General features: G+C 36.1%; 5 protein-coding genes, 1 long non-coding RNA gene and 1 pseudogene across 11 annotated transcripts; 1 reads left to right on the forward strand and 6 right to left on the reverse strand.

The window, feature by feature from the left end:
* Positions 1-1,353: 1,353 nt before the first annotated feature.
* LOC145068202 (uncharacterized) lies at positions 1,354-5,277 on the reverse strand. 4 transcript variants are annotated; one of them, XR_013688937.1, is made up of 3 exons: positions 5,070-5,277; positions 2,021-2,085; positions 1,354-1,630 (listed from the first exon to the last, which is right to left on the reverse strand). It is a non-coding gene; the product is annotated as an uncharacterized LOC145068202 (long non-coding RNA). The 4 variants fall into 4 exon arrangements; XR_013688935.1 differs by lacking the exon at positions 5,070-5,277 and adding an exon at positions 3,703-3,874; XR_013688936.1 differs by lacking the exon at positions 5,070-5,277 and adding an exon at positions 3,699-3,874.
* Positions 5,278-5,385: 108 nt separating this feature from the next.
* Positions 5,386-6,244, reverse strand: LOC145068210 (uncharacterized). The gene is made up of 3 exons (XM_079015182.1): positions 5,817-6,244; positions 5,608-5,739; positions 5,386-5,519 (listed from the first exon to the last, which is right to left on the reverse strand). The coding sequence occupies exons 1-3, from the start codon at positions 6,006-6,008 to the stop codon at positions 5,412-5,414; spliced, it is 432 nt and encodes a 143-aa protein (XP_078871308.1). The 5' UTR covers positions 6,009-6,244; the 3' UTR covers positions 5,386-5,411.
* Positions 6,245-13,301: 7,057 nt separating this feature from the next.
* On the reverse strand, positions 13,302-14,309 carry LOC145085778 (protein ROLLING AND ERECT LEAF 2-like). Its single transcript, XM_079023543.1, has one exon. It carries the CDS (start codon positions 14,301-14,303, stop codon positions 13,584-13,586), a length of 720 nt encoding a protein of 239 aa, XP_078879669.1. The 5' UTR covers positions 14,304-14,309; the 3' UTR covers positions 13,302-13,583.
* Positions 14,310-14,378: 69 nt separating this feature from the next.
* Positions 14,379-15,723, reverse strand: LOC145054155 (uncharacterized). Its single transcript, XM_079002301.1, has 3 exons — positions 14,904-15,723; positions 14,794-14,836; positions 14,379-14,597 (listed from the first exon to the last, which is right to left on the reverse strand). The coding sequence occupies exons 1-3, from the start codon at positions 15,605-15,607 to the stop codon at positions 14,379-14,381; spliced, it is 966 nt and encodes a 321-aa protein (XP_078858427.1). The 5' UTR covers positions 15,608-15,723.
* A 2,613-nt stretch (positions 15,724-18,336) lies between these two features.
* Positions 18,337-38,975, reverse strand: LOC145054164 (Putative methyltransferase family protein). The gene is made up of 10 exons (XM_079002313.1): positions 38,807-38,975; positions 38,416-38,526; positions 37,866-37,939; positions 19,895-19,997; positions 19,492-19,542; positions 19,221-19,368; positions 18,991-19,129; positions 18,802-18,902; positions 18,487-18,640; positions 18,337-18,408 (listed from the first exon to the last, which is right to left on the reverse strand). Exons 1-10 carry the CDS (start codon positions 38,973-38,975, stop codon positions 18,337-18,339), a joined length of 1,122 nt encoding a protein of 373 aa, XP_078858439.1.
* Positions 38,976-40,419: 1,444 nt separating this feature from the next.
* LOC145080564 (5S ribosomal RNA) lies at positions 40,420-40,537 on the forward strand (annotated as a pseudogene).
* A 1,243-nt stretch (positions 40,538-41,780) lies between these two features.
* LOC145085795 (Regulator of Vps4 activity in the MVB pathway protein) lies at positions 41,781-44,832 on the reverse strand. 3 transcript variants are annotated; one of them, XM_079023547.1, is made up of 7 exons: positions 44,624-44,830; positions 44,399-44,531; positions 44,098-44,201; positions 43,825-43,969; positions 42,689-42,829; positions 42,268-42,553; positions 41,781-42,192 (listed from the first exon to the last, which is right to left on the reverse strand). In XM_079023547.1, exons 1-7 carry the CDS (start codon positions 44,680-44,682, stop codon positions 41,981-41,983), a joined length of 1,080 nt encoding a protein of 359 aa, XP_078879673.1. In that variant the 5' UTR covers positions 44,683-44,830; the 3' UTR covers positions 41,781-41,980. The 3 variants fall into 3 exon arrangements, with proteins under 3 accessions (XP_078879673.1, XP_078879672.1, XP_078879671.1); XM_079023546.1 differs by having other exon boundaries at positions 41,781-42,547; positions 44,624-44,832; XM_079023545.1 differs by having other exon boundaries at positions 41,781-42,553; positions 44,624-44,827.
* Between the last annotated feature and the right edge of the window lie 24,367 nt (positions 44,833-69,199).

The following is a 69,199-nucleotide window of genomic DNA, read 5'->3' on the forward strand; positions in this document are numbered from 1 at the left end:
ATTTTATTAATTTTTTTTACATATATATCAGTAAATATATATCAGTAAGCTTAAATCAGGGGGCCTAATTAGCCAATTTACAGATTAGTTGATTTATTTCATATATACAGTATATATATGCAGGTATTAGAAGCTTTAAAACCGGGGAGGCCATGGCCTCCCCTGGCCCCTTTTAAGATCCACCACTGCTATTAATGTTACATGTGTAAGATGAGACTTGAACCCTTAACTAGTAAGAGGTAGGACAATACTAATATTGTTAGAGTAGAAGCATTTTTGTAACAAATAAATATGTGTGAGAGGCACTATTATACAAAATATGTTGTCATATTGAATTATTATTTATACAAGATAATTTTTTTAGTTAGCCCACAGTTTGAAAGTTTTTATCGCTATGTTTTTGTTTCGGCCCCCCTATTGTTGTTGCTTGTGTTCTGCCCCTGAAGGCACCAACCAGAACCACTACCTTTTTTATAAGCTAGTTGAGATAACTTAGTGATAACTTAGCTTATAAGCTTAAAACTTGTTTTTCAGGTGAAGTCAAACACAACCTTAGAGATCTTTTTGCCGCCTCCTAAAGAATCACCAAAATGAAAATATTTTATTTAGCATAATATATATTGTGAACATTGATTTTGTAAAATTATATTAACTGGTTTCCTCGTGGTTTACCAAGAATTATGAATTATGTCAATATCTTTATGTATAAACTTCTTCGTTCCTATGGATCGTTTGTTTGGTTTACATACCCATGGACGTCATTACCTGTCATTACTGCTAAAAAAACGCTATTTTCGAGGGACACTTTTCTCGGAAATTCCTAGGAAAACGGCATTTCCGAGGAAATGCCGAGAAAATCCTATGCGTCAGTAAAACCCTCCTAGGAAATGTTTTGTAAGGGATTTACGAGGAACTTTCTGACGCATTACTAGGAAATGGTTTTGTCGTAAGTACCGAGGGTTTTCCTAGGAATTTAGTTTCCGAGGAATTTCCTAGGAAGATCATTTCCGAGTAATTTCTAAGGAAGATTATTTCCGACGAATTTCCGAGGAAGTTCATTTCCGATGAATTTCCGAGGAATTTCCAAGGAAGTTTATTTCCGACGAATTTCCAAGGAAGTTTATTTCTGATGAATTTCCAAGGATTATTTCTGAGGGATCTCCGAGGAAATTTGTTTCCGTGAAACCTTTAAGAAACTTTCTTTACAGCTTTTTGTGACACTTGTTCGTGACAGAAGTTCTTAGGAATTTCCTAGGAACAATGCAGCTATAAAAAAAATTAAAAAACCAAAAAATTTAGCCTAAAATGCAGAAAAAGAACTAATACAAAAAAACTTAGTTCATTCCATATATCTAAAAGTCATACAAACGTTTACACTTTAGAACATAAGTTTCAACAATCATGTAAACCAAAAAGATAATATAGAAGTCTTAAAAACGTACAAACGTTTACAACAAATAACCTAAGGAGCATTCGATGGATTGGATGGATTGTCGGGACGGTTATTAGTGTCATATCGTCTCATGAACTCAACCATTTCCGCCATTTGTTTTTCCATTTGTGCTTGTCTTTTGGCCATTTCACCATTTTGTCGGGCCAATTTGGCATGAGCTTCTTCCAATTCTTGGACCTAAAAAAAATGTTAAAAGAAACATACATACATTAGTAACATAAAAAATAGTAAAAACAAAGTATATATTAACATTCATATCTATTATACCAACATATATTTCACTTATAAATGGAATGAACTTAAGTTTTCTTATTCACAATAGCAACATATTACCATTTTTATATACAATAGTGTGACATCCCCATTTTCATGACCAGAAAAGACCGATTTTGCTTATGCTTTATAAAAGTCAGAGTACTTCTTTTCATAAAAATGTTGCGGAATTTGTTCACAGAAAAACACGATCAATACTTTATTAAAACATTTTCGAAGAAACGTATTTTATTCATTTTAAAACATTTGGGATGTCATTGTCAATACAGAAACATAAGCATAAACAGAACTTACATTTATTTACACTAGTGATCTACATCTCTTTAATCTCTCAGTGTAATGTGACTTCATAGCAACACCTGTGATATAAATAAGCTGAGTGTGTCAGGTTGGGAAACCTGGTGAGTACATAGGGTTTTCAACCCACAATAATATAATTATTATGTTTAAACAATCAAGCAATTAAACCCAATTACACATCCCCATTATCTTCTTTACTCTTAAAGATCTACCCTAAGAATCAACTATTTCTCGTTCATTCATTCCTAAGGATTATCCTAAGGAATCGACACGAAGTCCATCGTTACCAAAGCTTATAGATTACAATTGGTGAACACGTAGTCCAAAACATCTAATAAACACTTAGTTTAAAAGTAACTAGTGAACACACTTAGTTCAAAATACCTAGTGAACACACTCAGTTCAAAGATACGTAATGAACACACTCAGTTCAAAATACCTAATGAGCACCCAGTTCAAAAACACCTACAGGTTACGAGCTTACTAGCGTTCCACCGGACCGTCTAGTATCCCCCATGGTCATCATCTATACTCCACTAGATGACTGGATCACTGACAACATTGATGTCTCCCATCGTGTTATCACAAAGCAACTATTTCATCTACCCATGTTTTACCCAACACATTATGTAGATATAAAATACATATACAGTTTAAATCATTTAAAACATGTATAAAAATCTTTCACCCAGTATAGAAAACAAGTATTCAGACAATATGCACACACATCACGTAATTTATATTAAAATACTTCATATCTATGTGTAAGATGAAAGAGACTATGCACTCACCTGAGAAGGTGGCGACTCGGTACTCGGACAACGCTTCGTTTACTTTAAAATAATTTCCTTCGACGAAACCTAGTATTATTACCACTAGATTTTAGTCTAATATTTACCGTGACTAATTATTATTATTATTATTATTATTATTATTATTATTATTATTATTATTATTATTATTATTATTATTATTATTATTATTATTATTATTATTAGACAGGGGCCAGACATAAAACACCGGAGGGCATGACCATTTTGGCATATAGCACTTCTGAAATCCAACAACCCTATGCGGCCCTTTAAACCAGATTCCTCGTACCGCGAGTAGTTAAAAAGATATTATAACCACACTTATATAAGTCATAATAATAGCTCAAATATTTATTATAAATTTATAATAACAATACTTATTTTAAATATAAACTATATTTAAAATAGGGTAAACATAACTTACTTACAAGGGGATTTTAACTAGGAGTCGGACTCTGGAGGGACAGAACTTCGTCGCTGAATCTTTCTAAGAAAGATTCGTGCAACACTTCAACGCTCACCTTACTATACTAAAACTATAGAAAGAGTAGTCGAATCACGAGGACCGAAATGCTCGGGGGATTATTATTATTATTATTATTATTATTATTATTATTATTAGACAGGGGCCAGACATAAAACACCGGAGGGCATGACCATTTTGGCATATAGCACTTCTGAAATCCAACAACCCTATGCGGCCCTTTAAACCAGATTCCTCGTACCGCGAGTAGTTAAAAAGATACTATAACCACACTTATATAAGTCATAATAATAGCTCAAATATTTATTATAAATTTATAATAACAATACTTATTTTAAATATAAACTATATTTAAAATAGGGTAAACATAACTTACTTACAAGGGGATTTTAGCTAGGAGTCGGACTCTGGAGGGACAGAACTTCGTCGCTGAATCTTTCTAAGAAAGATTCGTGCAGCGCTTCAGCGCTCACCTTACTATACTAAAACTATAGAAAGAGTAGTCGAATCACGAGGGACCGAAATGCTCGGGGGATAAGGAGAGAAAGACTCTTGAATCAAAAGAATGGTGCAAGAAATATGAGAGCCCAAGCCTCTTATTTATAGTAATTGTATTTACAAAAACTACCATCCAAAATTACTTAATGACCTTATAGTTATATAAACAACTAAACACCCTTTTATAATACTATTTTAAATAGATTTAACGATATTTGCACTAAACTAATGTCGAAAGAACTCAACATTAGTCTTATAATGACCGCATCGTCGATACCTTTCTAATGATATATACATATGTATATATATGTGTACGTATATATGATTTATACTTTATTTTAATACGTAAATATGCTATTATAATTTGTAACTCGTTCATACGAACTCCGTTTTTGACGTTCATTATATCCACGCGTAGGTGGAGACGTATTCTACAACTTTTGTTTAGACTCTGTCGGCTAATTTTGACTTTATTTTTAAAGTTATATTTTTAACAGGCCGGGACTGGATTGGTCTGTTAAATCCTCATAACTTCTTTATCCGACGTCCGTTTTTGCCCATCTTTTTCTCGTTATGCTACTCTTAACGAGATCTTCGATTCTTGTTCAGGTCGTGTTGACTAAAAATCGCTCGATCTAATATTCGAATTTCGGGCTGTACACTGCCAATCCGAAACTTCGAAAAATCATAACTTCTTCATACAAAGTCAGATTTGGGCGTTCTTTTTATCGAAGTTCTTAGTTTAACATATTCTACGACTTTCGTTTAGAGCGCCAAGGCTAAATCTCGCTCTATCGTAAATTCACTATTTAAGCCTCCCGGTATCGAGCCGGTTCCGTCGCGAAACTTCGACGGGTCATAACTTCTTCGTTATAACTCGGATTTCGGCCTTCTTTATATGTACGGAAACCTAGTAACATATACTACAACTTGGTTCAAATTATTTATAAGCTTCTGTCGAAAAGTCGTTTTCGACACTTATTGCCTCTAATTTGACTAGCCCGGATCCGCGGGCGTTACAAATAGCAACATACTTTTATTTTCTATCAATTATAGCATTTTACCTTTTTTTCATAATACCAACATACTATAATTGTTATTTATTATCAAAGACCATATACTTCTATGTTTTTTAAATAATAGAAGCAACTTTATTTTATCCATAATAGCAACAAACTTGATTTTTTTTTATCTATAATAACAACATATTCTATCTACTTTGCATTTTTTTTATGTCAAAGAAAAATACCCGCTGTTGTGACTGCTGGTACTCAGAAGAGGTCGGTTTGTTCCCGTTGGATGATGTCCCCGTGACAACGAAATGTAGATCTGAACTTCCTACCCCATAAATACATCTGCACTTGCCTCTCCCTTCTTGTGCTTGCACCCACAAGTCAACATCACCCTCTGGATGTTGAGTTAGGTCCTCCCCGTACTTTTCAACCATGGCACTAGTGTACCTCTCCTACAATTTATCAAAACAAAACGATTGTTATTATTGTACTATTTGAAGTTGAAGCACTAATTATCTATAAAGGAAAAGATAAATTACACATATTGCTTTAGCAGTAGGTGTACAAAACTCCAATTCTTAAATTGTATCATAATCTTTAGCCTTGAATTTTTTCTTGGCCTCTGCAGTAAGGTGGGTAATAAGAAAAAATTCCAGAAATGTAGGGATACGCTTCATTTCCTTTTGCTACATAAAACACACAGTATAATTAGTGTAATCTATGATTAAGTAAAACCAACTACTAAATTATACAAATATTGATTCGCATAATTACCAATTCCAGTCGATATTGATCATAACCCCTGGATCCCCCTGTATGTCTCGAAACTGTACCGGCGTCGTCATCTCTTATACGGTTGGCTCTGCCAGCCGCCGACTTCTTTCTCCAAGCATCTGTGTCCCAATACTATAAAAAGAATATGTAAGATAATATATAAAAGGAAAAAAAATAACAAAAGAACAATAATATATTAATTAGCTTACTTTACACAAATCCTTCCATACGTCCTCATTGAAAGTAATAGGCTCAAAATCACGCATGATTGCAAAGTGATTATCTGTGTCCGGGATGTTGTGACCGGCCGCTCGAGCTCTATTTGCAGATTCATGTCGATATTCACTCATTATGTCTGAATAACGATCTTGCACCACACTTCTAAATCCACTTTCGATCATTCCATCATTTACCGAATCCCATCGATAGTATTTCTGTTTAAAAAAAAAAAAACTAAAGCTAAAAGTGCAAACATAAAATAAATCAACTTAAGGTATGCAAATTATTAATTGATATTACCCCAAAAGCACGAAACATTTGTTGAAATACTGTAGACGGAAACTTTGTAAATGTGGGTCATGCTCCATCCAAAAATTGATCAAATATAAGTCTGATCAGATGATGTACCTGATAGGATGCAAACCTACAACAATGAAATATAACCAAATAAGTATTTTTATAATATGAGTCAACAACATAAATTTAACTATTAAAATGACATACTTTTTTCCGAACTTCTCAAGATACGGCCTAGTATCGCCATATCTATGAGGTGTATCTGCGACATTTGAGTCGCATTGCGTATCATCATCATCATCATCTTCTTCAGAATCATTGTCAGGTTCGATGCCAGAATTGTGGGCCTCATGTACACGACGACGTTTAATTATCCTCTGCTTATCGTCCATTTGATGAGATATACCAACACCACTAGTACTCCCAGCGTATCCACGACCTAAGTTCTCAGCATCATGAACACTCAACGGTGTAAGCCGTGTACATCCCTGTCGTTGTCAGTCATTAGGACTGGAGTCCTGAGGTCGGCTACCAGTACTATCATGGTCATGGGCAGAGTCGTGTAGTCGACCACCAGTACTGTTACCACCACCACGAGCAGAGTCATGTCGTCGACTACCAGTAGTGTCACGACCACGAGCAGCAGAGTGATGTGATCGAGGTTGCCTTCCACGACTACCCGACATAATGTGTGTATCCTGCATTTGATTAAACAAGAACGGTTAGAATAAGATTTTTCCAATAAGACAAACTTTTTATAGAATATCATTAAAGCCATAACTTTACAATATTAGTAAAACCAACAATTCAATAAACTAACATAAATCATAACTTCAAAATATTAATAAAACTAACAAACATTAAGATGCTAGTGGAAATGTAATCTATTATTTATGGGTTATTGGTATGTACAGGTCTATGCAAAATTCTTTTTTTATGAATTTGACGATTTTGCCCTTGGTGATGATTTGAGATTTTGGCACACCAAAAAGCAACCAGAAACAGAAAATTGAGTAGAATTACATGTTTTCAAGGGTATATATGTCACTTTTTTTGTCACTACAGGTCTAGAAAGATAAACTCCAATGCATGAATTAAACAATTACACAACAAAAACTTAAAAAATGACACTTATGACAGATTACACCAGACAACAAATCAGGAAATTTGTCCAAACCAAACAAACAAAAACAAAAACAAACAGAAACATAACCAAATCAAAAAACAGAAACAAATGTTACAAACCAAATCTAGAAAGTGGGTAGAAGAATTTTAGTGGATTTTTGATGAATTTAGAAGGAACTTTTGAGGATCTTTTCTAAATAAATCAGAAGAGAACGTGATCATCATAAAAAGTAATTACCCTTTTAGCCCTTTTAATTTAATAGTAATTCAATTTTACTAACAAACCCTAACCTTATGGATGGGATCAAATGACTGCTACTATCATCCATTTGTTTTCTGATACATATGGTCAAGTTGCTTCAACTGTAGTTAACAATAATAAACCGTTTTTCATCATTTTTATAAAGCAATTGTTAACATTTTAAGTGTTTATCTTGTGTTGCAACTACAAGTTCGTTTTTGATACATATGGTTCAACTGTAGTAAAGGAAATCACACCATTCAGGGCAAAATTCAACCTAAAATCTAAGAAATAACATTTAAACATATAATAACATAAATCTAAACCTAATTTTCAACATTTAACCACTTAAATTCAAAGATTTCGAAAAAATAAAAAAGTTAGGGTTTTACCTTCAAAAAACGATTCAGGGAAGAAGAGGTTGAACTAAAAGGCGTTAAGTGTAGCTTCGGTCGACCCAGCGGTGGCGGCGACACTAGCGGTCGTGGCGATGGTGGAATTTGCAGACGAAATTGGGGGGAACTCCGACTTCTTTGGAGCGCAATAAAAAAAACATCGTTGCTAGCTGTGAAAAAAAGAACGACCTATAGTATATAAGGAGAGTTTATTTAGTTTAATTCCTAGGAATGTTATAGGAATAACGCATTTATTAACTAGGAAAAAAAAATACCATTTAACCTAGGAGTTATATATATATAATACGTTTTTATCTCAAAATATAAAAAAATATATTCAGTTCCTAGGAAATTCATAGGAAATATTTGGGAACTTCCAACGGATTTCCGAGGAAATACATAACCATCACAAATTTGTGGGAAATGCATAGGAAGTTCCAGTGGATTTTCTAGGAATCAAACTAGTTTTTTACATTCTTATATATTCAAACGTTATTTTTTATTTGTTCCATACTTTGTGCAACTTTGCTATGTATGAAATACTTTTATCTTACCAAAATATTATGCACATACATAAAAATATGTACACATACACTATATAAAATGTATAATGATGAACAAATGTTTTAAGTATTATGTTATGTTGGTGTGCGCACTTACGTATGTATATTTTATGCATAACTTGGTAAACTAAAACCAATTCATGTATAATGATTTTGTACAAAATATTGAACGAAAAAAATCAATGTTTCATATTTTTATATTTGAAAATGGATTCTTTTCCTAGGAAATCTCTAGGAAATTTGTGGGAACTTCCGATTGATTTCCGAGGAAATGCCTCAGTCGTCACAAATTTGTAGGAAATGCATAGGGAGTTCCAAAGGATTTCCTAGGAATCAAAGTCATTTTTTCATTCATATTATTTTTTATTTGTTCCATACTTTATGCAACTTTGCACATATATAAACATAAATATATACACATACACTATATTGGATGTGTAATGATAAACAAATGTTTTTAGTAATATGTTATTACGGTGTGCAGACTTACGTATGTATAAATCATGCATAACTTGGTAAACTAAAAACAATTCATGTATAATGCAACTGTAAAAAATATTGAACAAAAAAATAAATGTTTCATATTTTAAAATTAGAAAATGGATTTTGCTCCTAGGAAATCCCTAAGAAAAATAAGAGAACTTCTGATGGATTTCCGAGGAAATAGATTAGTCGTCACAAATTTATGGGAAATGCATGAGAAGTTCCAAGGGATTTCCTAGGAATCAAACAAATTTTTTCATTCATATAGGTTCAAATGTTATTTTTTATTCTTTCCATATTTTGTGCAACTTTGTTTTATATGAAATACTTTTATATTACCAAAATATGTATTATGCATATACATAAACATTAATATGTAAAAATATACTATATAAAATTTATAATGGTAAACAATTGTTTTAAGTAATGTGTTATGGTGGTGTGCACACTTACGTAAGTATATATCATCACATAACTTGGTAAACTAAAAACAATTCATGTATAATGAAGTTGTACAAAATATTGAACGAAAAAAATAAATGTTTCGTGTTTTAATATTAAAAAATGGATTATGTTCCGAGGAAATCCATAGGAAATATGCGGGAATTTCCGATGGATTTCCGAGGAAATACATTAGTCGTCACAAATTTAAGGGAAATGCATAGGAAGTTCCAAGGGATTTACTAGGAATCAAACTCATTTTTTCATTCTTATTATTTTTTATGCGTTCCATACTTTGTGAAACTTTGTTATACATGAAATACTTTTATCTTACCAACATATGAATTATGCACACACATAAACATAAATATGTACACATACAATATATAGAATATATAATCATAAACAAATGTTTCGAGTAAGGTGTTATGGTGGTGCGCACATTTACATATGTATATATCATGCATAACTTGGTAAACTAAAATCATTTCATGTATAATGATGTTGTGCAAAATATTGAACAAAAAATAGATGTTTCAACTTTTAATATTAGAAAATGGACTGCGTTTCTAGGAAATCCCTAGGAAAAATTTGTGAAGTTCCGATGGATTTCCTAGGAAAGACATTATTCGTCACAAATTTCTAGGAAATGCATATGAAATTCCTGATGGGTTTTGTCCATATGAACATTTCTATGTGCGCATACAAACCCTAATGCTTGGATCTAGGTTTCTCTAATTAAACATGCATTGGATCCAAGACTTCTAATAACTAATAGAGTATAAGAACAATACAAAATTAGAGTTAGAAGCATACCTTGAAACACTTATTTGATCTTCTAGTTCTTGGAGCTTTAGAGTCACAAATGTCACTCCTCTAATGGCTTACAAACACCAACTAGCAAGAGGATGATTTGAGAGAGAGGAAAGGGAAGAAATCAGCCAGGGTTTCTTTGCTTTAGCAGAGGTGCCGATTTCCCTTGCCCCAAGGGTCTATTTATACTTGTAAGGCTCCTAGGGTTTCACCCTTAAACCCTAGTTGGATAATCTTTTACTCAAAGCAATCCAAATCCTTTCCAAGATAAGCCCTTGGACGATTTGTGGCTTATCCTAAGCCCTAGAAATCGTCCAACCCTATCCATAAAGGATTTACAGCCCAAAGTGTAACTAACAAACAATTGACAATTTATACCCTCTTATTTAATTAATCTCTTTAAGTTACCAAATTAATTCTAATTGATTTATGACTTATATTAATCAAATAATAATACTAGTATTCCTTATATTATTCTCTCATAATAAATCATCCCGTCAAGTTGCTATGATGAAGGCAACCCAAAAGGACCATGCACAATCGGGTCAAATACTTGCCTAATATAGTTGCAGCCTTAGACACTATTCCAACAATTCTAAGGGATTTCCTAGAAAGCAAACTCGTTTTTTCATTTTTATAGGTTCAAACGTTCAATTTTTTGTTCCATATTTTGTGGAATTTTGTTATACATGAAATACTTTTATCTTACCAAAATATGTATTATACACATACGTAAACATACATATATGCACATACAATATATAGAATATATAATAATAAACAAATGCTTTGAGTAATGTGCTATGGTGGTGTACATACGTACATAACACAAGTGTCTATATAAATTATTTAAGTCTAGTAACAGTCATGGTTTAATTTGTTTAAGTAACACAAGTGTCTATATAAATTGATCATTTGTATGCTAGTTCCTCGGAAATGCCTCGGAAATACCGAGGGAATACCTAGGAAAGTGTAGTAAGTACGACATTCGTATGAAAAATGTAGGGACAATGACTGTATTCTCTATTAAACTCGATATGATTTATTTTGTTACAAGGGAAAAAAATGCTAAAAAATTATTACTAAGGAAATACCGAGGAAAGTTGGGTATTGATAAAGATCCTAGAAAAAGCGTAGGAAATACCGAAGGAATATCGAGGAAAGTGTAGTTAGTACAACTTCCATAGGAAAAATGTAGGAACAATGAGTGTATTCTATATATAAACTCGATATGTTTTTGTTGTTACAAAAAAAAATTGTTAAAAAAAATATTACTAAGGAAATACTAAGGAAAGTTGGGTATTTATAAATATCCTAGGAAAAGTGTAGGAACTTCCGAGGGATTTCCGAGAAAAGCACGTTTATGATTATTCCTAAGAATTTCCTTGGTAATTGGTAGGTAATACCGAGAAATTCATTTTCCTTGGAAATATCCGTAGGAAATCCCTTCTTTTTCTAGTAGTATAATTACCCTGATGATGTTGAACCCTCCCATGCACGACACACGTGGATGCAAATTTGTCAATTCCTCTCTCTCTCTCTCTCTCTCTCTCTCATACACACATACATAGTATCAAAACCCAATGATTAAAGTTGCCAAACCAATCCCCCTATTAGTTAAACATTCTTTTAAAACAAGAACTCTTCATATCCATTGATCAAAATCTGAATATTTAACTACTTATGAAAAAAAAAAACCTAATCATCAACCGAACACTTTTGGAATGTCGATGTAAAACTTCAGAGTTACGATGGATCACATTAACCTACAAGAGGTATATGGTGTGTTTGTCAACTTATTTACTTCCTTGGTGATTAAGGATTTATAGCATAATTTATGCATTACATAGGTGTTATCGGTTGTTTTTAATACATTTGGCATGATATTTAATTACTTCAAATATTGTGTGTCTTCTTCCATAATTATTCTTGACATGTCGTTGCTTTCTTTGAAGATTCACCATGGTGGTGAGTTCACTAAGTAAAATGGTAGATTTAAGTGCAATCATTGTAAAAGGTCAACTAACGTACTACCATTTCTTAGTACTTAACATGGCCTTGGATTATGATTTGTTGGTACTAGTAAATGACTATAATGTCCTAAATCCATCTGAATATATATGTCGCAAAAAATAATTTTTGTAACCATTAAATGGTCATACTAGGTTACACATATATACTTCATGACACCCACTCAATGCACTGCAAAAAATAAAGAGGTACAATGACAAGTACTAACCGATGTTGTGACTAGTAACCAACATGATTTATAAAAGTCAGCTAAATAGCTCTTAAAAAACATGAAATAGATATCAAGAACAGTTCCCTTAACTATTTAAGAACCATTTCATAATAATTACAAAAAGAAACCTTACTCTAACCTATACAAACAAAACTGAACCTACTCTCACTCTCGTAGATTCAAGCTATCTACATTAACACATATAAAAGCTAACAAAATAAAGACAAACTAATAGGAGTAAATCCTAACATTTATTGGTACAAAGAGTTTTAGGGTTTGTGTAACGAAGATGACTACTCTCTCAAATTGTGATAACCACAATGTGAAACGTTATATCTCTAACAAATCACCATAATCAGGCACCATATAGGACAGAAGTTACATATCACCCCCTGGCTTCGAAATAGTCACGGACAACCCTCCATCCTCCAACTATCTACATTTTTACAATTCTATCAAATTTATAAACCTGAAACACAAACAGTCAAAGTTAGAACTACTAAATTCACATTCCCAAGTATAGATTGAGAAATGTTAATCATCTTTTCAACAAAAGCTTTAAAATCTCAAATTAACAATCGGATTCCATGTAGTGGAAATCTTTATTAGGTGCTTAAAGCAATCAGTGTTACAAACTGGATTCCATGCGACCAAAATCTTACTCATTTTGTGTAATTATTTGATATTTTTCTTTTTCGTAATTCCGAGCTATCATATCATGTCGTGTATATTTATACGTAAACTTTTATGTGTCGTAACCTACACATTAGGTGTTTATATTCTCATACTTGAAAATATTTGTCTTTGTTGATTTTATGATTTAATTGATAAATTTGATGATTTATTTGGAAAGTAACATCCTGACAAATGTGATAGAATTTTTAGAATATTTGCAAATTTATATAAACTTTGATTTTACAAATTATTTGCAGTATATATTAGTCAGTAGCCAGTGCCAGTGGGTCTTACATAGGTGGGCCAATACTGGCCTAGCTTGAACATGGGCCTAAGTTTAACTGTCTAACATACAAAGCCCAAAAGTAACCCCATTCTCCCTAACGATAATCTCGATTTTTTGAAGCGTATCCTCCTGTAGTCCTGTCGCCCCTCTGGTTAATCTGTAAATTGCGTACCACATTTTTACTGGATTTTGTAAATTAGGTAAAAACCAAAGAACGACAGCCGTCGGACGTGCCCGCGAAGACCAACGACAAACCGGTCTTCTTATTCATCAACGACTTATCCTTCACCTTAATGCACTGCCGCCGATATGCCTCCTCCTCCTCCTCCAACCTCCGTTTCAACGCCTCCATCACAATCTGGTGCTCCGCAATCACCTCTATATCATCCACCACATCTGTTGGAGTTCTCTTCGCGATCTGTTTATCACACCATTCCTCAAACTTTCGTGATTTCCTGGTTATCTCCCTTCGAGTTTCCTCACACCTCTCTTTCATCTGCATCTCGTCTGATTGATAATGAATTATGGTAGAAATTGCAGCCGCGAAAGTGTTTATAGCGGTTTTGACACCTTCTTCTTGAAGCTTCTCGAGTTGATCTTGCCAGGTACGTAACAATGACTGAATCTTAGGGTTTTGAGGCTTTTGCTGAGAGGAAGCTTTGTCTCTTAAGTTGTTATCGATAGACATGAGGTTTAATTCTAGCCAATTATTGAGAGATTTAACATACTCTTTCTGGTGTAGAATAAGTTTTTGAAATCCAGAACACCACATCTTGACATGAACATGGAGTTGCTTTGTGTTGCTATGATTGTCCTCGCTTGTTTCATTCCGGGATTGAGAGATTTTGATTAACTCCTGCACCATCTTCCATTGGTTTTCATGTTGCTTTCCCATTCTCTCCCACATTGTGCCCATTCTGCAAACAAGTTTTGAAACATTTTTACTCATACTTTTTCTCTGGGTAGTCTTTAATCTTCTTTGCATCTAAACTTACTCTTTAACAAGCTGAACTAGTTTTGGGTACAATTGCTCATCACCAAGGCGATTGATTTCTGAAACGGTTGAATCAATGGAGTGCATTTGCACAATGCATCTTGTGTGCAGATGACTTACTATTCGCATCAATGAGTCGCTACTTGTTCCTCGCATTGTATGTTTGTTTAGTGAAGCAATCTTTTTCTTGTACACATATTTCATCTCTTCACCTGCCTGTTGTGTATCAGATTAAATCATTATCATAACATTTTATACTACAGAAACAAAAAGTTGGACATATACCTTGACTTCATCGTATAGCTTCTTCTCCCATGCTAGTATATTGTCTAGTATTATGTAATGAGTTTGTTTCTCTTTGGGAGCATAATTGTCCTCATCATCATGATTAGAAATTTGGTCTCCTTTAAACAAATGTTTCCATGTAGTGACTCTTGTAGAATGATCGGTATGGCCTAAATCCAAGCATTTCAAAGGAAAGATGATATGTGAAATGTATGAAAGATAAAGTGATTAGGGAACCATATGATATATATACCAAGATTATCTGCAGAATTAGAGTCGTGTTGCAACATATTGGCCTCAATAATCTTTGAAAACTCATGAGCACTCTCCGAAGCTTTCACAAAACCATCATCGATCTTTGTAATTACATGTAACAAGTCCATACTCTCCACATATTCTTTCATGGATGACAGTAGTGGTTCTTTCTCACTCTCCACCACTGCACGATGACGGCAGCCACCACCACCGTCATGTCTCCTCTTATCATCCGCCATCGTCCTCTGAATATCAGGTTTCCCGATTCTGCTACCCTTGCCATCAACTTCAGTCAATTCAGACCCAATGACGTCCTCGATTGATGTAAAAAAGAAATCCCATGGCATGATTCCATCGTTTCCCGGCGGAGGAGGTACATTCTCGTTTTCCATCTCCTGTTTTGATGTACGAAATCTGCTACCACCATCGGGTTGTGGTGGAGGACGACGGGAATCATAACGGGGATGTGGCGACGTCGGGTGGAGATGATCAGCAAATTGGAGCTCCCGTAGGGCGTAATTAGTGAAGGCGGCACCGGTATTTTTTAGGGCAGCGGCGTAAGCTAAGTGGGCGGCGGCAAAGGCGTAGTGAGCGGAGATTGCTTGTTTCATGAACTCTTTTCTTTCCTTGCATTGGTTAACAGCTTCTTTGTTCTCCATCCTAATCGTTGATTGCGAACACCCCATATTTCTTCTTAGTCTTTAATCTTTATGATCTGATAAATCTTTCGAACCTGAGAATTTTGGGCTCGTTTTTTATGCATGTTGGTATGTATGTAAGTTAAAACAAAGTAGCAATATCAAGGTTGATAATCAGAATAGCCAACAGGTATCAGGGTCGCAACAGAGGTCAAACTTACGAGTTTAAAAACAAATGAGTTAAATATTATAATAAAAATTGTTTACTTCTAAAATTTTGTTAGCTGGTTAATAAGTTATTGTGATTATAAAATAATTTTATTATCATAATAATCTAATTTTTAAGGGGAAATTACTTACAAGTCCAACGAAGTTTCCAAACCGTTCAAAAAACATCAATAATGTTTTGTTTGTTCATGAAAATCCAACAAACTTAACATTTTTTAAAAAAAAAAACCCAACAAAGTTTTCAAACCGTTCAAAAACTCCAATCAGGTTTTGTCTGTTCAAAATGTTAAATTCGTTGGGTTTTTTTGAACAGATAAAACATAATTGGGGTTTTTTGAACAGTCGTTGAGCTCGAGTCATCTAAAAAATTGTATGTTTTAAAAAATCTTTTAACAAGTTGTATTATTTCGTTTTTTGTATTTTGGCTATTCTTTTATTTTTACATAAACAAAATTATCACAAACCTTGACATAGAATGCTGGTATACATACAGTAGTAATAAATCCAAAGCTTTCAAATTCTAGTCATCCATTAACAGACAATAAGTCTGCTTAAATGTCTTCATAAAATGCCAACCTCTGGCATCTTATTAATGCATCCAAGTGATGTCCAGTTGTTGGTGGAGGTTCAGAAAATAAACTTAGTTTGCTTCGTTTGGCATTAGCCTACCCACAGTATCTTAATTCTCTGCGCATAAGTTTTTTTTACGTATAAAAACAATTTATTTATCATTTTTACACATAATACAAAATACTTGTATCTTTATACCGATAATAACAGTATAACAACATATTGCTTGAAACTTGTAAAGTGCTTATAACTTTTGGATTATATAATTGGTAAAAAAAATATAAAAGTATTTACTATTATGGATAAAAGGTTATATGTTAATATATTGTTGTTATATGTAAAAGAAATATAAGTGCATCATCAAGTTGCCTAAAACATAAATTATATTTTGCAAGTTTCAAAGTTTCAAATTACATACTGTTATTATCAACAAATAAATGTTAGTATTTACTATGTTGTTATTATGGGTTAAAATATAAATACGTTGTTATTATTATAGATAAACAAAAAGTATGGTAATAAAAATGAAGTACAATAGTAGTGCAAAAAAGCATGGGTTATACATGTTGGGTAACCTATTATAACGGATTAGCTAGGTTGAGACAGATGATATTCTTCGGATTAATTTGCAAACATTTATTTGTATATTTTTTTTTAAGAAATAGTTGAAAGGTTTAATCATTAAAATGATCAAAAAGATTATCACATCAACTTTTAAACGTTAATCACAAAAAAATGACATCTATTTCACAGTTGTTTTGTTAAACGGAATCAACATTTCACAAAAAATGTCATTTGACAAAAATTCGCATCTTGCAAAAAGAAAAGCATTTTACAAGGTCTTTTTTTTTTGGCAAAGATAAGTGCCTGGTTTGTGGTAATATTCGCAAGGTGGTGATAATTTGAACATGGTTATATAACTATATTATCAAACAAAATCTTATTTTTTCATAATAAAATAAATTAAAGGATTTTGATCATTTGAATGCACCAAGGACAAATTTCAACTTGTTTAATGCATCCAAGTATTAATCTACTTTACTTCGTTTAATCTAGAGCTGCATAAATGGGCTTCCAGCCCAACCTTGCCTGCAGATTAAAAACCCAGACCGGATAAAAGCAACGCCTGATGAAGGTTCGATCCGAAAACCACTAAATCATGACATTTAGGCCCATAGGCTTTGCCTGAGCATTCGTTCATTCCTTGTGCCAAAAAATCAAAATACACCGGCATTTTTGGGCTTGTCGGTTTTTTAAATGTTTAAAATCGCTCATAAATTTAAATGTCATTCAAGCTCCGACAATCAACATCACTAGAAAATGACCGACGTGATGAAGAATGTTGTATTGGCCAAAGAAGAAGATGTTGAAAAGATGAGTGAGGTTACTTTTGGATTCAACACCGATGAAACATATTCTAGAACAAATCGAAGAGAAGAAATGGACAACCAAAAAAATCCATGAGGATGATTGATGGATAAGAAATGTCAAATATAACACTAATAGTAAACAGTCAACTTCCATGAGTGTATGAAAAACATGTATAAATCATGAGGTAGTTCAAAAGCTAGCTTATAAGCTAGTTCATAAACTAAAATAAGCTACTTTTGTGGTTTTACTAAATAGTAGATTACAACAAGCTAACTTATAAGCTAGTTTATTTTTGCCAAACAAGTCTAACTAATAGAATGATCCGCCTAGTTATTGCACAACCCAGGCCAGGGTCTGCTTGAAAGCCTGGGATAAATGTGCACCTCTAGCGTAACTAGTTAGAAGATTAATTGCAACTAAATTTGTGGTCAATGGGTTGAAATGGTTGCAAACATAATCCTATTCCTATTTAGTATTAAATCCAAAGTTTGTGAGTATTTCAGCAAGATTTGAACTTTAAAGAGATGTGTTCTGTCTTCCAAATTCATAGTCACAACTACTGTTTTATCTGTTAAACTACTGTGAGTTATCATTTATTTATACATTCATCATGGCAAAAGTGAGAATTGTATTGAATACAGGTGTAAATTGTAATATGTGTCCTCAACCTTTAATTTTGTCTTAAAGAAAACAACCAAAATGCAAACTTAAAGAAAGTGCTCTTTTACAAAGCGCTTCAAATTTTTGGTTTTTTTTACCTTTCTTGCATACCTGATTTCCCAGAGTTCTAGATCCTGTCCTCGATCGTAATTATTCGCATACTGAGGGATCTCTGTAAGATCAATTCGTGAGCCAACAAACGCACATTCCATTCCATTTTGAAGAAGCTCGTGGTGTTCTGCATCATTTATTGTTGCCAAACCACCATTAGAAACCAAAAGTGGTAAACGACTAGACAAGACAAAACAAGCTTTCTAGTGCTATTTTTCATACGGATGATGAGGGCATTTAGGTCTTTTGCACTGACAAGAGATAAGAGTATCACTCTAAAAAAGAAGGGATCTCTACCTGTTTCATCCCTTACATAACTTCGAAAACATGAATACCTGTTTGCAACGACGTCAAGATCATCAAGACTGAAATTGAAACGTTTTTCAATTGCCAGATATAACACCTGAAATAAGAGAATTACATTATCAACTACACAAAAGTAACAGTGAAAGTGCAACCTCTTTATGCAAGTATGTGTTTTTAAATGGTACCTTGTTCAAACCGTGTGACATCAACCTCTCTAAAGTAGTAAATAATGCATCGATGAGGTCATCGCTATAAATTACATCAGCAGCTACCAGCAAAGATGCCCTCTCAAGTTCTTCAATTTCCGATAAATTCCAACCATAACTAGATTACAAACAAACAGTCGAGTTCTAGTCAACTAAGAAATAATAATACAAAAATGTTTTTAGTTAGACTGACACATGCTCATCCTCACCTATGAGAAGATGTTGAATTGCTTTGGTTAGGGGGCCATGAAGCCTTCCAATCAAGTTCACGTACATAAACCCAAGTTTTAGAAGGTAGCATCACAGGATTAAGATGCACATTCCTTGCACAATTTTCAAGTATTTCCACCCCATGATCTATAATATAAAGGTATCAGTTAATTTGCAATGCATCCTATTTGTTTAGGAGCTTAAACAAGAGGGAGGGACATAACATGGGTATAGCCATAGGTGTATATATGCATGAATGAATACCAATACCTGTCAGAAAGACTGTTTTTGCAACCCTTGCAAGTAGCATACCAACCAAGCCTTTACAAAGATAAAATGAAAATTTTGTCATACAAGCACTTATGTTTTACCATTTTTATGTCTAGAGTTTCAACAAAGATGGGAACTGAAATGGAAGGTGTACAGTTAAAGCTAATTAGTAGCATTTAATCAATTGATTTGGAATGCAATATTGGGGCTTTAATTACAAGGTTGGAAGATTGAGGGGCTGTTTTTTTTTCATTCAGTACCGTATGGATAAAATGATATTTGTATGGAAAAAGTGTCGTATGTATAAAGCTGTTTCATTTCTAGTGAAATTTTAATGAGGTACATTCCAAGTGAAATTTTAATGAGACAGTAAATTCTTTTATGAGATGCACTTCAAGTTTACCTGTACCAGCACCAAGTTCTATTGCCACAATCCCATCAAATTCAGATGTAGTGAACATCTTATGCAAAACAAAATCAGATAGGACCAATTCCGCTCTCCATACCTGATACAGAGCAAGCATAATAGCCTTGGAAAAGTAACACAAAAGAGACACAAATACCACAAAAAAATATTATGCTTATACTTAAGTATGGTAAAAGAGACTGTGACATCCCCAAAATCACGGCCAGAAAAGACCGGTTTGTTTATGCTTTGTTTAAAAATCAGAGTTACATTTTAAATGAAAGTGTTGCGGAATTTGTCCCAAAACAAAAATATGATAAAGATTTATCAAAAGCATTTCCATAGAAATGTATTTCATTAAAAGACTCGGGATGTCATGTTCGTACAGATCAAAAGCATAAACAGTACAATATAAGCCTTACTACATTATTTCATATCTACAGGACTATATCCGTAATCCCTCGTCCAAAACATCACACCTATGCTCATGCGCCACTACCTGTAATACATAAAACTTAGTGGGTCAGGCTTGGGAGCCTGGTGAGCACATAGGGTTTTCAACCCACAATAAATAAGTTTATTAATTTCATCGATCAACAATAACCCGATTACCTGTTCCCGTTATCCTCACTTTACGTCCCTAAACACCTATCATAAGGGACCTATGTTGGGTTGAAGATTTGTTCAAGGGTTGCGTCTTTGGGCTCGGCTATTTGTTTATTTAATTTGTATTCCGGTTTGGGCCTGTCCAACCGAGAGCCCATTATGTTTAATATATAAGTATATGCTTGCATGCATATTAGGTTAAGGATTGAACGATTGATCTAGAGTATAACGATAGTATTTACAGATTTCTTTATCGTTCTTGTAACCTACCAATCCTCTATAGTTAATGTTCTTAATCGAGCTCTTCTGAGGATTTTGTTTTAATCATTCGACACGTTTGATTCACTCTTGCCTTGTTCTTATTTTCGTGTTCTTGCTGTTTTATATTTACTTACCTGTTTAAGATCTAATCGATCTTCAAAGATTAAAGTTTTAATCTCATCAATTGGTATCAGAGCGGGAGGCTGTGTAATCGATACACATCTTTTCTGTGAAAAGGTTTCAATTAGGGTTTTTCCGCAATCATTGATATTTATTGAGCCGTCATCTCATTATTGACGTATCTTGATATTTATTGTTTTTCCCTAATCTGATTTATTACAAGTCTGATCTTTAAACAGGTTTTTCGATCATAATGGACGAGTCGCAATCAAACACCATCAATATTTCCAACAGCATCGGTTCAACCACGAAGATTCCAATCCTATATACCCATGATTATGAAGTCTGAGCGCATCACTTTGAAGACTACGTTATAGGATCTGAGGACAATGGATACCTCATATGGGAAGCAATCATTAATGGACCTTTTCTCACTCTGCAACGTCAAGGATTATCAAACCTCAAAAGGAGTACAATGACCTGTTGAAGGATGTTAAAGATATTGCGCAAGATGAAAAGGATAAATTCCAGTGCAATATTAAGGCATTAAGGTTGATCAGATTCGCCCTTCAGTCCGACACCTTCAGGTTGGTCAGCTCATGCACGACGGAAAAGGAAGTTTGGGATAGACTTCGCGAACTGTACTCTACAGACGAGGATCTTGAACATTCTATCCAAACCTTGCTCTTATCTGAGTTTGGAGAATTCAGGCAAGGAGCCGAAGAAACTGTGACCCAGACGTTTGATCGCTTCAATCATCTTCTCAGCAGGATGATCAAACATGACATCGAAAGGAAGCTTATCGAGCAGAAGGTTACGTTCTTAAATGGTCTAAGGTCAGAATGGAGAGCTGTGGTGTCAACAGTTAAAGCCCATGAGCAGTTTAAATCATACTCTTTGGCGAAACTGGTGGGTATTCTCAAGTCCCAGGAGAAGATTGTACTGCAGGAGAAGAACGTTGTTTCAAGCCTTGGTTCGCTGGCCCTCCTGTCAAAAAGTAAAGCTGTGATGGAGGATGAAGACCTTAACTTGGAGGAGTATGACCTCACGTCTGAGGATTATGCTATGATGGTGTCTAACCCCAAGAGGTTCATAAAGAAGAGATTCCCCAGCAATAAAAACCGAAACTGGCAGGGGAGTTATAGTTCAGAAAAGGTTAACAATGAACCGAAGGTTGAAGAGCCCAAGAAGGAACCGAAGGTGGATGGTGATTCTGGAGTAAGCTGTTACTACTGTGGTGGGAAAAACCACTATGCTAAAGATTGTGTCCTTAAGAAGATGGCTGAAAAGGATGATGAAAAGGATGAGGAAGCTGTGCTGCAGAAAAGGCTCAATGAGATGAGAAAGAAGAAGTCTACCGCTAACCCTTCTATGAATGCTCTTATTGTGCAGGGTTCGGTTGCTGATGACGAGTTCGGTAGCGTGGAAGTCTGGTCTACCGACTCAGAAGACGATGAAGTGAGGAAGCCTACTCATGGAAAGGCTTATGTGGCAAAGGAGGAGAGCAGTGGAGGAAGATGCTTCATGGTGTCTGATGTATCTCAGATGAGGGGATACAACACTGATGGTGGAAGCAATGAACCGAAGGGGCAGGAGGACATGTGCTTTACGGCCAAACCACTCAGCCAGCAGTTCAATGAGCTTGATGAACTGATAAAGAAGGTACAATCGATTTTCATTTCATTTAAAGTACCACAATCCTCATATGAGAAAGAACTAAAAAATGTTAATACAAGAATTTCTCATCTAGATAGTAGCTTAACTCAAACTCGAGTCACCAATTCTAACCTAACTGATCAATTAAGCAGGGTGTCTTCGAAGAGTGAGGAGCGTCGCATGTGGATCGAGTTGAAGGAGTCTGAATTAGTTAAAATTAAAGACGAAAACATTTATTTACAAAGAGACAATTTAAAGTTGTTAAAACAGCGGAATGTTTTTTGTTTAATTGCAAAACGTCTTTATTCTAATATTACTCAGCTTCACTTGGACTGTGAAATAGGACAAAAGATTCATCGCATGATTTTGCCCTTCCTTGAGTTTAATGAGGATGAAATTGATGCCGAAGCTTATAACTGTGAGAGTGTGATATCATCTGATGATGTCAATCCGACCTACATGTATGGACTGGACAAAATTGAGTCCTTCATTAAATCCAAGGACCACAAGGACATGCTTAAAAACCTTTTGGATGAAAATGATAGACTTAAACTGAGAACCGAAACCATACAAAAATTTGACTCGTTAAACGCCAACTTGAGCTCAGAAAACAAAATAGATGTTGAAAATGCATCTGAGCTTAATGAGGACGACAACATGAGTGAAATTTCTGTAGAGGACACGGTTGATTGCTCAGAATTTGTAAAAAGCGAACCTATAAACCACAAAAATCTAATTTCTGAAAATTCTGTGGAGTTCGCTCGATTGTCCCAGCAAAAGTCCCCGATCTTAGCAGAGAAAGCAGTTGTATATCAAAAGGTCAGGACCACTCCAAATCAAGTATACAAGGTCACTGGAGTAACCGAACATCAGACGGCTGAACTCACAGCTATTGTAAACGAAGACAATGTTGATGGCTGTGATGAGTACTTCTGGTCCGCTCCGATAGATAATGCAAACGAAACGGTAGGCTTATCAGAAAGAACCTCTTGGATGAGTAAAGGTAGATACATACCTGAACCCTTGAATAAGCCAGATAATTTCGATGAGCCAAGCACCAGTGGTACGAAAGACATTCCTCAAGAGAATGAAAGTTCGGCAAGAGAAGACGTTCCCTCTACTTCCTCGGTTCAAAGTGAAACTCCTACAGTTCAAAATGAACCAGCCAAGGAGAAACCAAAAATGAAAGCTAATGTTCATCATCAACCGGAGCAGATGAGAAATAAGAAACGTGAAAGGAACCAGAGATAGAGGAAGAATCTTTCTGAAAGGAAACAATTCTGGCAATCCCAGAATGCATACTTCTCCCATCAAGACAAGAATCTGAAGTTTGAGAACAATCCTGTCGAAAAGCCTGAGAGCCACAACAACCGAAAGCCAAGGTTCGGTTCGCAAGAGAATACCAACCGAAAGCAAAGGTTCGGTTCTGAGAATGACTTCAACCGAAAGCATAGGTTCGGTTCACAGAACGACTCCAACCGAAAGCAAAGGTTCGGTTCTGAAGTCAAAAGAGATCAAAACTCTAAGGTCAGTCCCTCCAATGATCAAAAGCAAAAGGGTCACCTAGAGTCTCCAGCCAAGAAGTCCTCTCAATCTAAACCCACTCCTTCTAGTTCATCTAATTCTTCTACTTCTACCAATTCCTCTCCATCTTGCTCTAAAGCTCATTCTGTTCATTCTCAAAAATCTCATTCATCGGCTGAACAAAAGGGCAAACAGAAGGTTTCTTCATCCACACCAGAGTCTAAACCAAACGCACCCAATCCTAATAAAATAAAAGTTTTTACCATTAAAAAGAAAGATGAAACAACACTTATAAAACGAACATATCTTGTTGACATCTCTCTTACTGTTCCTGTTCCCATGAAAAGCTCACGTGGACCCAAGAAACTTTGGGTTCCTAAATCTGCTTAATTTTTGCAGGTTATAAGTGACGAGCAGTTCGACGAAGAATGGTACATCGATAGTGGCTGCTCACGTCACATGACAGGGAGGAAAGAGGAGCTCAGAGAATACAGATCTCTTGCAAATGGTGGCAATGTCAAGTTTGGAAATAATTCTTTCGGCACCATAAAGGGATACGGGATGATAACAAATGGTGACTTTTCTATAAGGAAGGTGGCATATGTGGAAGGACTACAACACAACCTCATCAGTGTATCTCAGCTTGTTGGAGGTACAGGTCTCAAAGTCTCATTCGACGATGAAGGTTCTGAAATTATTGAGAAAAAGACAAAGAAAGTAATTCTCAAGTCGGAGCGAAAGGGTGAAATGTTTCCTTTAAACCTTAAACCCATCAAAGGAAACCCAGCTATATGCTTGCTATCAAAAGCTCAATCTGACGAAAGCTGGTTGTGGCACCGAAGACTCTCTCATCTCAACTTTAAAGATATCAACCGACTTGTCACTGGAGGTCATGTTAGGGGTCTTCCATTACTCAAGTTTGATAGAGATCATTTGTGTGCTACATGCGAAATGGGGAAGCAGAGTCGTCAAAGTCATCCATCTGTAATTAACACAAAAGTTGTTGAACCACTCGAACTACTTCATATCGATTTGTGTGGTCCATCATCTATCGAAAGCATCGGTGGTAGCAAGTATATTCTTGTTATTGTTGATGACTTTTCACGATTTACATGGGTGTTCTTTCTAAAGCTCAAATCTGAAGCGACTCATAAGCTGAAAATGTTTATCAAGCAGATTGAAGTACAGCTCAAAAAGGTCGTTCGCAACATCAGGAGCGACAATGGTCTGGAATTCAAGAACAGGGAGTTTGAAGAATTTCTAGCAGAAAAGGGAATAAGTCACAACTTCTCAGGTCCCTACACACCTCAACAGAACGGAATTGTCGAAAGACGAAACCGATCTTTGTGTGAAGCTGCCCGAACTATGCTAAGTTTCGCTTCCTTACCTCTTTATTTTTGGGCTGATGCTATTTCTGCTGCTTGTTTTACACAGAACAGGTCTTATCTCAACAAGCGATTCACGCTCACACCTTATGAGATACTAAACAACAGAAAGCCCAATGTGAAATTTTTCCATGTGTTCGGCTCACGGTGTTTCATCTTTAACTCTAAAGAACACCGCAACAAGTTCGATGTCAAAGCCGATGAGGGAATCTTTTTGGGCTACTCTCTCACTTCCAAAGCATACAGAGTCCTAAACAAGCGTTCGAGAAAAATTGAAGAGACATATTACGTGACCTTTGACGATAGCTATGTCAAAAAGCTACAAGCCAAAGAAGACACCGCTGGGGAAATCTTTCCTCAATCTGGCCAAGTCACAGTCTCGATCGCTAATCTATACGAGAAATTTCTGGAGCTCTTTGACGAACCAGAGAAAGCTTCTCTCTCAGAAGCAGGTGCAGCAGACAACAAGGTAGACCACATGAAGCAAATTGTCGAATAAGCTGCCAGGAGAATGAATGAAGGAGGATCGACTTCTGATGAACCTCCATCCAACAATGCTTCAGTAGAGGGGGAGCCAAGCTCACATGTCGAGGGGGAGTCAAGCTCTACAACTGCAACCGAAAGTGCTTCTCCAACCGAAAGTGCTTCTCCAACTGAAAGTGCTTCTCCAACCGAAGGTGCATCAACGCCTACAAGTCCAGCATCACAAGAAACCCCTGAACCTCAAGTTTCTCAAAGCTCATCAATCGAGGGGGAGCATGATGATATGACGCTTGACTACGATAGCCAATCCGAGCCAGAAGAAATGATCAATGTTGAACTAGACCCAACCTTTGATCTGAATTATCCTCCTCTTACCAAATGGACCAGAGATCATCCTATCTCTCAAGTGGTTGGTGATGTCTCTGAAAAGGTTCTGACCCGATCACAACTGAAGGCAAAGCAGACATCCTTATTTTCAAAGGTTGAGTTTTGTATGTTTAACTCGTTCGTATCAAAAGTTGAACCGAAGATAGTTAACACTGCCCTCGATCACTCTGATTGGGTTCAAGCAATGCAAGACGAACTGAATGAATTTGAAAGGAACAAAGTCTGGCGCCTGATTCCAACTCCACCAGATGCCTCAGTTGTTGGTCTCAAATGGGTCTTTAGGAACAAAATGGACAAGGAAGGGAATGTTATAAGGAACAAAGCTCGTCTGGTAGTAAAGGGATACTGTCAGGAGGAAGGGATTGATTATGAAGAGACTTTCGCTCCCGTAGCTAGGTTGGAATCTGTAAGAATATTTCTTGCTTATGCTGCCCACAAAAACTTTGAAGTTTTCCAAATGGACGTCAAGTGTGCGTTTCTTAATGGAGAACTCGAAGAAACGGTGTATGTGGAGCAACCTCCTGGGTTCGTGAACAAAAAATATCCAAATCATTGCTATATTCTGGATAAAGTTGTGTATGGACTTAAACAAGCTCCGAGAGCCTGGTATGAAACGCTAACTAAATTCTTAAAGATGTCTAAATTCAAACAAGGTTCGGTTGACCCAACCTTCTTTCGCAAAAAGGAAGGTAACCACCTTATGATAGTTCAAATTTATGTCGATGACATTATCTTTGGCTCTACGAATCCCAACTTAATAGCTGAATTCAGAAAGTTGATGGAGACTAAATTTGAAATGAGCTCAATGGGTCCTATTAACTTTTTCCTTGGTTTAAATATTAGACAGGGACCCGAAGGCATTTTTATCAATCAGGAAGCTTACACGAAGACTCTCCTAGCAAAGTTTGGTATGATGGGAGACTCCAAAGTCAAAGTCCCAATGGCATTCGGCACCAAGCTAACTCCATCCCTAGACAAACCGGCTGTCGATATCACGTTCTATCGTCAAATGATAGGCTCACTAATGTATCTTACTGCTAGCAGGCCTGACATCATGTTTTCTGTGTGTTATTGTGCTCGATTTCAGGCAAACCCACGCAAACCTCACTTGCTTGCAGTGAAGAACATTTTACGCTATCTCAAGCGAACCACCTCCTTAGGTCTATGGTATCCTTCCAACTCAGGCTTTTTCGTTCAAGCCTATTCAGATGCTGACCTTGGAGGATGTGGACTCGACAGAAAAAGCACCACTGGTGGCTGTCAATTCCTTGACGGGAAGTTGGTAAGCTGGCAATCCAAGAAACAAACGTGCGTGTCGTTGTCTACTGCCGAAGCAGAATACATAGCCGCTGCATCCTGCACCTCACAAGTGATTTGGATCCAGAGTCAACTTCGAGACTATGGACTCAATATGAAGAAGATCCCACTATATTGTGACTCTGAAAGTGCAATTAGGATCTGTCATAACCCAGTGCAACACTCTAAAACCAAACACATAGCACTGAGGTATCACTTCATCAAAGATCACGTGGAAGATGGAAACGTCGGAGTTCACTTCGTAAGAACCACTGATCAACTGGCCGACGTCTTTACCAAAGCTCTTCCTGAAGCATCATTCAACAGAATACTGCAAGGGCTAGGTATGATGGAATCAGAGTCAGTACCTCACACTACCTCTCAACCTCAAACGTAAGAAGCGAACCCAACCGAACGTTCGGGTTCGGTTAAACCATCTGACTCGCTCATCACTTCAAAGGTAGTTTTTCTTTGTTGTATATTTCTTGTACAAATTTTTTTTGTTGAAAGCATTTTCCAATTGCATATCTAAATTCCTTGGTTTCTTAAAATTTTCCAAAACCGAAACCAACCGAAGGTTCGGGTTCGGTTTTTCAAAATTTTGTTGAACCGAAACCAACCGAACGCTCGGGTTCGGTTTTTCAAAATTTTGTTGAACCGAAACCAACCGAACGCTCGGGTTCGGTTTTTCAAAATTTTCTGGAATCGAAACCAACCGAACGCTCGGGTTCGGTTTTTCAAAATTTTCTGGAACCAAAACCAACCGAACGCTCGGGTTCGGTTTTTCAATTTTTTCCAAAGTTTTTTTTTTCTAAATCTTATTTTTTATTACTTATTTTTTTATTTTTTTTCTTTTATTTTTTTTAATATATCTCAAAAACTTCAAAAATATCTTTCTCTTTTAATTTTGTTTGTGTGTTCATTCGTTTATGGGGGTATATTTGTTGGATTACTTAAGTGTCCCTAGAAGCATGTTGCTGTATGTGTCCCAAGCCTCATAAGATTTTGAATAATAGCCTTCATGACCTGGTATAAACAAACCTTGTCTTCCCAATAAGGCTACCACATTTATTCTAATTGTGAGCTACCTCACTCTCTTCTCACATGAGTTAAGAGTTTCCTGCTTGGTCCTTCTTTTCGCAGCAGAGGTACTTTATCTTCTTACACCATCTCCATTACATTTCTCCATTACATTCGTTTCATCAACGTAACCCTTGAGACTCTCAGAAATTACCACTGAGGTTTATGGTTACACAACATCTGTGTTTATGATCTTAGTTTCGTGCCACTACGAGCTGAGTGAAACCCAAAATTCAACACCTAACGAATTGACGGTGAACAATTAATTTGCTCAAGTTTTCACCAACGAATTGACGGATGTATCCTACTAAAATCTCAAAAATTTTTTGTGTGATTCCTATGAAATTGTTAAAAACCATAACATTTCTTCCCTTGGGATCCAGTTTTTATTTTTCTGAGATTTTATATTTTCCCAGCCAACTTAAACTTAACTCCTACCTACTTGTTCAACAGACTACACCGGTCTCACAAGTACTTTGATCACTTTCTTTCTTATTTCAAGATTAGAACTGTTGCATCAAAGCGAAAGCCACCCTAAAGTAGCCTAACTAAAAGAAGCCTTTCAACACTTCTTAAAAAGTGTTTGATCGTAATTCAACGGGAATCCACATTAACACTTTAAGGTCTCTCTTGACCTTGAAGGAAGAGATTCGTGCCCGGGATCATCAGTTTCGTGTCATTATTGACATCACAGTAAATCCTAAAAAGAGTTGCTTTATTTCTTTTCTTTTTACACTCTTTGCACGAAAATCTTTGATTTTCCAAAATTTCGTTACTAATTAATTTCAGGATGATTTATTGCATTGGTGGTTAATAATTAAGACGTGGTCAAAAATCATCCACGTGGGCAGTTTTTCAAAAGATGCCGTTTAAAACGATAAGACGAAAGGTTGCTGACTCGGCGGGAGTTAAAAGGATTGAATTTCAAACGACGGTAAAAATGGGGCCCGTGTGGATTTGAAACGCCCATACTTTTACTGACATCATGGACGCGTGTGCGGCATCCAAGCGACATCCCTCTGGCACTTAAAGGCGCGTGAGGATTTGAAGGCGAGAGTTCAGGTTCGGACGGCTCTCAAGGAGGTGAAACCCCTCAAAGAGGCAACACCCCACCCCGATCTCCTACACCAGATATGGAAATCCACAACTCACCCATCCCTTCACCCACTCAAACCATCCCTACTTCCATTCCGACCATAATCCCCACTACCACTATTCCTCCAACCTCTTTCCCTATACCACCACCCATTTTCACAGATACCACCACAACCACTACAAAGGTTACAACCAACGTATCTGATACGGGGGTTCATACCACTACAACCGAAACACCACCTGTAACCGAAACACCACCCGTAACCGAACCACCTCAAACCGAAACCCAGCATACAACCGAACCTACCCATACTCTACCACCACCCGAAACTACCCCACCCCACACTCCACCTGCACCTACCCATACAAACACACCCCCAGCTTCACCACCCCCATCATCTCCAGATAATGCCTCTGATGGAGATAGCCCGTTTCTTGGCGGCGACAACATGACCTTCGATTCGGTCTACTATAGTCCGTTTCAGGTTCAAAGTGATGAAGAGGATGATGCTCCAGTGACAAAGAAACATCTGAAGGAGCTCAACGAGAAGGTTGATTTACTTCTCGCCTCATCTTCCAACCAACAGTCCTCTCTATCTGAAGCTGCACTTCAAAAGATTGTTGATGCCTTCTCCAGGGCTCAGCATGATTCGGTAGCCTCAGCCACTGCCGCCATAGACGCCTTTACCAAAGCGTGTGAGGCTGCGACCGCAAAAGTCGATAAACTATTCTTAGACGCCTCTTCTCTGTTGACGTCATTACAGGAGAGTGCGGATTCTACAAAGACAACTTTGGAACCGATTGTTCAGCAATTGGCAAAGTTCGTCTCAACGGAGTTGACCTCGTTTGCCAACCTTCGCCAATCAATAAGTGACGACAACTCGGCCCTTCGTGCCTCCATTGATGAGCGCCTTGCTAAGCTACAAGAGGATCTTGCAGCTGAAAACTCTTTAATGGACGTTCTGGCAAGCAAAACCACCGCCCTAAAGGTCAAGAGCACACAACTTTCAAACTCACAACAACAGCTTGAAGCTCTTCGATCCGAAAGGGAGGTCATCAAGACATGTGTTTCGGATGCCCACGTTGCCTTATCAAACATCCTAGAAGAACACGATCCAATTCTCAACCATTCGGTGACGCGAACCCTTGCTGAAAAACTTTCTCCTGCCATGGACCTTCTCAGCAAAATAGAAGGCTTACCCAGTTTCGTGTCCACTCCGAAACAAGGGGGAGAAGAGTTGAAGTCCGGATCGAAACCACCTCCTTCCTCCAAAGCTACTCACACAACCGAACCACCTCCGACTGGTCAAGCTTCGGGTTCGGGTGTGAAGGATAAAGGGAAAAACATAGCTGAAGATGAAGATGAAGATGATGAAACCATTGCTGATCTGTTAAAACGCAAAAACAGTCGCAATGTGGATGATGATGTCAATCGTGTGGCGCGAGAGGCTGAAGAAGCCGAACGCATGCAAAAGGAAGCCCACGATCTCCTCGAGAGCAGGAAGACTCTCTTCCCTGCCTGGACTCGGGAGCGCATGATTAAAGAGGCCATAGACACTCCCAGCATCTTATGGCTCGAGCCGGTGATTTCGTTCGACTGCAATAATTCTGTCGATTCGCAGTTCGACATGCCGCTGACTCGAAAGGCGTTATCTTCCACGCCTTCTCAAATATCTTTGAAGTCCCTCATCCGAACGCTGATCTTGATAGGGAGCTCATCGACTTCTATCTGAAGGCTGCTCGTCCTCAGTATCTAACATGGAGCGCCCAGAAGATAGTGAACGTTCGGGTACTGAAGCCTTACACCGAAGGAAGGTTCATAAACGTTCGGTTCAAGGTGATTCGAGGATCTGCAAGAACTGCACATCATATTTCCCTGGCAGATCTACCGAACTTAAATCCTCATGATTGGATCGTTCTGCATAACATCCTCTTGACAAACGAAGCTGAATATGGTCCGATCATAGACCATCTCAAGAGGATGATTGTTTGTTATATCATGGAGGTAGCCCTAATGGATCAGGAGGTTGCCACTGTCTTCAAGAAGAAACCGAAGATAGCTCCTGTGGGATCGGCCAGTGATCTCAATCAGATGAAGATGGGCAAGATCGACCCGAGACGCAATTCGGTTATGTTCACTAGAGCAGAAGGACAGAAATGTCTCTTTGCTTTAGCTGACAAACATCTTTACACCACTGCTTGTCTAGAGCATGTGTTATCGATCATTCGAAGGTGTAAAGAGAATTCAGCGGATGATGTTAAGTACTTCAATGACATGATCCAGTGGTACATCAGGTTTAGGCAAACGATTCTGGCTCTTATCTCTCGTCTGTTTAACACTGTGAAGAAGAAGGTACCTACCTCCGCTGTTGGCCCAAGTAACAAGTGAAGATCTCGCTCCAATTGACGCAAAGGGGGAGATTGTTGGGTTGAAGATTTGTTCAAGGGTTGCGTCTTTGGGCTCGGCTATTTGTTTATTTAATTTGTATTCCGGTTTGGGCCTGTCCAACCGAGAGCCCATTATGTTTAATATATAAGTATATGCTTGCATGCATATTAGGTTAAGGATTGAACGATTGATCTAGAGTATAACGATAGTATTTACAGATTTCTTTATCGTTCTTGTAACCTACCAATCCTCTATAGTTGATGTTCTTAATCGAGCTCTTCTGAGGATTTTGTTTTAATCATTCGACACGTTTGATTCACTCTTGCCTTGTTCTTATTTTCGTGTTCTTGTTGTTTTATATTTACTTACCTGTTTAAGATCTAATCGATCTTCAAAGATTAAAGTTTCAATCTCATCAACCTAGCCTAAGGATCATCATCGGGACGGACACTACTGCTAAGGGGATTCCTCAGCAATAAATGTCCTAAAGGCAACCATGTGGGGGATGGAGTACACCAGTGAACATATCATTCACAAACACCTACAAGTTGCGAGCCTGCTAGTGTTCCACTGGACTGTCTAGAAGAGTCTGTGGTCGTCATCCATACTCCGCTAGATGACAGAATCAACAACATCAACATCGAGGCCTCTCATCATTTTATCACACATCACCTATTGCATCTACCCATGTTTTACCCCAACATTTTCGTAGATATAAAATACATATACAGTTTAAATCATTGAAAACATGTATAACAACGTTCATCTAGCATAGATAGCAAATATTCAGATAATATGCACACATAGCACGTAATTTATATAAAATACTTCATATCTATGTGTAAGTTGAAAGTAACTATGCACTCACTTGTTAAGGTGATGATTCCAAAATCGGGCAGCGCTTGCTTCTAACGATTCTATTTTCCTTCGACGAAACCTAGCATTATTATCGCTAAATTTTAGTCTAATATTTACCGTGACCAACTATTAGTCTTAGTATTATTATTATTATATAAGCGTTAAACAATATTTTCCAACCACTATGTACAGACAGGGGCCAGACATAAAACACCGGAGGGCAGGACCATTTTGGCATATAGCACTTCTGAAATCCAACAACCCTATGCGGCCCTTTAAACCAGATTCCCCGTACCGCGAGTAGTTAAAAAAAAATATATTATAACGACACTTATATAAGTTATAATAATAGCTCAAATATTTATTATAAGTTCATAATAACAATACTAATTTTAAATATAAGCTATATTAAAATAAGGTAAGCATAACTTACTTACAATGGGGTTTTAGCTAGGAGTCGGGCTCTGCAGGGGCAAAACTTCGTCGCTGAATCTTTCTAAGAAAGATTCGTGCAGCGCTTCAGCGCTCACCTTACTATACTAAGCTACAGAAAGAGAAGTCGAATCACGAGGGACCGAAATGCTCGGGGGATAAGGAGAGAAAGACTCTTGAATCAAGAGAATGGTGCAAGAAATAGGAGAGCCCAAGGCTCTTATTTATACTTATTGAATTTTCAAAAACTACCCTCCATAATTACTTAATGACCTTTTAGTTATATAAACAACTAAACACCCCTCTATAATACTATTATAAATGGATTTAATGATATTTGTACTAAACTAATGTCGAAAGAACTCAACATTAGTCTTATAATAACCGCATCGTCGATACCTTTCTAATGATATATACATATGTATATATATATATATATATATATATATATATATATATATATCTGTGTGTGTGTACGTATACATGATTTATACTTTATTTTAATACGTAAATATGCTATTATAATTTGTAACTCGTTCATACGAACTCCGTTTTTGACGTTCTTTATATCCACACGTAGGTGAAGACGTACTCTACAACTTTCGTTTAGACTCCGTCGGCTAATTTTGACTTTATTTTTAAAGTTATATTTTTAACAAGCCGGGACAGGATTGGTCTGTTTAAAATCTCATAACTTCTTCATACGAAGTCAGATTTGGACGTTCTTTTTATCGATGTTCTTAGTTTAACATATTCTACGACTTTCGTTTAGATCACTAAGGCTAAATCTCGCTCTATCGTAAATTCACTATTCACGCTTCCCGGTATCGTGCCGGTTCTGTCGTGAAACTTCGACGGGTCATAACTTCTTCGTTATAACTCGGATTTCGGCGTTCCTTATATGCACGGAAACCTTGAGACATATTCTACAACTTTATGTAAAGATATCGGGATTATCTCACACTTTAATTTTGACGCTCATTTTTATTCTTTATTAATTATACATTTATAATTAAATAATAAACACATATAATTCACATAATACTCAAATATTTCATCTTTATTACTTCAAAAAGAGTTACAAAAGTTGACCTAGACTATTACATTGACAAAAATGCTTAGCCCTGAAACCCGGGCGTTACAATTCTCTCCCCCTTAGGATGATTCCGTCCCGGAATCATGCATTAGCAAACAGATGTGGATAGCGAGTCATCATGTCATCCTCTGTTTCCCAAGTGAGATTCGGCCCATTCGAATGTTTCCATCGGACTAACACCAAGTCGACCATCTTGCGTCGTAACTTCTTAGTCTTACGGTCAATAATTGCCTCAGGCTCTTCGATCAACCTTTTATTTTCATCCATTCTTAACTCTGAGATTGGAATTATGTCGGGAACATCTCCCGTGAATTTCCTCAAATAACACACATGGAAGGTGTTATGAATACCATTGAGTTCTTCGGGCAATTCCAGCTTGTAAGCTTGGTTCCCTATCTTCTGAAGAACTTTGAACGGTCCCAGTACTGTCACAGCCGGCGCCGAAGCGGCCTAAGACTTTCGATGCTAGGACTGCTGGTCAACAGGGCCGCACTTGTGGGAAGTGTGGCAAGGGTCATTCTGGGGTATGTCGGGCTAGTAGTGGGTGCCACAAATGTGGCAAGGAGGGGCATTACGTGAAGGATTGTGACATCCCCAAAATCACGTCCAGAAAAGACTGGTTTGTTTATGCTTTGTTTAAAAATCAGAGTTACATTTTAAATGAAAGTGTTGCGGAATTTGTCCCAAAACAAAAATATGATAAAGATTTATCAAAAGCATTTCCATAGAAATGTATTTCATTAAAAGACTCGGGATGTCATGTTCGTACAGATCAAAAGCATAAACAGTACAATATAAGCCTTACTACATTATTTCATATCTACAGGCCTATATCCGTAATCCCTCGTCCAAAACATCACACCTATGCTCATGCGCCACTACCTGTAATACATAAAACTGAGTGGGTCAGGCTTGGGAGCCTGGTGAGCACATAGGGTTTTCAACCCACAATAAATAAGTTTATTAATTTCATCGATCAACAATAACCCGATTACCCATTCCCGTTATCCTCACTTTACGTCCCTAAACACCTATCATAAAGGACCTAGCCTAAGGATCATCATCGGGACGGACACTACTGCTAAGGGGATTCCTCAGCAATAAATGTCCTAAAGGCAACCATGTGGGGGATGGAGTACACCGGTGAACATATCGATCACAAACACCTACAGGTTGCGAGCCTGCTAGTGTTCCACTGGACTGTCTAGAAGAGTCTGTGGTCGTCATCCATACTCCGCTAGATGACAGAATCAACAACATCAACATCGATGCCTCTCATCATTTTATCACACATCACCTATTGCATCTACCCATGTTTTACCTCAACATTTTCGTAGATATAAAATACATATACAGTTTAAATCATTGAAAACATGTATAACAACGTTCATCTAGCATAGATAGCAAGTATTTAGATAATATGCACACATAGCACGTAATTTATATAAAATACTTCATATCTATGTGTAAGTTGAAAGTAACTATGCACTCACTTGTTAAGGTGATGATTCCAAAATCGGGCAGCGCTTGCTTCTAACGATTCTATTTTCCTTCGACGAAACCTAGCATTATTAACGCTAAATTTTAGTCTAATATTTACCGTGACCAACTATTAGTCTTAGTATTATTATTATTATATAAGCGTTAAACAATATTTTCCAACCACTATGTACAGACAGTGGCCAGACATAAAACACCGGAGGGCAGGACCATTTTGGCATATAGCACTTCTGAAATCCAACAACCCTATGCGGCCCTTTAAACCAGATTCCCCGTACCGCGAGTAGTTAAAAAAATATATTATAACGACACTTATATAAGTTATAATAATAGCTCAAATATTTATTATAAGTTCATAATAACAATACTAATTTTAAATATAAGCTATATTAAAATAAGGTAAGCATAACTTACTTACAAGGGGGTTTTAGCTAGGAGTCGGGCTCTGCAGGGGCAGAACTTCGTCGCTGAATCTTTCTAAGAAAGATTCGTGCAGCGCTTCAGCGCTCACCTTACTATACTAAGCTACAGAAAGAGAAGTCGAATCACGAGGGACCGAAATGCTCGGGGGATAAGGAGAGAAAGACTCTTGAATCAAGAGAATGGTGCAAGAAATAGGAGAGCCCAAGGCTCTTATTTATACTTATTGAATTTTCAAAAACTACCCTCCATAATTACTTAATGACCTTTTAGTTATATAAACAACTAAACACCCCTCTATAATACTATTATAAATGGATTTAATGATATTTGTACTAAACTAATGTCGAAAGAACTCAACATTAGTCTTATAATGACCGCATCGTCGATACCTTTCTAATGATATATACATATGTATATACATATGTATATATACATATGTATACATATGTATATATATATATATATATATATATATATATATATATATATATATATATATATATATATGTACGTATACATGATTTTATACTTTATTTTAATACGTAAATATGCTATTATAATTTGTAACTCGTTCATACGAACTCCGTTTTTGACGTTCTTTATATCCACGCGTAGGTGAAGACGTACTCTACAACTTTCGTTTAGACTCCGTCGGTTAATTTTGACTTTATTTTTAAAGTTATATTTTTAACAAGCCGGGACAGGATTGGTCTGTTTAAAATCTCATAACTTCTTCATACGAAGTCAGATTTGGGCGTTCTTTTTATCGATGTTCTTAGTTTAACATATTCTACGACTTTCGTTTAGATCACTAAGGCTAAATCTCGCTCTATCGTAAATTCACTATTCACGCTTCCCGGTATCGTGTCGGTTCTGTCGTGAAACTTCGACGGGTCATAACTTCTTCGTTATAACTCGGATTTCGGCGTTCCTTATATGCACGGAAACCTTGAGACATATTCTACAACTTTATGTAGAGATATCGGGATTATCTCACACTTTAATTTTGACGCTCATTTTTATTCTTTATTAATTATACATTTATAATTAAATAATAAACACATATAATTCACATAATACTCAAATATTTCATCTTTATTACTTCAAAAAGAGTTACAAGAGTTGACCTAGACTATTACATTGACAAAGATGCTTAGCCCTGAAACCCGGGCGTTACAGAGACAATGCATACAAGCACACCCCCACACATAAGAAGCCCAAACCCTTTATAAACATTACGTGATAACATGCATTTTCCACAAACACACACTGACACACACACACACACAAAGAAGGCTCTATACAACCAAACTTCCATAATATGAAGTTCATTACTAGTTTTCAAAAAAGTGAAGGTTAAACAAAATCATTTATTACCTGCAAACCAACGTTTGAAATTGATGAGGTGATATTATGCTGGATAGCCAAAACAAGCTTGTCCTTGGAATATTCTGGAAACAAGACGATTTCTCTACAAATTATACTTATTTGCAAGTAAGAAAAATGCATACATGCATAAGAGGTACTCACTTCATGAACATCAATCAGAACATGTAGCAGGCCATGTAAGCGAGTGCATATTTAGCTATTTCCTCGATATTCAATTTTGTTAATTTATTGATACGTCTATTACATGCCACAAAATTCATAATAATGCACTTTCATGGACTAGCCGCAGTTTAATGGTAATATGTTTCCAGAGAGGTTAAAAACCTGGGATTAGGTTATGGAAGCCAGCTCGCATTGCTCAAGTGCATCTTAAAAACATATAGTAATTCTTTGAATACTTGGTTGTTCATTTTAGTCTAACAAGCATTTTCTGATTCCTTCAGTTCTACTATCCTAGTTTCAGTTTATTTGATCTAACACTAACAGTAAAGTTAACCAGAGCTAAACTATAAACGATAGTAAGGTAAGCATAACTCACTGTTGCGCCTAGGTAAAGCAAGATCGCCATCATCATCCAAGCTAACTTCCTGGTTCTGATTTGAATTATCGAAGGCTTGATGTTCATTTTTGCTTCCAATGTACTCAGCATCTACATTCCATCATCAACATAAAAAAATACCTAATCTCAAAATTAGGAACTAATGCGTGTTCTAGACACATGTTCATCACGTAGTTTAATCATAATCGGGACTTCAAATTCAGATTACGTTCTCAATCTGATCCACATTTTATCGCTTAATTTGTGGAGCTAGTCCGGTTAAAGAGTCCAAAACACGGATACATGCTAAATCATGTTCTAGAACTTCAATAGACGATTAATCATCGTAATCAAATAGAGAGGAATTATTAGAAGCAACTACTAAGTTCACCTCGTGGAAGTGAGAAGGCGAAATGAGAAATGAATGATCCTGAGAATTTTGGCGGACATCCTAGGTGGATCTTGTTCATTACATGATCCTTCGGAGTGCCTTTTGATGAATTTGCTATCTCTACTGCAGCTGGTACTTGAATTAGTTCTCGACCGTTATGGCCGTGCATTTGATGAAACCCTATTTCGAATTCTGAAAGTGTGTACAGAGTTTACTCTGTAGTTTGTACTCTGTACCCTCGAATTTGAAGAGAAGTTCCAAAAAATTGAGAGAAAGAAGTTTTAGGTGGTGATTGCTTTTCTGCAAAGGAAATAAATTGAAATTAACCCTAAAAAAATCATAAATGGTCCCTGTGGTTTCCCAAAATCTGAAGTTTGGTCCCTGTGGTTTAAAAACGTCATTAGATGGTACCTGTGCTTTCAAAACTTTTGACGATTGGTCTTTATTTCTAACTCCGTTAAGTTTTGTCCGTTAATTGAAGGGCGTTTTCGTCATTTCACTACTACGAGGACCATTTATGATGTTTTCTAGAAATCAGTTTTGAAGAAATATTTCAGTTTTGGGTAGGATCTGTCATTAAACAAACTGCAAGGACCGAATCTATTAAGATTGCAAACCCGACTGTCTTCTTCCTAATAGATCAATTTAATGACTGTATGCATTCTTCACTATTTTAGAATGCTACAATTAGATTCCTTTGAAATGTCAATTTATCCCTACCCTAAAGAAACTATTTTCTGCCCGTTACGAGTTGCTCCCCACCCCCTTTGAGCCTCAATACTGAGAGAATCGAAAAGAAGAAGTTACGATCCATAGGCTAAGGTGAGGTGTGTGTAGTTGTTTCAGCTCTTTTTCCAGTGGGATTACAGATCAAGCTCTTTTTCCAGTGGGATTACAGATCAAGCATCAGTTGAAACGTTCCAGTTCAACCCATACGGTTTACAGATGAGCATTGAGGGTGAGTGAGAGTGCCACTAAGGCATGTTGAGAGTGTGTATGTGTGTATTTTACTGTTTTTGTGTATTTTATTGTGTGTGTGTGTGTCGCCAATGATAAAAGCAAAGAGAATCAATGAAGCTCTTGTTGACGTCTGAGGCTACCATGAGATATGGTGAAGGTGAAGAAAGACCAAGAAGGAAAAAGAAAAAGAATTCAGAAGGACTTCCCAGCAGAGTTCTTATGGGATCTGCTGCCCTCACGGCTTTAAAACGCGTTGTGATAGGGAAGGTATCCACACCCCTTATAAGGAATGCTTAGTTCTCCTTCCTAGCCGATGTGGGATCAGATCTAACCCACTTTCACCCCCCATTATAGGGTTCGATGTCCCCGTCGAACACATCGACCCATGCCCTGGCTCTAATACCATTTGTAACATCCCCCTCTGGCACGTATCACAATATTGTCCGCTTTGGGCCACTCGGCACGAGGACTTCCCAGGGGGTCACCCATCCTGGTACTATTCCCACCCGAGCACACTTAACTGCAGAGTTCTTATGGGATCTGCTGCCCTCACGGCTTTAAAACGCGTTGTGATAGGGAAGGTATCCACACCCCTTATAAGGAATGCTTAGTTCTCCTTCCCAGTCAATGTGGTGTGGATACCTTCCCTATCACAACGCGTTTTAAAGCCGTGAGGGCAGCAGATCCCATAAGAACTCTGCAGTTAAGCGTGCTCAGGCGGGAGTAGTACCAGGATGGGTGACCCCCTGGGAAGTCCTCGTGTCGAGTGGCCCAAAGCGGACAATATTGTGATACGTGCCAGATGGGATGTTACATTAGGTCTCGCCTCCAAAATACCCTTTCACAATGAACTGGATGTGCTTGATGAAATGCCTGAGATAACCTGCAACTTAATTGAAGTTTTTTAATCCAAACAAACCAGGAGGGACAGGGTTATATTGCAACCAAGGCACCTGTAATATGGTTTATTTTCATTTTGATAAATGGTCCATGTGGTAGTGAAATGACAAAAATGTCCATTCAATTAACGGACAAACTTTACGGAGTTAGCAATAAGGACTAATCGTCAAAAGTTTTGAAAGCACAAGGACCATCTATGACGTTTTTAAACCACAAGGACTAAACTTCAGATTTTGGAAAACCACAGGACCATTTATGATGTTTTTTAAAAAAATTATAAATATAATTTTATTTAATTTTAATTATATGGAAATCGAATATAAAGATCATTATGGTGATATAGCTTTTAAAGAACGCTTATATAAAATAATTAAACATAATAATTGTTAAATAACAAAAAACAAATTTGTTAATCAAACGTATGACATGTTCATCTTGTTAAATTTTCTAAAACGTACCATAAATATTTTTTCAAAAATTTGACGATGTCATATTAAATAATGTTTTATAGATTTGGCACAAAAAATATAAAAATATATTATGATTTTTTTTATATTAATATAAACAACTTCAACGACCATTATAATAATAAATCTTTATTTATAAATTTGTCAAAAATATCATGTTTGTGTCGTCGAACATTTTTTTAAAATATTTTAACTTTCTTTTTTCAAATTGTTTATCAATAATAAAGTTGGAATTAATATAAATTTAAAAAATATATATAATAAAAAAAATAAAAATATATGTGTTTTTTTTATGTTAGGATATGTTTGAAGATGTTAGAAAATTTTGGTCTACATCTACGCTAAGAAGAAGGCACGCATATATTTTTAGGTCTGCAGTCTTCAAAAAAAACAAACAGTTTGCGAAAGCTAATGTTTGCATGTGGTCTGGGTAACAAAGACAGAAGAGGCCAAAAAGATCTACAGAAAATAAGCAAACAACACCTAAGTGTCCTTCACCATATCACATGAAATTAAAATGTAATTGGTCTCAATCTATGAAGCACAAAAAAAACATAAAAAATAAATTAATTCAATTACCTTATCCTTGTTACACGAACAACAAGCATATTTAAAAAATCATCCACGTGATAACGAGACTACATAAGTTACAACAAACACTTATTCACTTGGCATTATTTTATTATAAGTTATATTATTTACACCATATGAATCTTTTAAACATAATGACAACTTCAAGTGAGACCTCGCACTAAAGCAAACATCTAAGAAGTTAGGTAATGAATATAAGACACACCTATAAGGAAGAAAGAGTTTATGCATATGTACATAACTTCAACCATTGCTCTTAAGTTTTTGCTCTAAGGGCTGCAAATCGAGATTTTATTTCATCATAATCAGGGAGTTTTGGATGAACATGTCCCCTTGGTGGATTATTGGTTACATCTGAAACCGTTCGCACATGCCCTTTCTTTGCTAATGGATTTGGCACACATTCAGTGGAATGTGATTTCACTCGTGACAGGGGCCCACGTTTTCTTCGTCGTGTGTTTTTCTCACCTGGTGGTAATGTGGCATTATTGTCTAAAATTTGAATATTTGAATTATTTGAAACCTCTTGGTTCTCCTTGTTACCATTATGTTTTTGTCTTAATCCAAAGAATGATCTTCCTTTACTTGAATCATCAGAAGAACTATCGTCTGAACTTGTGCTAGTTTCTCGGCTAGTTGCGAATAGACTAGTGGTCCTTGACCAATAATCTAAAATTCGTTTACGCATTTGATCCGTTTGTTTTTCAATTTCACCATTTGACCCCTCGTGGTGTCCTGTCTCTTGAACTTTTATCCTCAAGCCATTTTCATTGTGGGTTCCATGAGATTCTTCATTGTCTCCATCACCATACATGTTTTGGGACTGATCCTACAAAACACGTGATATTTACTTCTGTGATGTTGTTTCTCTCGCTCTATATTTTGTAGGTTCTTAAGACTGTCTAAATAAGACCCACAAGATAGAAAAAAAAAAGTTGACGAATCAAAAAGGAAATGATCTTACGTCGATGGATGAGGGTGGCTTGTTTGAACTTTGTTCTAGTGAATTGGGGTCCCATTCTACACCATGTTCTAACGTAATCTCTTGCATCAAGTGAATCTTCATGTCATGTGTTGGGCGCTCCTTTTTAAACAAATTCATAAACTGACAACAACAAATATTTTTTAGCTTTACATGATTAAAAGTACCACGACACAACAATAAAAATGCAAATATACAATAATATATGCATTTTATTATTTTAGTTCGTTTACTATCTTTTGATAGTCAACACTTATACTTTTTGTGATTGTAAAAAAAAAAAAAAAAAAAAAAAAAAAAAAATTTCTGAGTTACCATGTTTTCATATTAGAGGAAAATAAAACTTTTTTTCTATGTTACCTTGTTTTCATATTAGAGAAAAATATAAAAGAATATACTTAAAAGACATTTCTACTATTTTATCAATTTAACTATTAAATTGATTTTTATCAATTTAATAATTGGTTTTTTTATCAGTTTATTCACTAAACTATACTCTTATAAGAAGGGAAGTGATTCGTACATAATATTTTTTTTTTCCATACACAAGAATTGATGCTTTATAAAGTTGTATAATAAAACATTTTAAAATACAATTTAGTATGTATAGAGAAAAATTGTTATATACGAATGAGCTCCTTTATAAGAATCATAAAAATATAACAGACGAGTTACGATTTCTTGTATTTTAAACTTTTAAAAACCACAAACGAAAAAAATGATGTAAATTAGCTAGAGTTTTATCTTTTTAACAATTTAATCACTAAACTATATGTGTTATGACTTTCTGTAATTTAAACTTTTAAAAGTTATAAACGAAAAAAATGATGTAAATTAGCTAGATTTTTTATTTGTAAATAAGTGTTAGGTAAAATAGTTAGCTTTTAATGATGTAACTTATGGAGTTTTTTTTAAATACTCCAAAAATGTCTTTAATTATATATATTCTTTTTTCTTTTAGTTATATATCTGTTTATTTATGTCATTTTATATTTACAATCTAGTTTAATATGTATTTTTTACTAAACATTATTATTCATAAGCTAACTTATTGGATTTCAGCCTAAAAAATCGTGTTTTACTATTTAATTATAATCATTTCGATAAAAGGAGTCAACCTCTTTGTTGATAAAAGCTTCGGGTGAATTGCCATATCTCTCGGTAAACAAGCTCCTAAGTTCGCGCAATTCCGGCAAATCAGCAATTCTTGCAGCAGCATAGATCAACGATGAGACTGCTTCCCTGCATTCTTCTGGGCATTCACTATGTACGTGACATAGGAAGGAAATCATTTAACAGTTAAAACTTAATTAAAATGTACTTTTAAGCAAAAAGAAAAAGAAAGGATTAAAGCATCAGATACATGCATGATCAAAAAGATGCGTCTTTACCTCTGATCATTCATGACTGTGAGATGGTTTAAGATCAGCATACAAAATTGCTCGATGAAATCATAACATAATGACCGATTTTGGTCAAGATATAGTCCCGCAGCCTGTTTACGTTGAATAGCATCTTAGCTAGTAACAACTTGTACATCTTGCATTAAAAGTTGCATCATACATGACATATATATTCAATTCTGTTAAATACGCGAATCATTTTAAGCTGCAATCCTCAATGTTTTCTTCTGAACGAATTGAAAATCAAGAAAAAAGAAAGAGGGAGAGCAAAAAGTGCAGAAATATTTACCCTATGATAAGCATCAGCAACAAACCCGTTTCTCAGAAGATCAACAATATCATTCCTCAAATACTTCTCCATTGCTTTTCGCCTCCTCTTTATAATCTCGATTCGCATCAATGTCAGCTTGATATTTGAATGGCTACATTACACAAAATTAAGACGTTGAGAAGGGAAAATTGAATTCGATAACATTACAAAATGAAAATTTATATCCAGCGCATAAGTTTTTACCATTTCGAGTAAAAACTTCTTCTGAACCACGTCTCAATCATGTTTGCAAAGAATTTCATGAATGTAAACCGATATAATCAGATTGGAGAAGGTGATTTTCATTCATTTTAACCGAATGAAAATTTATTGATGGTTGGATATGAAAGAAGTCGAAGATAGATAGTATCATGAAGGAAGGGAAAGGAAGCTTTGGCATGAGGGAAGAAGATGAAACCAAGCAAAGAATCTGCGTATAAATATGACGATGAACATATCGACGAGAGCTGCAAGAAGATAAGACGGTTGGTATACGGACGGGAACCGGTGTAAATCACCCGGTTCCGGTTTCGTCCCTTTTTTACCTGTCTGTCTGAATTTCTAAAACGAACTTTGCGTCTATAAAAAAGTAATAATAAAGATAGCTTTTTAATCTAATTAAAATATTAATATATTAAAGGGTAAATTACTCAAACATGGCTTTTACAAAAATAGTTCATTGACTACATTCATTGTTTTAATTGTTTTTATTTATAATTTAATTATTAAGTTTTGCAATAGTAATCACGTACAATCTAATTAGCGACATATTAAGATGACATTTTATTTGTACCTATGTGTTGACGCTACATATTAAGATGACATTAAAATGTCATTTTATCCGTTGACTTGACATATTAAAATTACATTATTTGATTACTTGGCGTACCATGTCAAAATTGATAAAAATGACACAAAAGACTCACTTTCACTTATTCAAATTTGACATTAAGGTTTTTTTTTTTTTTTTTTTTTTTTTTTTTTTTTTTTTTTAGTTTTAACACTTCGTTTGTTTGTTTCAAATCGACATCATTTTTCTCAATTTTGTTTAATATTACATGTTTTCCATTTAAAAGTGTATAAATATATTTTCTTATATTTAAAAAACAATTTTTTTTGCATAAATATATGTTTTTACATTTAAACCGTAAACTTTTTGACGGACCCGCAGGATGCAGGTCCACACTTAGACCGGCTGACATTTTGGTCTTTGGATGAATAGGAAGGAAGCATGTGTGCGTGGATCTTACTAGTGTCTCTCCTCTCGTTGGTTTAGGGAGCGGAGGTTTCGCAGCTGGGCATGCCGCTTTGAAAGCCGCTGCGTGCAAAGTGGTAAAGCACGAGAATGCATGTAGAGAAAATCAACATGTGTTTGTTCCTTTTGCATTCGATACATTTGGTTTTCTCGCACCAGAGCCGATGGAGCTCCTTAATAGAGTCCAACGGGTCATGCATTCTAATGTCATATCTCCTAGATCCACAAATGTTGTTTTCAAAAGAATTGGGTTGTCATCCAGAAAGGGCTAGCAGCGCAGCTTGTTGCCCGTTTGCCTTCAATCGATATGTATTGAACTTTCATATTTATATAGAGTTTAACCGTAACATTATTTATAGTATAGCCGTAACTTTCCTTAAATACACAACTTTAATATAAAATATGTACTTTTACATATAAATATATGATTTAATAGAAAAATACCGTTTAAATGTAAATAAATACAATGAAAACAATTTTAAATAAACAAATTAACAGACTAACAACTAAAATAAGAAAATAACATTGAAAATGTAAGTCGTAATGATAAAAATATTCTAACTATATGTTTTATTTAATTAGCAATGACTCAATTAACAGTTAGCAAGTTTTATATAAATCATTAATCACGGGGCTCATTTATTCTAACTATATGCTTTATTTAATTAACAATGACTCAATTAACAATTAGCAAGTTCTATATAAATCATTAATCACGGGGGCTCATTTACGAAAGATGTTGCAATCAATATATACTTTTATATATAAATACATATTTTTGTTGCATTTAAACTATATTTACATATATTTATTTACACCATCCTTTTATATTAAAACTAGGCGAATGTCCGCGCGTTGCGTAAAAACGCCTATATAGTTTAAGTATTTATAAATATATGTTTTTTTTTAAATAAAGCAATAACGTTGTTGTTAAATTTGATATGATAATTTATATACTAAATTGATATAATATATTGATTATTTTGAGTTATATGATAATATATACATCTATTATAACTGCATAATCTCAATCGTTTGAATGACTTCTATCCGCGAGTTACACATGAATAAAATTAAATATAATATATGGTTTAATGTTATTTATAGTTGTTTTTATTGTTAATTAATTTTTTAAAATTTATTTGTTTAATGTTTGTATTTCTATCATTATAATTATTTAAAACATCAAACATTGTTTTTTTATTTTAAAGGTAACAATATAATCATTTATATAAAATTATTTTTAACTATTATTATTTTAAGTTAGTTAAGTTATTTATTTGAAAACTTTTAACAATTATAAAAATATATTTAGGAAATATTTTAGTTAAACTGAGATTACAATTTAGTTTTTGCATTTATCACTATAATTTATCACTTTTCACTATTTACAAAATATTTTTTGGTTTTTTAAGTGGAACTGAAATTTATATTTCTGTTGACATTGTAATGTTATATTTAAATTAACAATTAAATTATTTTGTCCAAACTGTTCAAGAGTTGTAACTTTAAAGTTTAAACTGATAATGGTTTACATACAACAACATATTAAATCTAATAAATTAAGTATAATATATTAAAAGTTAAAGAAATAACTTTATAAGTAGAAGTAAGATATTATTTTAAAATTGAAATTTAGTATATTTATGATTACACTTTAGGTTTGATATTTATTTAATCTTATTAACCAACTTATAATCATTATTAGAAAGACACTAGAATTAATCACATTTAACTATTTACAAAATATTTTTTGGGTTGTTTAACTTAAACTAAAATTTATATTTAAGTTGACCATGTAATGTTACATTCAAATTAATAATTTAAATATTTTATACAAAGTTTTCCAAAATTGTGTCTTTAAAATAATAATGGTTTACATTCAACAATACATTAAAACTAATAAATTGAATATAATATATTAAAAATTGAAAAACATAACTTTATAAGTAGAAGTAAAGATATTCTTTTAATATTGAAATTTAGTTTATATATGATTACACTTTAGGTTTGATATTTATTTAACCTTATTAACCAACTTATAATTATTATTAGAAAGAAATTGAAAAGCCATGAGAGTTTCAAATGAATATGGTGAAAGGAAAAATGTTTCTTTTATAATATAGTATGATATGATGTTGCAGTTAATTTATGCTTTTATATATAAATACATATTTTTGTTGCATTTAAACTATATTTTCATATATTTATTTACACATACTTTTATATTAAAACTACATATTATTTGTAAAAATACATAATTTATATTAAAATCAAGTATTTAATAAAGTATGGTTGGATACAAATAATAGATATTTATTGCAACGTCTCGATTTCACAATAATTTTTATTTTTATTTTAGTCAAGAAAAAATACCATTTTCATAGCCAAGTCAATAAAAACATATGTTCCGAAATACAATCATCCAAAATCAGAGTATCGAACAACGCAAAATCACAAAATATTGAAGCTGCTGACGAATGTATATAGTCATGTATTTACCTTCCCACAATCCTCAAAAATACCTGAAACATTTAAATCCACGAATGTAAGCCAAAACTTAATGAGTTCCCAAAAGTATAACATACAACACAACATATCTAAACATATATAACAACAATGGGTTGGTTCAACCCCGAGTCCTCAGTGACTCAAATATAGTATATCCAGGTCCTCAGCGACCTTGAGTCATCAATGACTCAATTACAAAATGTCCAGGCCCTCATCGACCGCAAGTCATCAACGACTCCAATAAAGTATATTAACATACATCAATAATCAAGTTCTTACCAACACAACTAAATGTACAGTCCAATCACAACAACTAAGACATAAGTAATATAATGAGAAAACTCACTTGAATAAGAAGTTGAATAACAACACTAAAAGCCTCGCATAGTCAGCTACTTAAACCACATATAACAAATAGAGGTTACTACTCAGTCCATAACCTAAAACCCTATAATTGACAAAAATTTAACCTAGCCAAAGTCAATGTTCAAGCTTCCCAGACCACCACGCCGCGACCATCCCATAGTCACGTCGTTGTCACCAAAGGACAAAACAATTGTGGGACTCATCAGGCCACTATGTCGTGGCAAGGCCTTTACTGGGACGCGTTTACATCTAAAAAACTTACTCTACTAAGCACTTAACCCTTAACGTCCAGATCTCAAAAGCTCATATATGAAACTCCTAAGGGACTTAATGGATAAAGTTCCTAACTTTATCCATAACACAACTCATCCAAGTCTCAAACTCAAACCCAAACTCAGCGATTAAAATGACCAAAACTTGTGCATTGTTCAAAGGGAACCAATGCATAACACCTTTTTCCATTAGATTAAATCCAGAAAGGACCATCAAGCAAGTCTAAGGTTTTGGAGCTGCTTAAAACTCCAAGAACATTCCTCTAAAGGACTCAAAAGAACCTCAAAGCATGAAATGAAAACATAAATGATATAGGTGGAGGATTTATACCTTCCAAAGCACCATAAGATGCATGATCTGAAGTTTCAACCACCCTCTTCAAGCAACAAGATCACCACCTCTTCTTTAGACAAAATTGCAAAAACGGTCCCTGTGGTTGGCAAAATTATGTGTTTTTGGTCCAAAATGAAATGTTGGTGCACCACTGGTCCAAAATTGGATCTTTCTATTGTTTTTGGTCCCTATCAAAATAAAAAGACTATTTTACCTTTATATTTGTTTTTTTTTATTTTTTTTTGTAGTTATTCAAATGTAATTTGATTAATTAAAATTGCAAAAAAGTCTCTATCTCTATCTCTCTCTCTCTCTCTCTCAACTTGTTAGATGAAGAAAGACTGGTGAATCCTTTTTTTTCCTGGTCCACTGTGGTTATACACGAGAAGGTGAAGCAACTGTCACTTTCTTGTGAACCCATCCATTACAACTCCACCATCTCTTAACCACTGTTTTGGACAAGGAAACCCACCCAAACACCTCATCCCATCTACTTTGCTCCCCCTTTTCTTGTGATAAACCTCCAACCCCAACACCCTCAAAAAATCATCATATATTACCTTCCTCCAGTCTTAGAGTTGTGTCACCGGAAAACCACCAGGGACCACCGGAACATCACCGCCGCCACCACTCATTTACCCTCTTGACATCGCTGATCAACCCACCAACCACAACCCTTTCCCCCCTCCTTCCCTATGGTCGAACCCATCGGAACAGGAAGACGAAAGCAAGGGAGCTGTCATCTCTACCCACCACCACCATCTTCACCTTCTTGGTTTGGCACTGTTGATGAATGTCCGACCACCACATTATACCCCTACTCTAGACTGAAAATCACCACCAAAAACCACTCCCATTCGTTTTCTCTGCTGATTTCGACCAAAATCACTCCCATACGAACACCATCTTCGTCTTGGAATCGGAATCACAAACAAGAATCGATGGGTCTATATGGATTTGGGTAAAATCGAAACGGGGTCAGTCAATTCTTGGAATCGGAATCACAAACAAGATGCTTAAGAAGTGATCTATAAAGTGGATTGACGGAAGGCATATTCGAGGAAGCAATGTAAGAAGAAACAATTATGCAGGGGAGGGCTTTTGGTAGTGGTGCTCGAACGGAGGATGTGAGGTATACGAGGGGTGGCATCAGTGATGGTGGGGGCTGCCCACTGCAACAGCGGCGGCGAGTGGTGGTTGCACAACAGTTCCGCTGCTTTCGTCTTTCCAGTCCAATGGTGATTGACGAGGAAGGGAAACAATAGCAATGATGGATGGTGGTGGAGATGTCCAGGGTTGGGCTTGGTCGACCAAAATAGTGGCGACAGTGGGTGGTTTTGGGCATTAAGAAGTGGTGGAGTGTGACCGGAACAAGACAGAGGAGGGTCGGTAGTCACTGATCGTCAATGAATCAAGAACTTAATGGAGTAGGTTGTAATGTTGTATGAAGTCAGAGAGAGAGAGAGAGAGGTAGAGAGGGGGGGTGTTATTTTCCTTTTTTAATGAAAATAGTAATAAAAATTTAAAAACAAATAAAAAAGAATTACCAAAGGGCATATTCATCATTTCAGGTTGGGTCAGGACTGAAAACACACAAAAATGCCAACTATAGGGACCAAAATCACACAAGGTATCTTAAATTGGACCAGTGGTGCACCAATATTTCGTTTTGGACCAAAACAACTATGCCAACAACAGGAACCATTTTTGCAATTTTGTCTCTTCTTTATAATATCACCTCTAAGCTTGAAACACCAAGAACACACACATACTTTCTCTTTCTCTCTCTCTCTCTCTCTCTCTCTCTCTCTCTATATATATATATATATATATATATATATATATATATATATATATATATATATATATATATATATATATGGGGAATGGAGGTTGGAAATTCGAGCAAACCCTAATCATAAGGTTGCTTAAATAAGGTCCAAGGCCCGAGACAATTAGGCCTGACAATTGGGTTAGGTTCGGGTTGGCGGGTTGGCGGGTCAGAATACATTGACCCAACCCAACCCATATAATATATGGGTTGGTGGGTTGGCGGGTCACGGGTTGGCGTGTTGAAAACATCAACCCAATCCAACCTATATAACCCGTATAAGTATAAGTATATAGGTTTATGGGTAAGTAGGTCGAACCCAACCCATATAACCCATTTAATAAGCAACACATTTTAAAATTAAATTAAAAAATACAAATAAAATGAAGTCATAAAATCTTAAATATTCAACATAGAATCATAAACAGGAGTGACGACGACGAGTGGTGTGCGACAACCAAAGGACGAGAAGACGAGTGGTGTGCGCACAACACTACGACTGTCGATGACTCAATGCCTCAATCGACAGAGACAGTAGACACGGAGTCGTGAGCTTGGAGACTGAAAACTGAATTTCTTTTTTATTAGGGACTTCTTAGGGGCTAGGGCACGCTAAGTCGACTCGAATATGTTTTGCAGCTTTAGAATTTGGAAAACGATTAAACGATAATCAAATATTCAAAACTGATAAATAATTAAATATATTTTTTAAACATAATATATATATATATATATATATATATATATATATATATATATATATATATATATATATATATAAATCGGGTTGGCGGTTTGACCTGCGAACCCAAACAGGTAACCCAACCAAACCCATGAAATAAACAGGTTGGCAGGTTAGTGGGTTGGCGGGTCAAAAATCTCAACTCAAACTCATTTATTTTCGTTTTGGATCAGCGTCGGGTTACGAGTTGGGTTGACAATTGTCACCCCTACCGAGACTTAGGGTTTTAAACCAAGTAGTCACCATGTCGCGGTCTGCACCTACCGTGCTGCCATTTAAATGACATGGTCACGTCGCGTTAGTTCTCGACCATCGTGCAATGGTCAATTAAATCCTCAAAGTCAAAACCATATAACTAAATAAACTCCAAACGAATAATTCTGGAAAACGAATGTTACATTTATACACCTTAGTTTTTCCTTATCCTTTTTTTTCCATCTTTTCCAATTCATCACAAATGGAGACTATATTTCGCAAGTCACTCAACCCATTTATTTCATCATTGCTTTTAGTTTAATTAACTCAGAAAAATATAAAATAAAACAAAACATATCATTTTTTTATTTTTTGTTCTTTAAAATAAACTTTTACTAATTTAAAACAAAAAAAATATATTAAATAATATTAAAAAATATATTTAATTAAAAACCACACTACAATAAAAAATAAATTTCACCCTAAAACAACAATTAAAATAAACAGAAATACTAAAAATACAACAAACGACAAACTAAAAGAAATACTTAAATTTTTAAAAAGAACGGTGATTTTTTAAAACAATTTGTACCGCCTTATAAAGAAAATCTTTCATGTTATGGTGTTAACGATGTTCATATTTTGTTGCATTTAAAACGTTATTGTCGGAAACTCTGGCTTCCTAGTTATTCATCTTGTTGGTGAAAAAAATATTAAACTTTTTCAGTTTTTGTTACATATCTTTCCATCTGAAGCAATTTGATGTTTTAAATGATCCAAACCCCCACATGATTCTTCAAAATGATTCAAAACTAATTGTTAAAAATATAACAAATTGAGACCATTTTACGCATACGACTGGCCTAGAAATAGCGTTTATTTCATAATTGAATTGAAAGTGAGAGTAAAATTTAAAGAGTAAATTGGAATGAAATTGAAAGAAAGAAAAAAAATGTGGTTTTGAAATGTAATTGAGCGGTATTTATAATATGAATTCTTATTAAAAAATAATGATAAAAATAATAATTTTAAGATTGTTACCGTTTGAGAGGAAAACTCACCGGGCAGACAACCCGCCAAACATAAACCATCGACGGTACTACTAACCCAAAAGCGAACCCGTAAACGATATCGTCCGCCCTTAGCATGAGAAACTTGACCATGTACGATGTACTTTTGTGGAAATTGTGCGTTATGGTCTTTCCATTTGGTGGGTATGGCAGGAGTGGGATTTTGTGCGTTGTGTTCTCCCCATTTTGGTGCCCATTTCTTATTCCGATCTCGGAGTGGGGGGTGGGTGGGTGGGGGGATTGGGGGTTGAGGTACCGACAATATCATAGGGAATACAATATATCTTATAAACTTTACAAATCATTCAAAACAAGATGGACGCTACCTTCGTCGAGGATTTCTTTCCAGATAAAATTTGGCTCAACATAAAAATAAGTCATTATCCTGCAGTTGAGAATGTGATTCGGTGTTTCTTATAATTTTGAATTATTAATGTATTTGATTGGTGATGGTGCCCAACTGCCCATATCGAACACATCTTGATATCTAGCATATGCTCAAAACATCAAGTGTGATGGCCACCAGCTCACCACTGTTTTTCAAATTGTCAGCAATATTATGTGGAATCTTGCATCATTGTTGATGTTCCTAAATTATGGTGTGTGTATTACGATGTAAGTCGATAGCTAACGTGTGATCCTAAATCATCGAAAATTTGGTGGTTTGTACGTATTAAAATTAATCGTTTGATATTGAAGTCTAATAATGTTTAACAAATATGTAGTAAGTGTTTTGATTCATTTCTATGTTAGTTCTCGTGTAAATAATTTGTATTAAAAGAGTTTAAAAATATAGCTTCATAAAAAAAAGGTTTAGGAAATGGTCTTTCTTTTATTTTTATAAAACAATGAAGATATTATTAAAACTTCAATAGAAAAGAATTTGATCCTTTTACCTTTTTACATAATTTTATACTCTAATTTATTTGACAACTTTGAACCAAAAGAAAAAAAAAATCTATTTTACTTCATATCAATCAAACACTACATAGATTTGAGAGATTTCAATTTCTCAATATTTTAGTTGTTTTCAAATATTACATATCTATTCAAAACAATGTTCAAATCAAATGCATCTTTAGGATGGATGGATCGAGCCGCAACAGTGGTAACGGTGATACTGCGGGGAACACCATGGATAATCTATGGATTGAGCGTGTTCTCTATGCCGATGCTCCTACCATCTTTTCTTCTTTCCCACTTGTACCATATGCATATTAACTTGTACCAAGAAGTGTTGCCTAGATGGAATGAATTCTCATGTGTTGTGGGTTAGAAAGAATAAAAGTAAGAAAAGATATAAATGTTGATGTGGTGTGTTAGTGACGTGTGGGTTGGGAGGGATGTACTCTCTCCACCCATATACTCTACTTTACATTTTCTCCAACTCAAGCACCCCTATGAAAATGGTTATCATCATTTCTTCCTTCTTAGATGGAGGGAGTTCATCCCTCCCAACCTACATGTCATTTAGGCACCATATCGACATTTATCTCACTTTTCATTTCCAACCCTCTCATCCCTAAACATTTGGAAATTCATCTCTTTCAAGTTTCAACCCATATACTATGGTACAAGTATATAAACACAACTTACGACTAACTAATGCATAGGTTTTAAGGGGTAGAATTGGATCATTAACCTACTAAAGCATTATATTCATTCGCTACCACAAGGGAATGAATTGTGTTCCATGTGGTACCTATTCGGAAATCATCTTCCTGCATCAACTCCCTCCAACCTTTTGACAACAAAGTTGAAACATATCATAATTGGTTTTAAAAATCTTTTGGATTTGGCTACCTTTTGCCAAAAAAAATGGTTTCTAATCTAAAGAAATCTATGATGTTTGACTTTGGTTTTCTTATTTTTGGTTCAAGCAAATTGTTTTTTAGTAATTTTTATATTTTAGTTGCCTAGAATAGAAACGACAAAGTGACAATATGAATATATATTAAGTTAAACTCAATTAGTAAGACAAATTTACATGTTAATTTTCCTACTTTGTAATGATACAAATTATTTTAGAAGTCCAGATCTAATGGTATTTATCGGTTGAAATCCTATTGATTTTGATGGAACCGATCCGATCAATTATCTATTGGATGTTAAATTTTGTCAACCGATCCAATTGAATGTTAGATTGGATATAATACTATGGGGAGTTTGGAAATGCTTATTTAAAATAATAAACATTTTTTATTTATTAGCTTAGTAGCTTATAACGGTACCAAAACGGAATTTTTTTTTTAAATGTTGGAGTTCTTGATAAGTTAGGGGAAGTAACTTATCAAAACTGACTCATCTCCGATGTGGGATAACTATACGTTGTTTTAAAAAATGATGTATCCAAACCCTCATTTTAATTAAAACAGGTGTGGAAGTCATTTTCTAAGCTTTCCCAAACACCCTCTATGTATAAATCCGATATATATAATTGAAGCTATCTCATTTTCATCTATATAATACGATAAATTTATTTTAATTTGACATATGTCACAAGACATATTTTCATTATAAAAATCCGTTTTTTTGTTCGTAATATGAAATTCAATAAAAATTTAACAAATTATATGTTTTTTTCTCACTATACTTCACATCTTAAATACACTTTTTGATTATGATACTAATAATAATACTCATTTTCAAAAGGGATAATTACTTAACATGGTAAAATATTATTGGATTTGTACACATTTAGTCGTTGATTTTTTTTGTCAACATTTACCCATTAAACTTGTTTTCGTGTTCAAATTGAATTCTTATTACCGATTGATGTCGTATTTGCTGACATGGCTGCATATGTGGACACTCATTAAAAGAAAATAGTCCTACGTGGGTCATCCTTGAGTTCCACCGATTATAATACGATCCAAAGCCCTAAATTCAATCAAAAAACTTTCCAACCCTACCCAAAATCGGAGAAGAAGATGTCACAAGTTTCATCTAGTTCCATCGCAAAGAAAGATGACCTTTGTGATTGTCAACTCCCAATTCGAGTATGCACATCGAAGACTAAAGATAACCCCTACAAAAAGTTCAATGTTTGCCCCCCAAGTCTTTGGCAAGTCGAGTTTGAAGGAATTTATGCAACTTGTGTAATGAAATCGAGCTTCTTACCCTAATTATATTTGATTTCCCTTCTAATAAATGAAGAAACCAAGTAAGAAGTGTAAGTTATGGGAATGGTGTTAGGTGCATTTTGTGCACCTTTTTGCACACCTTTTAGTCCAATTTCATGCATCTATTTAGCATAATTGTCCTTCATTTGTCTTGCATTTCATCATATTTCATGTTAGTCTCTAGAACAACCTTGTTTGCACATTTTCATGTCTTTTTCAGGTAAACCGAAGGTTGGAGTGCACTTTAGGAAGTGTCGGGAAGCATTGGTGAAGATTTCGGGATGATCAGGCGAAGAACGAAAAAGTTGGAAAAATCAAGTTTGGATTCGGAGTCAGAGGGGTACACGGGTCGTGTTGGATTTACACTGAAAATTCAACATGGTCCGTGTTGACCAAAATGGGAGCTGTTGACCATGCTGAACACGGGCCGTGTCAATTTTACTCTATGTTCAACACGGGCCGTGTTGACCAAAATGTGAGTTGTTGACCATGCTGAACACCGGCCGTGTCAGATTTACTCTATGTCCAACACGGGCCGTGTTCGACCCAGAAACCAACTTTTGGCAGTTTTTCCTATCTTTCATATTACGGGTTAAGGGCCATTTTTACACACACACAACATATCAGAGCACATTTTGAGGGGGATTTCGAAGGTTTTTGCAAGGATTTGATCATTTATCATTTGGAAACATTATCTCTCTTATTTGTAAGTTGTAGTTGCACTTTAATTCAATCTTTTAAACTTGTGATCTTGTTCTAGCCATGTGTGGCTAGAACCCTAGTTTCTCCAATTTCATGTTTTGACTTCTTGGTAGTGACTTGAATCATATGACATGATGTTTGTTCTTAATTCCTATCTAATGAATTTGATTTTGCTTCAACCGAATGTCTGATTCTAATTGTGATTCTTGTTGACCATTTGAATTAGAGTTAGGTCATTCAAGTTATCTCTTTTACAAAATCCGTAATTGTTTTGTGAAATTGAACAAGTAACAAGCATTAAATTGATCTCTATTGAATGAATTTAGTGTAAATCTTATTCATACACTTTTACACTCCCGAGCTTATGAGGAGTATTGGGTGTTGTTGGGAACATTCACATAAAGCTTCATGTAATCTTATAATCTAATTCTAAGAGCTTGTTTAGATTAGGTTAATAAGGTTACTGTTAACCAAAGAGCTTGTTTTGGTTAATTAATGTGGTGAATAGGAAGTGTTCGAGCTTATTAGCACTTTCAAATACCAACTTAGATAGAATTGAACGAATATTGTGTCATCTTTGAGTCACATTGCTAAGTTGTCATACATGAAGTTGGAGTCCTTACAAAATCTAAATCTAATTTAATTAATTAGCTGATTGTGTGTGTTTTTAATTTGTTTGTTTAGTCATTACACTCTAAACCCCCCCCCCCCCCCCCCTTTTACTATTGGTGACCATAGTACCTTGTGCAAAGAGGTATAGACTAATTATCCTGTGTCTCTGTGGATCGACCCTGCTTGCCTTGTACTACCTTTTAGTGCAATATAGTGGGATTCTTTTGGAGTATATCGTACCCCATTATTTGTTGGGTCTGACACACCTAACAAATGGACTGAAGAACCTGTGACTGGGAATACAGCTTTAGAACATGAAATTGTTGTAGTTGAAGAGGATACTTCATATATGACAAAAGAAGCTCAAGAGCTAGAGAAGAAGAAATCACATAGCCATAGGTTTCAAATCAGTTGTAATATCCTTTAAGTTCTACTCATGATGTATCCGAAAACAGTTGAATGGAGTTTGGTATTTTGAATGAAGTTTGGTAGTTTGAATGTTAATGATATTGAATATGTTTGCTATTAAATTAAATCATAAGTGGTTGGTTGGTATTGAATGATATGGTACACATTTGACTATACTTTACATTGAATTTGGCTACCATTACAACAACCAAACGACAAGGACAAAACACAAATGACATTGAAAAAACAAAAACAAGTAATGATATATGATTCCCACTGGCTAGACAGCAAACATATGATTCCTACTAAAACAAGTTTCTTAATAAACTGGTGCATTGGTACCAATAAAGACTGAAAAAAGACAAACCACAGTTGGCATAGGATACCATAACTAATTCCATTACTAAAATGCCATCAAAAGTTGTTAGGTCACAAGTAAGGGTAATATTGTAATTTACATCAAAAGTTGCCCCAATTCTCAAAAAAAAAGTCACCATATGTAATGTACTAGTACATACTTCCAAAGCAAAAGAAAATAATTAAACCTAATCATTCTAAAGTAATTGGGCTGTCATTAGTCACTCATTTGCCATCCTTTGGAAAAACCTCCTTCTTTATTTTATTCTAGTTGATTCTCTCTAAAGGCTTCCTTACTTTAACACTAAGGTTATTAGGTGCTCTAACACCAAGATTTACATGCACTTGGTTGACAAGCACTTGATTCATAGGCACTTGGTTGACAGGTACTTGATTCACAGGCTCTTAATGCATAGGCACATGGTTCACAGGGACATGGCTCACAGGCTCTTGATTGACATGCTCTTGAGTCACAGGCTCTTGACGCATAGGTATTGAAGTACTTAGTGATGGAGTGTTTTGACCTGCTTGTGAAGGACAGTTCTTTGCATTACTCTTCTTTCTTGGTTTACTTGAACCTGCTTCTGAAAGACCCCTTTTTGGACACCTAGCTTTGTTGTGGCCAACATCATTTCAAATGGTACATTTGTGTTGAACACCTGCCCTGCTTACAATATTCCTTTTATTCCCACCGATCTCATTTTTCTGCATGGTCTCCTTTTCTTTTCACACATGGCCTACCAGGTAGCCTACTCCTAATAGGATGTAGAATCTGATAAACATTAGGTGTGTGGGGCCACAGAGAACTATCATTCACTGGATGGATGATGTACTCATAGCTCCTAAGAAATGCAGCTTTAGTAAAGCACTCTATAACATATTCCTCTAGATCAAGATTCAAAGAAGATATGGCACATATGACATATACACATGGAATGCCTATTAATTGCCAACCTCTACATACACACTCTCTCTTCTCCATATCAACACCATACCTTTCATTACTTTGCACAAATTCAAATTGTTTGTATCCACTAACATATGGATTCTAGATTCTGCAATTAAAATAAGTTAGTTAACACTTGCATGTACAAAAAATAAGTAGGACATATATGGTCACTAACCTTATCCACTCCTTTAAGTCATTAACCTACTTTTTGATAGTTGGATAGATTGCCAAATCCTATCCCAATCCTTTCCATTTCTACATGTATAATCTCTCCATCACAAACACCCTTATGCCCTCTAGCATAGTGATAAGTGGTTTGTATCTAGCTTCTTCAATAACAACATTGAAGATCTCATAAACACCATTTTCCATTGCATCACATCTCATTCTCACCTTAAAAAATGCCTTTGACCAATAGTTGGGGTCCCTTTAAATGATATAATCATATGCCCTCACATCTAAGCTCTTGATCTTTTCCATTGCAAGTTCAAATTTATCCAATGCAGTAGCCTTTACAATCCTCCAAAAAGGTTTTATGTAACACTCACCCTTAAACTTTTTATGGAAGTTAGCTAGTATGTGCCTGACATACAACATATGCTCCATCTACCCCAAATAACCTTCCTACACCCATGTGACATCCCCAAAATCACGGCCATAAAAGACCGATTTCATTTATGTTTTTTAAAATAATTTCAGAGTAAATCCTTTTGATTTAAAAGAGTTGCGGAATTTGTTTCCAAAACAAAATATGATAAAATAATATTTATCAACGCATTTCATAAAGAGATGCATTTTCATTATATAATCAAAACTCGGGATGTCATGTTCCGATACAGACCATAAATCATAAACGATAACATTACAAGTCATTCAACAAATATATACATATACAGACTTGTAAACAAAACAACTCGATGATTCATCCATCTTATGCCCTTGCGCCACTTCCTGTAATACAAATAAAAATGAGTAGGTTATGCTTGGGAGCCTGGTGAGCATATAGGGTTGTCAACCCACAATAAATAATTATATTTAATTTCACCAACCAACAATAACCCGATTACCCATTCCCGTTATCCTCACTTTATGTCCCTAAAACAACATCTATCTCAAGGGACCTAATCTAGGATTTTCATCGGGACGGACATTACTGCTAAGGGGTTTCCTCAACTATAGATATCCTAAAGGCAACCATGAGGGGGATAGAGTACACCGGTGAACACATCGTTCACAACACCTACAGGTTATGAACCTGCTAGCGTTCCACAGGACTGTCTAGAAAAAGTCTGTGGTCGTTATCCATACTCCGCTGAATAACTAGATCAACAACAACAACATCGAGGCCTCTCATCTGTTTATCACACATCAACAATCTACCCATGTTCTACCCAACATATTAGTAGATAAAAATATATATTTTTATACATAGTTTAAAACATGTATAACATTATCATTCTATACATATTCCACATAACAGATGAGGCACACCCACATAATACGTATTTCATAGAGAATAAAATCAGATCTATGAGATAGAAGAAAGTGAATATACATTCACACTTATAACAACAAAATATACACATAACACGTATTTTATATATAATACTTCATAATTATGCGTTAGAAGAAAGTAACTACACACTCACTTGATCAGAAGATGATCGGATAGCACTACGACTTGTAGAAGTAGTATTCTTCGGTAGATCTGGAAGATCTTCACAAAAATTGGCTTCTCGTGGGCAGAGCTTCGGCTCGGGAATCTCACTTCTCGGGATCTTTGGGGCTTCGGAACTTGCTTCGAGGCTCGGGAATAATACCGGGGCTTCGAGGTATAAATGGCACACAAATCGAGGCAAAAACTAGAGAGAAAGGAAGAATTTGGCAAAAGAATAAGGTTGCCCTCGCATGCCCTTTTATAGGAGGCTGAGGCCTCGCATTACGCTGGGCGTAATGCTCTACGCGGGGCGTACTCCTCCGAAATCGTCACTGCTTACGTATCCAAAGAACTCGAGTGTGAGGCGTGTCATGCTTCGCTGTACGCTGGGCGTAACCCGGATAAGTCCGGTGACTTCCCTTCGGATTAATAATTAAATTTATATATTAATTATTTAATAAACTTCAAAAATTCATATCTTCTTCATACAAACTCCGTTTTCGACGTTCTTTATATCCACGCGTAGGTGAGACTACGCTCTACAACTTTCGTTTAGACTCCGTTAGCTAATTTTGAATTTATTTTTATTATTTATTTTTAGTAACCCAGGACAAGAAAACTCCGTTATAAATTCATAACTTCTTCATCCGACGTCCGTTTTCGCCTATCTTTTTATCGTTTCACTACAATCAACGAGATCTTCGATTCTCGTTTAGATTGTTTCGGCTAAAAACCGTTCGGTCTCAAATCGAGTATTCGGGCTGCATACTGCTAAGTCGAAACTTTAGAAAATCATAACTTCCTCATACGAAGTCAGATTTGGGCGTTCTTTTTATGCACGCTCTCGGTTTAACAAATTCTACGACTTTCATTTAGATCACTAAGGATAAATATCGCTCTAACGTAAATTTCACTTTTTACGTCATTCAGCGTTGTCGGTTCTGTCGCGAAACTTCGACAAGTCATAACTTCTTCGTTATAACTCGGATTTCGGCTTTCTTTATATATTCGGAAACCTCATTTCAACTACTACAACATTATCCATAGATATCGAGCTTATCTAACATTTTATTTTGACGCTTATTTTTATTCTCAATTACATTAAGACACATAATAAGCACAAAACACATAATACTCAAATAATACACTTCTATTATTTCAAAACGGGTTACAAAGCTTAACCTAGACTATTATATCAACATTAATGACAAGTCCATAAACACAGGCGTTACAACCCATCTAACCAATCATTAACCACTCCTTTAAAAACTCACATATAACCTTTCAAACACCATAGTTGAATCATTTTTGGGCTTCACATACACTACAACTTGAAATAATGATCCTTCAAGCTACCCTCAATTTCAGACAATGCAAATATTTTTGCATTCCTACACTGTCCAACACTAACATTTATGTTGGATAACTTGGGTACCATAGATTTCATCTTCCTCAAACTCATTTTAGGAGAATCCAATATATCAGTGACAAACTATTTCCCTATCCACTTGAGGTAACAATTGACCCATGTTTGAATTCCATTGAGCAACTATGGTCTTTTCTAAGGGATTCTATGTAACAACCTAAAATACGACCCAAAAATTTTTGTTTTAATGTTACTAAAAATTACATCATCCAATATTATATATAACAAGAACCATGGAATAAGTACTCAAAAGTCATAGTAACTGTGTCAAAACAAAACTGTATCAATCATATCAAAATGTCTGAATAAAACTCCCAGGATAAAACTGAAGTTGTGGTGGGTGTGATGCCATCAACCCGAGCTCTTCCCTTTGCTAGCAGAAGTACCTGAAATCAAAACTGAAACTGTAAACACGAAGCTTGGTGAGCTCCCCCAAACTACCACATACCATACAACAACGTATAAACACATATTGGGCCTTGCCCACTGCATCGGACCAAAGTCCGAAAGCTGCATCGGACCGGAGTCCGGGACTGACTAGGGCCTTGCCCTCTTCATCGGACCGAAGTCCGGAAACTGCATCGGACCGAAGTCCGAAACTAACCAGGGCCTTGCCCTCTACATCGGACCGAAGTCTGGAAACTTACTGAACATAGCATATGTAACGACCCAAAAATCATGACTAAAAATTTCTTTTAAACATTACTAAAAATAGATTTATAACAACGTATCATAAGTCAAACATAACTTTTGAGTATTAAATTCAAAACATAATATCATTATCAGAGTCAAACATTCCCAGGCTAACTGACTATGGTGTGTGCTCTGCAATCTTCCCGAGCTCCTCTTTTGAAAACCGAGTACCTGAAACCAAAACTGAAAACCGTAAGCACGAAGCTTAGTGAGCTCCCCCAATCTACCACATACCACACAAAAACATATAAAGCACATATTGGGCCTTGCCCACTGCATCAGACCGAAGTCCGGACTAACTGGGGCCTTGCCCCCTGCATCGGACCGAAGTCTGGAAACTGACTGGGACCTTGTCCCCTGCATCGGACCGAAGTCCGGACTAACTGGGACCTTGTACCCTGCATCGGACCGAAGTCCGGGCTAACTGGGGCCTTGCCCCCTGCATCGGACCGAAGTCCGGACTAACTGGGGCCTTGCCCCCTGCATCGGACCGAAGTCCGGACTAACTGGGGCCTTGCCCCCTGCATCGGACCGAAGTCCGGACTAACTGGGGCCTTGCCCCCTGCATCGGACCGAAGTCCGGACTAACTGGGACCTTGTCCCCTGCATCGGACCGAAGTCCGGGCTAACTGAACAGAACATAACATAAACATATCAACTAGCATGAACACACGTATACTGCATACTACTTCGGGCCGTAGCCCGGAACACATAACACATAAATCCTGTCTGAGCCACGAAGGCATCAAACATACTAACTACTATATCAGATCAACATCCGAAAACTACTGCTAGCTAAACGGGCCGGCATTGTGGCCTTAGACCCATTCCTACTGGAAGGAGACTCACCTGAACTGTTGAGCCCTGCTGATAAACCTCTGGCTGCTACTCGACAATCCCCTGAACCGCTGCTCCTCTAGCTCTCCGAGCTATCAATATACATATAACACTTAATCTGACAGTCAACTAAGTCAACTCTGGTTAAAGTCATCCTTACTCGCCGAGTCTTCCTAAAGACTCGCCGAGTTCATAAGCTCAGGGTCCTTCTTATTCGCGACCCGACTCGCCGAGTCAGTCCATGACTCGCCGAGTCCAACTAGTTCCAAGTCCTGACCTGTCCAACTCGCTGAGTCACCACCCGACTCACTGATTCGAGTCTCAACTCAAAGGGTTTAGGGTTTCGCGATCTGACTCGCCGAGTCCAAGAACAGACTCGTCGAGTCCTAGACAATCTTCAACCAACTCGTCGAGTTGTTCATCCAACTCGCCGAGTCCATGCCTAACTTCATCCGACTCGACGAGCTGTTCATCCTACTCGTCGAGTTCCTCCTCATCTTCAAGCTACTCGCCGAGTCCACTCGAAGGACTCGCCGAGTCTATCCAGTCCTCAATCCATGCAGTGGCTTTTCGAGCCAAACAGAGCTTCCAACTCATAGATCTATACTTCTAGGGCCTATTCCCCACGTAAAGTGGCAAACTTTACGTGTAGATTGAGAGATCTATGCTCAAAACACACTAAACTAGGGTTTATGGCAAACATGCCTCTTCAACATACCAAGGGCTGATACTTTAGGGGATTCAAGACCAAAACCAACATGGATCTGAGGTAGCAACCTCAGATCTGAACCTCCAACTCGAATTGGTTACATATCATACCAATAATGACCAAAACTCACACATAAGAATAGATCTAGATGCAAAGGGAGTCCAAGCAACAGCTTATTACCTCCAATTGGTCTGAAATGACTCCTCAATCCCAGATCTATAGTCCCTTCTTGCACCTCCAAGGTCTTTCTTCCTCCTCCAAGCTTTAGTGCACTCTTCAAGGCAAGATCTAGCTCAAAAACGGATATGGCGGCTAGGGTTTGGTGTTCTGAGGTAGAAAGGCAGTAAAGGAACCCTAGGAAAGAGAATGAGACGCTTAAATAGGCTCCAAGTCCCGGATTTAGGGTTTTCCTCGATCAGACCCAACTCGTCGAGTCTCCTTGGCCGACTCGCCGAGTCGGTCGCTTTCACCACAACCCGGATCCCGCTCGGACTCGCCGAGTCCCTCCATGGACTCGCCGAGTCTCCCCTAAACTTGAGGTTTTCTTTCTTTTCTTGGCTTTCCAAACTTTGGGGTGTTACAACATAGCATTATCATAACTACTAACATAATCAAATATACTGCATACTGCATTGGTCCCAAGTCCGGAACACATAACACAAAGACAGGCTTGAATCACAAAGACATCAAGCACACTGAACTACTGCCTCGGACTGAAGTCCGGAACTACTACTAACTAGATGGGTCAGCATTGTTGTCGTAGACTCGTTCCTACTGGAAGGAGACTCACCTCGTAACGTTGGCTACCGAGATGCTAAATGTGAAACTGCCTGACTGCTGCTCCGGAACTCCCCGACTACAAATCCCATAAACACTAAATCAAATACTGAATACTAATCTCAGGGTAAAATGACTATTTACCCCTGGTCAAGTCAACTTCCTGGTCAAAGTCAACTTCCTAGTCAAAGTCAACTTCCTGTTGACCGGACTCGCCGAGTTGGGCCGTCAACTCGCCGAGTCCCTTCCACCCATTCTAGTCCTCTACCCGCTTCTACTCATCGAGTTTGGCAAAGACTCGACGAGTTCTTCTTCGATGCTAACATCGAGTCTAACTTCATCCGACTCATCGAGTTGTATGAACAACTCATCGAGTTCTCCTTCAACATATGAACATGTCCAGTCTGTGACTCGCCGAGTCGTATGAACAACTCATCGAGTCTGAAGAACAACTCGTCGAGTCCCAAGCATGCTATTACTATACAGTCGATTCTAATCGATTTCAGTGCTTCCAAATCATAGATTTGAGCTTCTAGGACTCGTTTTACACGTAAAGTTTCCAACTTTACGTGCATGCACAAGAGTATGAGGCTAAAATACCCAAAATCAAAAAATACTAAGCACTTAGGTTTTGGAACAAGGCCAAGATTAAATAAAGGTAGCTATAATGAGCTCCTGGAGTTCAATAACGTCCAGATCTAAGGTTTCCATCCAAAGGAGAGTCAATATCTCAAGTTTTGAATCATAAAAGGCTCCAAAGTAGGCATAATAAGCATAAAAGAGGGTTTAATGGAGGAATACACAAGGTAATAAACTTCATTACCTGAATGAGAAATAGATGGAAGCTAACTCCTGGATCTCCTTTCTTTTCTATGGACCTTCTTTCCTTCCTTCTCTTCCAAAGCTTCCAAACTAGCACAAACACACTCAAACTCAACAATGGGGGCTAGGGTTTATAGGGGAAATGTTGTAAAGGTGCTGGAGGCTGGGGTGGGAGGCTATAATGACGTTTAAATAGGGTACAAACCCTTGAAATTAGGGCTTCATCCAGACAGACAGACTCGCCGAGTAGCCAACTTAAATCGCGAGCTCATCCCGCTTCTACTCGACGAGTCGGGCTACAGACTCGTCGAGTACCCCTTAAGAAATGAAGATACTTTAATTTAAATTTAGATACCAGAAATGGAGCGTTACATTCTATTTGAAATGCTTGCTCATCTTTCATCTAGGAAGCCTACAATCTAAAAGGGATTGTGGTGTTTTTCCCTTTTACAACACTTTACAAGCAAACAATCTTTGTCGTTCTTCTCATAATACAAGTCATATCCATGTGCTACTGCTTAGTTACTAAGAGATGGCTTAAGTTTAGCAGGAAAGGAGAATCTCATACTTAGTTCAGGCTCCATCTTCTACCATTCCTGAGTAGCAGCATGCCTAGAGTAGACAACCGAAATTTCATTGCAGTCTTCCTCTTCATCTTTTACTGGGCATAACTTGTTTAAAAAGTAAACATTGTAGGTTCTTTTGAAAATTCTTTTACTTGATATAACAACTTCATCATCTTTATGCTTACACTTCTCACCATTTTCCAAAACATAGTCAACATCTTCATCTGAATACTGAAGTTCTTCATTGTCTGGCTCTTCCTCCTCAATCCAATCAAATAGATGTTCATTATCATGGTCAATATACACATTCGCATGTATGTGAGCATTTGCAACCTCAAGAAACTCAGATTATTCATAATTATTTTGTAGTGTCTGAAGTCCCTCACTCAGTCTCGCTTCAAGTAGACAGAAATACACATGCTTGCTTTGAAAATCGATAAGCTTCTCACCATATTTGATGAAATCAGAGAAGTTCATGCTGTTTGCATGCTCTTTCATTTGTACTATATCTGGAGCAAAATCACTAATGGATTAGGTGTTAGATATGGATACTTATCATCAGATCTGAAATTTTTGGGCGGGCCAATTTTTTCTATGGCTTATTTTCTTTGTGTTTTTTAGTCAGGCTTGGCCTTTTAGATGTTTAGGTCAAATCTTGTCATTTATATACTGATGAATGGGTGCATCTATAACATGGTAGAAGAAAAAGGGTGTAGGAAATAAAATCTCTCCTTCTATGGTTTGACAGTGGATGTAGCCCATCGCAAGATAGTGTGAACCATTTAAATCTTTGTGTTTTGTGTGCTTTGATTTTGATTTTCGTTTCTGTTTTTTCTCGTATTCCTCATATCTATTTTATTTATCGTTTCTTAACCTAACAACTGGTATCATATCTATAGCTAAAGACGGGAGTGTGAAGATCGATAAATTTGAAGGCCATGATTTTGGATTATTGAAGATGCAGATTGAGGATTACTTATATCAGAAGAAATTACACTTACCATTATCTGAACAGTAACCTGAGAAGATGGATCTGGCAGAATGGAACTTGATTGACTGAAAATCCCGTGGTTTAGTTAGATTATCATTGGCAAAGAATGTCGTGTACAACATCATCAATGAGAAGACCACATTTGGATTGATAAAGGCGTTGTCCAACATATATGAAAATCCATCCACAACAAACAAGGTTTTCTAGATTAGACAATTGGTAAACACGAAGATAAAGGAAGGAGTGCATGTTACATACCATGTCAATGAGTTTAACTCGATAATATCCTTGTTAGGATCTGTTGAAATTAAATTCGAAGACAAAGTCCATGCTTTATTATTATTATCTTCATTGCTCGAAAGTTGGGCTGGAACATTTACTGCAGTCAATAGTTCTTCAGAAACTGTAAAACTCACATTCGAAAGCATTAGAGATCTGATTCTTGGCGAAGTTGTTTAAAGAAGGAATGCAGGAGAAGGTTCCACCAGTTTACTCAATACGGAAGAGAGGGGCAGGAAACAAAAAAGATGTGGTTACAGAAGAAAAAGATCAAAATCAAGGAAGAAAGGACGGTTAAGAAGCAGAAAAGAATTCGTCTGTTGGAACTGTAATGAGATAAGATATTTCAGAAATAAATGTCCTAAACTTCACGCAAATAATTGAAAGAAGGAGATGAATATGGCAGAAAACTATGATGATGTGCTGATTTGTTGTGTGGAAAATTCAATTGAATCTTGGGTGACAGACTCAGAAGCATCATTTCATGCTTGCCACAACAAATAAATCATGAGAAATTTCAAACTTTACAATAGTGCTATTTGTCTAGCAGATGGTAAACTTTTGTAGATCATTGGTATTAGAGATGTAGCTTTAAAAACTTCGGTGAGTACTATTTGGATTTTGAAGTATGTGAAATACATTCCTGACCTAAAGAAAATGTTGATCTCAGTGGGACAGATCGATGAAGAGGGACATGATGTAAAGTTTGGTAAATGTAAATGGAAGGATATTAAAGGGAACTTGGTTATGTCTCAAGGAAAGAATAAGGGAACTCTATATATCGTGGATTTGACTTCAAGAGAAACAAATGAAACTGTTGGAGATGGGGATTCATCTACTTTATGGCACCAAATACTTGTCCATATGAGTAAGAAGGGAATGAAGATGCTTGTTTCAAAGGGAAAAATCTCAAAGCTGAAAGAATGCCACAGTCGACTTCTGTGAACCATGTGTACTTGGTAGCAGAAAAGAGTTACTTTCGTGAATACGGGTCAACCACCAAAACCAGAAAAGCTTGAGCTGATACATTCTGATGTCTTCGGTCCCATAGTAGTTTCATCAACAGGTGGTTCTCGATATTACGTTACCTTTATAGATGATGCTACAAGAAAGGTATGGTTTTATTTTTTGAAAAAATAAATCTAACGCTTTCCCCGCTTTTAAAAGGTTCAAAGCTGCTATGGATAACGAGACAAATCTGAAGATAAAATGGCTGAAGTCAGATAATGGGAGCGAATACAATAGCAAGAAGTTTACCGATTACTGTGCAGAAACGGAATCATAATGTTCTAGAAAC

The sequence above is a fragment of the Lactuca serriola genome, chromosome 1, assembly GCF_051521515.1.
Source record: "Lactuca serriola cultivar US96UC23 chromosome 1, Lser_US96UC23_V15, whole genome shotgun sequence".
Taxonomy (NCBI): Eukaryota; Viridiplantae; Streptophyta; class Magnoliopsida; order Asterales; family Asteraceae; genus Lactuca; species Lactuca serriola.

Coding starts and splice junctions, on each gene's coding strand:
- LOC145068210 (XM_079015182.1), bottom strand. CDS start 6,008: ATGATCGAAAGTGGATTTAGAAGTGTGGTGCAAGATCGTTATTCAGAC. Junction 5,740..5,816: donor TATGGAAGGATTTGTGTAAA/GTAAGCTAATTA, acceptor TTCTTTTTATAG/TATTGGGACACAGATGCTTG. Junction 5,520..5,607: donor ATCAATATCGACTGGAATTG/GTAATTATGCGA, acceptor TGTTTTATGTAG/CAAAAGGAAATGAAGCGTAT.
- LOC145054164 (XM_079002313.1), bottom strand. CDS start 38,975: ATGCACGGCCATAACGGTCGAGAACTAATTCAAGTACCAGCTGCAGTA. Junction 37,940..38,415: donor TGCTTTACCTAGGCGCAACA/GTGAGTTATGCT, acceptor TCTTGTTTCCAG/AATATTCCAAGGACAAGCTT. Junction 19,369..19,491: donor AAAAACAGTCTTTCTGACAG/GTATTGGTATTC, acceptor TTTATATTATAG/ATCATGGGGTGGAAATACTT.
- LOC145054155 (XM_079002301.1), bottom strand. CDS start 15,607: ATGGGGTGTTCGCAATCAACGATTAGGATGGAGAACAAAGAAGCTGTT. Junction 14,837..14,903: donor CTTGGTATATATATCATATG/GTTCCCTAATCA, acceptor GCTTGGATTTAG/GCCATACCGATCATTCTACA. Junction 14,598..14,793: donor GTCACTACATGGAAACATTT/GTTTAAAGGAGA, acceptor GATACACAACAG/GCAGGTGAAGAGATGAAATA.
- LOC145085795 (XM_079023545.1), bottom strand. CDS start 44,682: ATGAAATTCTTTGCAAACATGATTGAGACGTGGTTCAGAAGAAGTTTT. Junction 43,970..44,097: donor ACAGTCATGAATGATCAGAG/GTAAAGACGCAT, acceptor TCACGTACATAG/TGAATGCCCAGAAGAATGCA. Junction 42,830..43,824: donor AAGCTTTTATCAACAAAGAG/GTTGACTCCTTT, acceptor TGTTGTTGTCAG/TTTATGAATTTGTTTAAAAA.
- LOC145085778 (XM_079023543.1), bottom strand. CDS start 14,303: ATGGGCACAATGTGGGAGAGAATGGGAAAGCAACATGAAAACCAATGG.